We start from the raw sequence: 59,302 nt of genomic DNA, 5'->3' as shown, positions 1-59,302 counted from the left end.
TTTGCGACCTTGCTTGACACTGTGTGACCATGCTGCTTCTTTTAGCTTCATTTTATCCAAGATTTCTCATTTCACGCATTTCCCCTTTCTGAAGCTGAAGATGCCACTGGACTTTTCAATCTTTGGTGATTATGCAGAGTCATGGAAATGAAGCATGCTTGTGGCTGTCACCAGCAGGCAGCCCTTTCCTGAGAACGTGCTCAGCCCAGTCCTGCACAGAGCTCAGTTCCCCGTCTTCCCACCTTGTGGTGCACATGGAGGAGCCACACACTGACCTCTTGCTTGCCTCTGCCTGGTATTGCAAACCAGCCATCGGGATGCTTGAAGACCAACAGCAGTAATACTGCACCCTGCCTCTTCCTTTTGGTTGGGATCCATGTTCCCAAAGGTGTATCTGTGGTGCAAAGGGGTCTGCATCCCTCTTCTAAAGCGGGAACCCCATTGCTGGGGCCACACCTCGGAGAAAGGGCTCCTGCCTGCTCCTGGCCTCCTGCCTGCAGCTGGAAGTCGGTGCTTGCACCCACACACGCTACTCCCCCGCACAGTGCTCTCCAGGAGCAGCACCTGGCTTGCCAGTCCTCCCCTAAATCTCCCCCATGCTGTCACCCATGGACTGTGCACGGCTGCTGGTGTGCAGAGACTGGCTCTTGCCCCATGAGCATCGCAGCAAGGGGAAACAGGGGCTCTGGGCTGTGAAAGCCGCTCATGGGCAATGTTGCCACTAAAGTTCATTCAGGGGAAACCTTGTAGGTTTCATTGTACAGATGGGGGCACTGAGGCAGAGAGGGAGTCAGGAAAGGGGCTGAGGAAGGAAGTCTGTGCTTTGGCGGCAGACGCTGATTTCAGTGCTGAGTCCCAGGACAGTCCCGCAACCACAGCGCTGTCCTTCCTCTGGCTGAAAGAGAACAGGGCTGCGTCCCATCCTCTGGTCCTGCCTTGGCACTCCTGGGCTACTGCCACAAGCAGGGTCACGCCAGCCAGGGACCTGGGAAGCAGCTCCTCTGACCCCGGGCTGGGATAGCCACTGTGCAGGGAACTGGCCTGTCCCCGGGCTGTGCTGCATCTGGGCTAGCCTGAAAGCTGGATGTTCAGCTGTTTTGAGCATGCACAAAGCTCTCAGGGGTTAATATGAGCTCATACATAGCTTCACGTCCCCAAAGCTGTCGTCGCAGAGGTGTCAGAGCCACCAGCATGCCCGTCCCCCCCCTGGCAGCCCCTGCCCTGTATGGCATGGCTGCTACAAGGATCCTTGTGGGATTTGGGAATGGCAGGGTGAGCACTGGGTCTGGCTGCCAGAAGGGGCATGGGAAGGAAAGGTATTCCCTCCCCTCCCCCAATATATGGGCCTTTCCTTCGGACACAAATGTGCCTGCTTGTGCCCCATGCTCCCTTGCACAGATGTCTGCCCCTCTGCTGCCCTCAAGCTTGGTGCTGCCTGCAGCCCTTGCAAGAGAATGGTCCGATGCTAGCAGAGCATGAGCCCGTTTCCCACCACACTGACACTTCCCCACTTGCTCAGCTTTTAGTGCCTTGAAAAGCTGCCATGTTAATGCAGTACCTTCTTTGTTCTCTGTCAGATGCCATGCAGTCTTGGTGGCATGACACTCCTCTGCCAGGCCTGATACTGGCTGCTACTCAGTCTGTTCAATGAGACACCCTCTGCTTTCCTGTGTGTCTTGCTGACTGGCATGGCTTGCAGGTCTCTCCTTAGAAACTGTTCATGACATCCTGGCTCAGCCATAGGGTTCCCCCTCTGAAGACAGCTCTCTTGCTGTGGCTGCAGATGCCCAGGGCCTTGTGCTCACCCTGGGGCTGCCTATCCTGACTCCATGTGCATCCCCGTCCCACCTCTCCCTGCCTGTCCTGACTCCATGTGCATCTCTGTCCCTCCACTGCCTGCCTGTCCTGCCCAAATGTGCACTACCATCTCAGCTCTCCCAGCCTGTCCCCAAGGCAGTTTGGCAGTTTGCTGGTGCTCATGCCTTCTCCCTTCCCAGTCTCCCACAGCAGCCTCTGAGGGCTGCCAGCGTTGCTTCAGCCCTGGCAGGCATCCAGGGGCCATGGTCACAGCCTTCGCCCTGAAGATGAGCCAGGTCCTGACGACCCGGGCAGAGAAGGAACAAGGGGACCTGTCAGGACCCCATAGCACTTGGCACCAGCAGGTCTCTGCCTCTCAGCTGGCACATGTCCCTCAGGTTGTCATGTGCATCTGGACTCCCACTGCACCCTTAATCCACTCCCAGCCATGCTGTCACCCCGTGCCTTTACCTCCCCCACCGCTAGGTCCCACAGTTCCCCGCCACCACTCCAAAGCAGACCCCCGTACCATGAAGCTGGGCTCCTCTTTGGCTCCTGTATGCCGGGTGCTCTGCTCCCAGGGTTCATCCCCAGAGCCCAGCACTTCTTCACTAAGAGAAACTTTGCTGGGCAGCGGCTGAGGGGCTGCCTGCAAGGAGCAGGAGTGAAGGACACGACACTGCTCCAGGACCCCTCACACAGGTGACATGAGATGGGCAGGACTGAGTGTGGATCTTGCTGCTGGTCCAGAGCTGCCCCCCAGCCTTGCTCTGCGCCTCAGCACATGTGAGGTGGGCACTGGTGCTGGGGTGGCACTGGTGCTGGCAACTGCTCTGCCCTGTGCCCACGGAGGGCAGGGGGACGTGGGGCTGGCCCTGGCAGGCAGCCTACCACCAGGAGGCTGGGAAGGGACTAGTTGGTGCAGTAACCAGGACAGGGACCTGCACTGTTTGCTATTGAAGCGTTGCTGCGTTTGGGTTCAGGGAAGTGGCCAGGAGGTGTCATGCACACAGCATGACAATCTTACCTGGCCCCATCTACTCTGGAGGTGTTCACAAGGCTGTGGGCCAGCACCTGCCCCTCTCTCCATTGCCACCCACACCCTACAGCACCCACCTTTCTGCCACCATGTCCCAGCCAAACGGGTGCCAAGGGATGCTGAGCTCCCTGTGTCGGGGGCTGGCTGAGCTGCCCTCCCCAGACCAGGGTCAGCTCCAGGACACAGCAACACCCAGTGGCTCCTCTTCCTGCTCAGCCTGCCCCCAGCAGTACTCAAGGCCCCATGTCCCCATCAGGATCCTGCAGCTGACCCTCCGGGACCAGGCCACCAGCAGGGCCACCCAGCCACAGCAGCAGCGCTGGCAGCCACTGCCCCATACACATTGCTGCGTGCCTTCCAGCCACGCAGGCTTCACAGGCTTCGTGCCCTGTGCCCCATGCCCCGTTCCTGATCAGGACAGGCTATCTGATAACCACCAACCAGACCCTGCTCGAGTTTAGCCAGATGACCCCGAAGAAGACTTCAACAGCTGCAAACCCTGTAGCAGCAACCCCAAATCCAGCCTCTGACACCCTAACCACCCCGCTATGCCTCCCCTGCATCCCAGGCTGCCCCAGCAGCGAGCACCCAGCGAGCCGCTCCGTGTCAGTGCCACCAGCACAGGCCGCTGGAAATCCCCTCTTCCACCCTGGGGCTGACTCAGCACCCCAACAGGGCTGTTTGCCAGCAGACGGTTCCCTTCCCCGTTTGGGCCAGCCCGTGCACGTGGGGAGAACACCCTGGCCCTGTGCAATTTGTAAACAGCCCTGACCACTGCCCCCCCTCTGAGAAGTTAATTAAAGCAGCCCACGTGCAAGCTCTGGCTGCTCCATGCCCCTCCAAGCCAGGACAGGGGCTTATGCTGCTTCACTTCTGGATTTTTTTTCAACTTTTTTGACTCACTCCACCACTGCAGACCATTTGTCCACGTGGTTGCAACAAACTCCAGCACGGTGTCCTTGCAGGAAAGGCTGGAGCCTCAAGCAGCACTTTCCCTTCTCCTGGGAGCTACTAAGGTGTAAAGGGAAGGGATGGGCTCTGGGGCCTCATTCCTGCTGGACTTGGAGGTCCAATGCTCGTGCGAGTCTAAATTTAAAAGCCCTGGAGCCCTTCCTTGTAAGTGATCCGCAGACACCAGGCCTCATGGCCAGGTTGTCCGAGGCTCTGGGTTCCAGCCCCACAACCTGTCCTTCACCGCCTCCTTCCTGCGCTGCTCAGGACTTCCTCCCGCTGCCTGCGGGTTACAAGTTCCAGTCTGGCCGCACCCATGGACACCTTACTGCAACACCTGGAGCACCCTGGGGAAGCAGATGCCAGACTGAAATGGCGTGAACTCCTGTCTGAAACCTGCTTGGTCCCCCGCCAGCATAGACAAGCAATAAAGACAAGGAACCTCGAACAACACTGCCTCCCTGAGACATACCATCATCTGATGATGAGATGTAGTCCCCTGAGCCTGAACTGACAGGTCTGATAGCTGGGGGCAATCTATCTCCTTCTGAAGGTCTGGTGTTGGCTGTGGTAGAGGCAGGACGAAGCCTGCAGTGCAGTGTCCCAGCACAGGTAACCATCAGACCCTTCCCAGGGACAGGCTTGAAATCACAAGGCTGCGTAGCAGGGAACTCAATCAGCACCTTTTTTATTAATATGCATCATAAATAAAGAAATAAATAAAGGCGAGACACCTCATTCTAACGGGGAAATACAAATTAAATATGGTGCAACGTCTGCTAAGCAATGTACAAGCAGGAGGTAACCTTGCAAGACCAGGGCCCCTCGCCATGGGGAAGCCAGCCCAGGCATGATGCTGCGAGCAGTGTCAACCCAGCCAAGGCACCAAATACTGGCATGGCCTTTCATTAACACTGTTCCCCACTTGATGGGCAGGTGAAGATCCCCACCCCAGTGGGGGGCATGAACATGGCAAGGAAGGGGTTGACTGGCATTGCCTATACCGAGGACCCCAGGACTCCCAGCAGCCCCTTGTGCTCATCACAACACTTGTCCCCCCCACCCCACGGCACTGCTCAGCAAGACCAGAAACCCAACGGGAGCACCACTTCTCCCTCCCCAGCTCCCCGGCTCCCTCTGGGAGCACCCCTCAATCTACCTGCTGGGAGCACTGCCCCCAGCTCCAAAGAGCACCCCTAGCCCAGTCAGGGACCCTGCCCTCACCCCCTCCCCTCCAACCCCCTTCCACTGAGCATCCCAGAGCTTCCCAGGCACTGGCTCCCTGCTGAGTGTGGAGGGCACAGGGCCAATCCCCAAAGCACCCATCTCTGCACAGGGTGGCACTACCCATCCCAGACCTACGTAACACTGAACATCCACGCGCCTTCCTCACGACCCCACGCACCCCTTTGCTCCGCACACACACACATATCCCGTCCCCCTCCCCTGGCTGTGGCCAGGCACAGCCCCAGCCCTGCAGCGTGGCAGTGCCAGGCCACCTGGCCGGGTACAACCCACCAGGCACCACCATAACACATTAGGACAGGGCTGCTCCAGCATGGGGAAACCTACCTTGCAGCCCCGCATCAAACCGCAATGCAACCCATCAGACCAGCCTTGCAGAGACCTTGCCAATGCACGGTGCTCCCAGCCCTGAGGCTGATGATGCCAGGGATGCTGAAGGCTGCAGACTGCACTGCCACCCCCGGGGAGGGGACGGCCAGCATCCTGCACCCTCCAGTGTGAAACTGAGCCGGGCAGTGGGGCAGCGCTGCCCTGGCAGGGACTGCTTGGGTTCCTGCTATGTATGAGTCCACGGCCTACGGGTGCTGGAGATGGTGTGGGGTGGAGGGGGCTCAGGCAGTCCCCGGTGTGGCTGCATGCACGGCGATGCCTGGCAATACGAGGTGCAGCTCGCAGAAGACCCCGAGGGCCGAGTTGGCCTTTGGCAGCTGCACGAGGAGGAGCAAGAAGGAACCACCTACAGTTACTGTATTCTGTAATGGCAAGAAAGGTAAGAAACTAGCAAGAAGCTATGTCTGTTCCTCTGGCAGGGTGGGCTTCCCCAGAGGAGCCTCAGCAGCCCACGGTACTGTACTTGGCCTCCCAGCCATGTCAATAGTCCTCGTCCTCTGGGTGGGTGACGTACATGATGGGCACCAGTCCCTTCTCGGAGCCGAGGCTGCACTGTAGCCAGTCACCATCCACCTTGGAGATGACCTGCAGGATGTCCCCCTTGTTGAAGCTCAGCTGTCCCGCCTCGGTGGCAATGTGATGGCAAAGAGCTTTCACCTCACTGCAGGCAGAGGGAGGGGAGGAAGGGTTAGCTCGCCACAGGACACTCACCCCGCTGGAGCCCAGGGACCACCATGGGCACAGAGGAGCAAGGAAAACACCCCCTGCCTCCCCACCCAGCCAGGCTCCCAGCTGCCCCCAGCTGCCCCTCACCTGCAGATTGCAGAGTTGGGGTGGATGGATGCACAAACTGCGTCACTGCCCCGAACCATCTCATGGTCCATAGGTACAAAGGGGGCCAGGTGAACTGCAACAGCCAGAGCCGTGTGCCAACCCCAGCCCACCATGTCCCAGCACCTGCAGGATGGCCACATGGTGCCACTCACCAGGGAGGGTGGGGAGACAACCCCCGGGCCGGCCGTGCCGCGGGGGGCACTTCAGATGGCTCTGGCCGGGGGGGCTCCGGCTCATGGGCTGCTTCTCGCCACATGCTTGCCCCGACCGTCTGGGCCACCAGCTGGAACACGGACTTGTCCAAGCTCAGCCAGCCAGAGGGCAACCTGCAAGAAGGAGATAGAAGCAGGTAAGTGGCAGGGAATTGTACCTGGGGGCAAGGAGCAGCCACTCTCATGGCAAGGTCATGCCTTAGATGTCTGGCTCCGTGCATAAAGTGCACTGTGGTCTCCAGGCTGCCCCCTGATGGGAAGGGCTCAGCATCCTCCAGACACACCACGGCCTAGACTGGGAAGAACATTTCCAGTGGCTGTAGAAGCAGTAAGGGTATAGATGGAGAGGCAGTGCGGGGAGGTCTCAGCTACATGGGGCAACTTCATGCCTCCTCCTCACCTGTTGTGCACAACAGGGATGGCTCCATATTCTGTTCTCAATATGGTTTTTTGGGAGGGATGAGGTGATGATGGGAGCCATGCAGCAGGGGCCCTTCCCCCGGAGAGGGGGCTTAGGAGCCAAGGCAGTGGTAGAACTCAGGCGGAAGAGGAAAGCCCCTGAGGTGGATTGAGCAAGGGCAGGAGCAGAGAGGAATGGTGGTGTGGGAGGAATTAAGGCAGGCCAGCAGGCTGGCAGGGCTAGGCAGGGGTGACAGACCTCTTCGTTCACACACTGCTTCTGGTGTACCACCGTAGTGTAGCCCAGTGGTCAGCTATTGGCCTGACTTCCACCTGCACTGCTGCAACCCCAGGTTAACCAGCCCTCCCTAGCCCAAACCATCCCTGCCCTTACCTGTTAGGCTGCTTGGGCTCTTTTTGCACCTTCCTGGACCCAAACAAGTGTCCCCACTTGATGGGCTGGCTGCCCTCTGATGCACTGGTGCTGCTTTCCTCTTGGGGGGCTGCTGCTGCTGCTCCCACTCTTTGCTGAGTCCCAGTCTCCTTCTCCTTGCTGCGCTTCAGCTCTGTAAGCACTGAATCTGGGGGGCTGCCCATCCAGAAGGGCCAGCTCCGTTCCTTCACCTCTTCACTGACCGGTACCTGCTGGGGCTTTTCCAAGGGCTCTTCCACGGCTTGAGGACTTGGCTTGCTGGCAGCCTTGGGCCTCTCCTCCAAGGTGCCCTCAGCAATGGGGCAAGCCTCTGCACCCTCCACCACCCCTTCGCGGGGGGGTGGTGCCTTGCGGGTCTCTGCTAACCTGGGCACAGTATTCAAAGCCTTCTTCTTCTTCTCATAGTGGATGAACTTTGAGCCTTCAGCTGAGCCCTCGATGTATATCTGAGAGCTCTGCATGAGCTGGTACCACCAGCCCGCCTGCTTGTCCTTCCTCCCCTCCCACGTGCTCTCTCGCATCCTCCTCCGCTCTTCCTCCCTGTCACCATCTCCACAGGAGGCCCCCACCCCTTTGACCCTCTCACTTGCAGCTTGCTGGGGGCTGTGGCCTGGTGAGATGTCACCATCTCTGGCACCCACTTTGCATGCTTCAGGGGCGGTGCTGCAGCCATCGGGATCCTCACTGCTGCCCCGCGTCCGCATCAGCTGCAGGGTGGAGTGTGCAGAAAGCAGCAGGTCCTGCTTCACACGCAGCAGCTCCTTCTGCTGCTGCTGCTCTTTCCCCATCTGCATCAGGTGGTGCTCGAAAAGGAGGTCTAGGTTGAAGGGCAGCAGGGAGAGAGGCTGGAGCAGGAGCAGGAGCTCCTCGAAAAGAGGCTGGCACACGCTGTGAGACAGGCACAAGAAGCCCACTGGCTGGTAGTGTGCCAGGATGATATCTGTAAGGCAAGAGACATTAATTAGAGGATAGGCCCTTGCCTTCTTTGCCAAGCCCCCAAGAAGCTGCTGGAGTTAGGGGGAAAGGAGTTGGACACCGGTTTTTGGTCACAGCTGTGGCTGCAATGTGAGGCTCAGCACTGGGTCAGGGAGCACCAGATGCTCCGGGCAAACTGGCCCAGGTCCTGCTTCCAGTCGTGCCTGCAGCCAGGAGCTGCCTGTCAGACTATCCACTAGGACGACCTCTGCCACAAAATACCATGGGAGTAGGGTGCGAATAAAGAGCATCAAAGGGTTGGCACATGTTAAAATTCTCTTCCCCACCTCCCGGAGATGAACAAGGAGCTGCACATTTGGCCAGTACCAGTCCCCTGCAGAAAGAGGTGTCGGGGACAGCTGAATACTGTCTTTCCAGGGACCTGGCTGGGCTGAACTGTGGATCCTAACAGAGAATGGACTAGCATTTCTACCTGCAGCATGCACCCTTCACTTCATTTGGCCACATCCACAGTGCCCCCCCACCAGCTTTGTTGTCATGTCTCACTCCCAGGGAGAGAGTTGGGAACAGGATTTGTGGCCGTTTGGTCCCAGTAAGATAACAAACTTGCACCACAGACAGGACTTGCACCGTATCTCCAACCCCTTTGCCTAGCCTTCATCATCCTAACAGCCCTAGCTATTGCTCACACTTCCAGATCTTAATGATGGCTCGAAGCAGATGGTCCTCTTCTGCTCCAGAAAACCAGGATGCTTTCTCTTGTCACACTGCTCGGTACAAAGGCAAGCCTACTCCCCTGTCTGCACCAGGGAGACGTGCTAACTGCACATGCAGACCTGGGAAATGTCTGCTGTCAGTCCCCAAACCTGCCAGAAGATACTGGGCTGGACTTCTTGCAGTGCATGGGACCCTGGGCTGGGCAACAGGCTGAGCCAGCAGCGCTCTCAGGGGATCCAGCCGGTCGAGGGCGTCTGTCTCACTGTGCAATTAGCACTTAGTCATGCTGCTTCTAGGCATCAGGCAGCTTGGCTGTGCTGCTGGGTTACCTGCACGCTCTAGAAACATTTCTGATTGAAAAAAACAGATACATCCAGTAAATCTGCTTTTTGTTTGTCAGGTTTTCCTTTCCATTTCCCATGCCTGAAGGGTTTCAGCTAAGTGTGCACATCTCCAGCCGTATAAAGCTCTCAGGCACTGGGCAGGGAACACAGAAATTTGGGGAGGGTTAGATCTGGTCTCCTGCGGGTAGACTGAGGGATCTGCATTGGAGGTGACAGCCTTGAGTACTAGCTGCAGCTGGGAAGGATATGGCTGGCCAGGCTCAGGTGGAGGGAGCTGCATGGAGCTTTGACTTCCACCTGGGATTTCCCTGGTACACTGGGACTGTGTACAGTCTAGTCCTTCAGCTCAGAGCAGAGGGGAGTAGCCTAGGCTGAGAGACCAACAAGAGAAACGCATGTCCCTCCCGTGCTCTACATTGTGCAGAATTTGGCCGCCACTGCAGCCCACAGCCCGCAGGCTCTTACCTTCATGGTTGTAGAGGTGGTTGAACCAGAACTCCAAGGACCGGATACTGCAGGAAGGGAAAACAAGCAAGGAAAGAAAGAGTGAAAATCGTTTCACCCCCTTCAGACTTGCTGTTCTACAGAAAGAAGTGTGGCTGGAAAAGGGCATTTACACAGCATGAACCTATGAACCTCAAGACCTAGTGAAAGGACACTGGCTCACTCCCATCAGCATGCACTGACCACAGCCACCCAGCCTGCCACAGAGCCATCCAGTTTGCTTTACATGAGGCATTGTGCAACCGTAACCCCTAACAACCATGTTTCCAGCAAGTTTCCTCACCATTTAGCTCCTATGTCCTTGGCAGAGGAGCTTTGCTGAGGAGGGCTCATGTGGAAGAGGCAAATCATCTACAAACGTAAGACCATTGCTGCAGGCCTGGCCCAAAATATGCTGGTATCCTGGGCCAGCAGGGGAGACCTGGGCCACCATGGGTGCGAAGAGCAGGGCAGAGCTTGCTCCTGCTTGTAGGAGTCCCCCAATGTTTGAAGATCTTGGGGACTCTCTTGCCACTGCCAGAGCTTTTGCTGACCAGCAAAGAGACATTGCTGCTGCCTTCTGTTTAACACTGAGTATAGTCTGCACACTCCTTATCCAACCTGGAAGGGCCAGCCTTGAGTCGTGGACCAGGGCAATTTCTCCTTCAGAACCTCATGCACTGGGATTCACTGCAGCTCCAGGAAGCAGTGATTTAAACAGGGATTTCCAGGAGTAATTTATGCATATGTTATGTCTAACCCTGTATGAATCCTGACAGACAGACTCTTCCCATCTAATATTTTGGGGCTAAAACAAGCTGACAATGTTCTTCAATGGGCTACAGCCACCCCTTCTCAGTCCTGGCCTGGCAGGGTAGGTTTTGATCCTTCTGGAGTTCCCTAAGGCTCACAGCTTCTTTCTTCCCTCACCTACAGCTGGGGAGAGGCTTCCCAGATTTCTTAAGTCTTTTAATTGGCAACTGTGCCTGCCTGCAGTCAAGGACCAGCACCTGCTGCCAGCCCTGGACATGCAGCCAGCTCAGGGAGCCTGCTTACTTGAGGAGGCCAAAGATGAATGCGTTGAACCTCATGGTGTGGTTGGTGAGCTCCGTGTACTGGCTGATCTTGCTATAGAGGCTGTGCAGCAACTTGGTAGAGGGGCCTATGGAGAGAAGCAAAATGTTGAGATTAGTCGTGGTCAGCAAAGCCAAAATGGCACCACAGGAAGGAGCATCAAAGCAAAACCAGACATTGGCTGGGTGCCCATGCCTGTATGTGCATTGCCCCTCCACCAAACACCAAGATGAGCTCACTCCATCCCAACAGTTAGACTCCACAAGGGAGATGGGTTGTGGTCTGTCCCAGACTGCCAGTCCAAAACTTTGGGAGAGTTTCAATACCACAAGGAGCTGCCTCCCATACTTTAAGGACAACCACAGCCCTTGGCTCAAAATCGTCAGGTAAACAGAATATTGTGGTGGGTGGTTATAATTTGGGGTGTCTGCAATCACGGAGATAACCCCAGACCTGGAGATTTGCCACAAACAGGCTAGAAGCTTCCCAGCCCTGGATATAAGCCCTTCATGACACAGAAATCAGTGTGGCCCTGCCATCTGTAACCTCAGAAAGGAGTTCTCCTGGATGGTAGTGACTGCCACGATCCAGGGTGCAGACTGGTAGTAGCAGAGGGTGCAGGTGTTGTGGGCAGGCTTGAGCCAAGTGAGCTGCGTGCACAAATTTTCTTACAGACCAGGAGAGAGCACAGCTCTGCGTTATAAAGTAGCTGTGCAGGGCTAAAGACAAAGATCTAGAAACACCCTGGAAACTTAGAGGGGGGAAAAGAGCATTCTTTTTGTTTTTATCTTTTTTTCATTGCTAGGACCTGTTGTAGGAGAATTTGAAAATTTCAGGGGAAATGACAACAAATATTTGGGCAGAATAGAACAGTGGCTCTCCTGTCTTGCAACAGAAGGTCAAGGCACATCCTGTTCCATGCAGGGAGACAGGTATTATCCTGCATCCCCACCCTTATAGTCAACCTTCCACAGCACCTCCCAGCCACAACACGGGAACACCGCAGAGCAATGAGCATCGCTGCACACCCTCCATACCTAGCTGGGTGGATGCCTCCACCACGCTCCAGGGGATGTTCCTCCTCTGGCCAATGATCATGTCCAGGACGTAAGCCTTGAGCCCGTCACTCAGAACGTCCCGGACAGCAGGGCACAGGTATTTCAGGATGAGATGCCCCACGTTGGGGCTCACGGAGCTGTTCCCAAGTTTGGCCTAAGGGAGAACAGGCAACAGGGAGAGGGGTTGGTAACTGCTCTACAAGGTACAGATGCATGTGAACAGTCCAGCCTCACTTGCCTACTACAGATGCCCAGCAGGCAATATCCAGGCTATGATGATGCTCAGCAGCTTCTTGAACAGGCAGGCTCTTCCCTTTCACCCCTGCTGCCTCATACACCAGTTATGGGTTGCTCCCTGCAAGGTCTGCCCCAGGCTGGGATCAGGCAACAGCTTAGGAAGAGAAAAACCCAGCTGGGGAAAAGGATATCCTGGTTAGAAGGGATACCTTGTTCTCCCTACAGGTATAACAAGGCTGTCCTGCTGGAGGAAGAAAAGAGTAGGGGATTTTTCTGCTGCTGTAGCTTTTCTTGTTGCTATTTTTGAAGCAGGAGGCAGCAAGCCACATAGGAACTAACAGCACCGAGGGGTTAAGGAACACTTAACTCAGTGACATGCCAAGCTATAATTCCTAGGGATTACTATAAATAAACAGGGTGAGGGCAAAATGGATGGACAGCGCTCAGGTTGAAGTGAGGAAGCACGTAAGAGCCCAGCATCAGCAGAGCAGGGACATATTCTGCTGCATATAGTCCTTGAGCTGCTGAGGGGTCCACCCAAAGGGGTCAGCCCCAGGCCTTACACGTCATGTTGGTGGTCCCAGGCAGTTGTGTTCAGGGCACAGATTTTACCAGCTGAGCTGGAATTATACTGGCCAGCTGGCACGGATCCACAGAGGCCCTGAACTGAGACTGAACTTCTGGGTCAGGAATAATCCCCCCAGATCCACTGAGCGTGGGAGCATCAGGGATGGGTGATGCCTTTTGACAGGTGAATGCTCAGCCCATGGCACACTGATGTATAATGAAACCCCAGGTCAAAACCACAGCACTCTCTGGCAAGTAAAGTAATGGGGGAATGTTGCTATTATTCCCCAAACCAACATTGCAAGAATAAGAAATTCACAGTGAAGCCTTAAAAAGCTGTGGGAATCCCAACAGCTCCGGTTACGCTGCACAGCAATCTCTGCATCAGCAACGATTGTAATTAGGGGCAAATTACTCCGGGATCTGAGATAAGATTGAATGGGCTTGGAATCTGTCCCAGTCAGGTTTCTCCTTGGGGATGGCACTCCAGGGCAGTTGTCACGTCCAAATAGTGTCACATTGCTGCCCCAAAGTCCCCTGACTGAAGCAGAGCATTCAGCTTTGAGAGGAGGCACCACAAACATGCTGAGTGTCACAGGACTGCACACGCTGGCTGGTACAAACAGAAACAAGATTGCTCTGCTTCTCCATTATTCCAGAAGTGGGAGATGAGGGGAGCACAGGCCAAGGACAGCCAGCCCCATGGGCAACCTAGATGCACTCTGAAGCTAGTGGGTTTGTGGCAAGGGTTATAGGGGAAGCCCACCTGCCCCAGATGGGCAATGACTGATGCACTTTTTTATCATTATGGAGCCCTGTGACACATCGAGGGACTGGGGACACTGCACTGTGTCCCGGCACCAGTGCCAGAAGAGAATCACAGGGCGTGTGGAGAAGGGAGGCACAACTCTCCACTGTATGAGAAAAAAGAGCTGGTGTACTGCATCAGACCAGAAGGCCAGCTGGCGAGGTATTCTCTCTTATAAAGAGCCATGAGTAAGTACATCAGAAAGAGTCAAACCAGAGCAAACATATATAATACTTGCCCTTAATACTCTCACAGCCAACAACTACTTTCAGCTCAGAGTCTACCTAAGCTGGACATTATTCTGATGTGTTTAGTAGACCTCAATGAATTTCCCTTCCCTGTGTTTTTCTGATCTTCCCTTAAATCCACGTACTCTTTTAGCACCCTCAGCATTACGCAGCAAGAATTGTCACAGATTTACTATCTGCTGCATGGCATACCATCACCTTTGGTTTGTTCTTGGTACTACTACCTTCATTGGATACCCTGTAGTTTTTGACTAGAAGAGAATGAAGAGGCAATCTTTCTCCATCCTCTCCATGTCACGCATGATGTTGAGAAGCCATACTGAACGCAAGACATACCTTCACCCCTGGATCCCTGCTGGTTCCAAAGTGAGCCACAATCAGGTCAACAGCAGTGTTGATTGCCTTCACCAGACCTAGAGGGAAAGAATGAGTCAGAGAGCTGCCTGAGGGACTTCTAGGACAGACCCTGACCAAACACTTCATGAAGAAGCTTATGTCAGCGCGTGTGTCCTTTCTGCCAAAAACATGCAGAGTCCTCCCTAACTCCTCACCAAATCTGTCCCTGCTGGTTCCAACACTCATGTATCAGCCTGACAGTAGGACAACCTTTAGAAGTGGCCGAAGCGTAAGACACCCTGTCAATGTTCCCAAGGGACATGGAACATCACCTCCACGCACCATCCCTTGAGGGAGCAGAGATGGAGCCTGAGGCAAGGAGTGTTTTGCTGCTTTGATCCTACAGGGCGGCAGGGCAAAAGCCATGCATTTGGCAAGCTATGTAATGACCTTCAGTAACAAGCCAGTGGTGGGTAATCTGACATATTTATCAGTATGATGCAAGAAGGGAAGTGGCATAGAGGGGAAGGCTGCCATCTGGTAATCACCAACACATAGCTGGCAAAGGCATGGGAACCTTTCTCACATCCCTTGCCTCTGACATGATACCGAGGCAGCTGTCAACAACCCAGTCCTGAAGCCTGCCTCTAGCATCGATCTCATCACAGCCATATCTTGTCCTGCTTTGGAATCCTTTCTCCCACCCTTTTACATAAACACTTTACCATGTAGGACCCAACAGGCCTTTTACCTAAATTACAAAATCTCAGGCTAGCGCATCTGCAACATGAAATGGATTCACAGGTCTGCCCTTGTATACTGAGGCAGGGGTGGCAGCATATCCTGCCTTAGGGTCATACTCCTGTGCCTGCCTGCACTCCCTGCCCTTTCTTGTGGACACTAAGATCCTTTCTAATCATACTTCCTGGAACAAACAGCTCAAACATACTCCGTGGCACATTGCATGGTGCAGAGAACACAAGAACCTGCCATGGAAACAGCCATCAGTCCAGGGGGACACGTAGTTATGATGCTACAGTAGAGAAGGGCAGGGAAAGAAACCATTATGTCTACAGAGATGACATGAGACAGAGAGAAGCACTGTTCACCTTATGCTGTGTGACGCCATACTCTCATCCACAAGAGATGCACGGACTCACCCTTCTTCTGCAGCAAGTCGATGGAGATGGACTCTGTGTTGCCATCTGGGGAGAGGCAGAACTCAGCGGGGGGTTTCTCTGCTAGTGAGAAGTAGTCAGGGAAGAAGTCAGTGTAGGTAAGCTGGAGTTGCCTCATAGACTGTCCTGCAGGGCCAAGACAGGGGGGAGAAGGATCAGCCCCAAGCCCTTATACAAAAGCCTATCCCACATTGTTTGCTCTTCCCAGATGCAACGTGCACCAGCAGGAATCTTCACACCAAGACTGGGACAGCAATGCTACAGGCTTGTTACTCTCCCAGCAATGATTTGCAATGTGAGCCTGTACAGTTCAACCCCACAGTCAACCCAACATCTAGCTCCAGCTTGACTGGGAGCCCATGGGCACTGGAAGATGCTGTGGGAGGTTCACGCTCATGGGTTGGTGCACCTCTCTGCACCAGACTCTCAGGGCAGCTGTGCAGATAGCCCCAGCAAGGGGGGGGTCAAAAGCAGAGCACAGAGAGAATTCCTGCTTGTCACACACAGGCATGCACAGGCAACAAACTACATGCCTGTCCCCAGGAATGGTCTCTATTTTGAAGGGGTGACTTCTGCAGGAGCTCTCTCATGTGCTCGATTTCCATCTGGTTGATTCCCCAGCTCTGTTACACTAGGCATCTTCCCACGAAGGAGGTATGGAGAAACTGGGTTGGCAGAGCGAGGTGTAGAGCTTTGGGGAATTCCCTCCATGACTTGGGGCTGGCCTCAAGAATGCTCTCGCTCCCACAGACAGACCCCTCTGCTCCTCCCAGAGGACTCTCAAAGGTTCAGCCAAAAGCAGCCTGCCCCTCTCAGCCCTTCCTGCACAGGTTTTGCAGGATGGGGAAGACCTTAAGGGCAGCGCATGGAGAGGACAGAGCCCCATGGAGCCCTACAGTGTTGCCAGCTGCACCATGAGAGCTACAGCCCAGCACCTAGCATGCTGCTGGGGTTGGGGCAGATGGGCAGACACCGTGGGGCACAGACACGAGATCTTCCAAGGACTACAACTCCCGAACGAGACACGAATGACAAGCTGGACAGTCCAGGAGCACTTGCTGAGGTCTGAGCAGGCTCTTGGGCCTTTCACTTTCCCCTTCAATCCAGCCCCGACCTAGACTGCTCTCAGCTTGTAGAGAAGGGAGGCTCCACACAGATTGCACCCATCAGTGAAGCAATTTTCATCTTCCCCTTGTACCTCTCAGCCCCACTGCGAGCAGATGCATCATCCCTCTTCAGAGCAGGCAGAGCAGTGCTGAGGCCAGGCTGAACCCAATCCCCAAAGGATATTGAACCTGAGCCTCAAGGGATACTGAACCTGAGCCCCAAGGTTACCTCCCAAGACCCGCCCCCAGCAGAAAGGTGGTGCGCACCGTTCAGCTTGCAGTGGAAATGGCTGCTGTTGAGAGTGCCAGGGAGCTCAAAGATGGGGTTCCCCCGGTTCAGCCGAGGCTCTTGCTGCCTCCTGTCTAGGCTGCCTGCTAAGCCGGGCAGCCCTGAAACGCGGTCCAGACCCAGGGGGTTCCTCCGCCTGTACTCCCGCCACTTCAGCGCTTGGGGGGAGAGGTGGTTCGCTAGGACGCCACAGGCAGTGAGCACCAGACGGGAGGACACGAGCAGATGGGAGGATATGGAGGGGAAACGGGGAGAGAGAAGATGAGAAAGAGGAAGGACAGAGAAAGAGAGACGGCACATTAGTTAAAAGTCCAGCAGCGTTTCAGGACGTTAGCACACATACATGGAGGGAGGCGGAGGCCACAGCCTGGCAGAGCAGGGCGGGAGCCTGGGTGGCCTCGTGGCTGCAGGCATAGAGGGAGCAGGTTTGGGGTGCAAGCACCTGGTGTGGGGTGCTGTAAGATCAGCAGCCCCACACTGCCCTCTCCGGAGACAGTGTAGGAGTTGGGACTGGAGGGTCATGCTCTTAGTGTAGGACTTTCTTTTGCAGGCAGAGTGATGATAGGGGCCGCTGGGTGCTGCAGCACCCAGATGCAATTTTGCCCCAGGCTGTGGCTATAAGAGGGTGGTACTATAGGGAGCAGCCATAGTCATAGGGAGCTGAGATGTTCCAGACTAGCACGTCCTGACGGATGGGTACCTACCATTGAGGGGCCGTATTCCCATGCTGCTCAGGGGACCAGAGCTGCTGGTCTCACTGCCACTTCTCCAGTGGGGATCTGCACGGCCCCCCACTCTGCTCACGGGCACACTGCCCACCGAGAGGGGTGGGAGGGACCCACTGCGGAGTCGGTACTCGGAGAGCAGTGGGCTTGGCTCCAGTGGTGCCTCCTTCTTGGGAACTGGCTTGGGGTTCTCCTTTTGCCTCAGGGCATCAGCTTTGGTGGCTTGGGAGGGCTGCATGGCACTGACAGCAGGGGAAGACCTTGTGGAAAGCAGGCTGGCGGAGATGGGGCAGGACCTGCTCCTGGGGGGCTGGCTCTCTCCAGCCCTCTCCTTTGTGGGCGAGGAAGAGGAGTCCACGCTTTGAAAGAAAGGCACGTTGCATCGCACAGGAGAGTAACTCCCCAGAGGGGATGGCCGGGTTGTCTCAGGGGCAGGCTTCTTAATGCAGCCATCATTGCGGGAGGCAGCTCCATCCACTGAGCGCTGGGTCAGGAGTGTGCTGTGGGCTTGGCTCCCCACCCCCGCCGACTGCTCTGCCGAGGTGGCCGAGGCTGAGGACTGGGAATTGGAGGAGATCTGCTGGCTGGCAGGCCGGTTGCTGGACAAGCTGTAGAGTTGGGAAAGGCTGGAGGCAAAATGGCTGTGCAGAGCACGGGCCTTGGATGGTTTGCTGAAATGGTGCTGGAAAACAAAGGGCTGGATGGGCAGAGTTGTGGGACGCTGGTCCTTGCTGTAGCGTACCACAGGCTTGCTGTCTGTGCCACCACCTTCGGGGAGAGAAAGGGGGACAGAGCATGAGAATGGGCAGAGGGACAGTCATCATCAGCCTGGCAGATCGCAGACAAAAGGGAATGTGCTCTCAGCTGCGGGAGGAAGAGGATGAGCTAGAGGCCAGTGACACACGCAGAGTGGTTCAAGTCTGAACCAGTTACACACATCATGAGCTAGCAGGGTAAAGACGTGGCCCCAAATGCAGAGTTTCCAGCTGTTGACAGCTGTCTGGATGTGTAGGGCACTGCACTGGGAGCTTCTCTCTCCTGGTAGGGTCACCAGCTTCCCATCTCTTCCCCATCCCTTGCACCGAGGACAGCACAAGTCATGGCCCCAAGCACCTGCCCTTGACCTGCCTCCACCCGAGGCAGTACCACAAAGACATGGCCCAGTGCACTGTGGTACAGCAAGATTTCTTATCCTGAAGGACTGTCCCCTCCCACATGTGCTGAGAACTCACCCCGCTGAGCACAAGCATTAGAAGGAATAGCACTGCAGCTCTGCATCCCACATCACACTCAGTGCTGCTGGAAAGGCTGCTTGCTCCCCCTTCTCCCTCCCTCCTCTTTCTCCTGTAACTGTTCCCCCCCTGAGCACGCAGCTTCCTTCTTCCTCCTGCCTGTACCAGATCCAAGCAGGACATTCCCAACCAAATCAGGACCACAGCACAATTAGGAGAGCTTCCAACCCTGGAAAAGGCAGGTCTGCTCCATCAAATGACAGACAGGGATGCCCTAAGGGAGTGTGCTGGGCTGATCTCCTATGCGTGCCTGCAGCTCCTAGTGGGGCCACAATATCCCGAGGGACACAGCTGAAGCGTGACACGCTGTGCACACAGTGTACAACACACACAGCACTGGGTGCACACACGGGGCTGACTGGGATCCCTGATCACCAGCTACGCCGCAGCGCAGCGCAGCGTGGCACCTTCTGCCTTGTCTCCCCCTGACTCCTCCAGCCCACAGCAAATCCTGGGACAAAGGACCCATCCCAAGCAGAGCCCTGGTGTTACCTGCTGCCTGCGAGGTGTTCCAGGCCTCTTCTCTCCCTATAGCTAGCCTTTAGCAGGGCTTGCTTTCCCTCTAGTCCCTTCTCAGACCCTCTAGGTTTGCATGCTGCTCTCAGCTGGTGCGAGGCAGCTCTGCCTCTATCTCCAGCCACAGTCAAGTGCTTTCCGCACAGTGCTAATGCCTGCCTTGCTGTCACAGTGCAGAGGAAGGGACCACAGCAGGGGGTGCAGGAACTGCTGGGACCTATTGTCCTGAGAGCTCCTGTCTGACCCCTCCTCCCCGAGCAGCTCTTGGAGGGCTGCTCCAATGCTGCCTCCTCCCAGCAGAGGTCTGCCTTCCCTGCCATCCCACACCAAGTGCACCTTCAAGGCTCAATAAACAAACAGGACAATGCACAAAAAAACCTTTGCTCCAAAGGCCAAAATCTCTCCCACACCTGCCACAGCAACGAGTGACATGTTCTTCCTATCTCCTGCCAGAAATCTTCAGGGCATTAAATGGAGACAGTCTGGTCCTTGGCGTGTTAAGGGCTATCTACCACAGCAGCCTGGTCAGAGCCCCATTTCTCTTACCTGTGAAGCAGGTACAAGAACTGTCTAGGGCAGAGCCTAGGTCTCCTGCCATGCTGGAGATGGGGCTGCCACACAGCTTCCTCACCAGGACAGGTAACGGCAATATCAAGGCGGAAAGCAACTCATGTATTACAGGCTTTCCTGCAGAGGGAGCTGGGACAATTACCCTCCAGAGGAACCTCTGCTGCAATCCAATGCAGTGTGGAGGACATGGCCAGGATATTCCAGCAGAGACACGCCGCTCCTCTAATCTCTGCAGGACTCATGCTGTAAGTCTCAGCAGAGACTGTGTGAGCACCCTGACTCTGCATTGAGAGGAGACTGTTGACTATGCCTCCTCCCTCTCCACCTCTGCCCCATGTGGCTTCAAAGAAGAAAGGCTAAAAACTCCTCAGTGGTTCCTTTCCCTTTGTCAGCTGGGAACACGACTCTGCTGAGCATCTTCACGTCTCTGTCTTAGGAGCTAAAAGCAGGTGATTCTCATGGACTGGGGGAGTACAACGCCCTGAAAGGGAGTCAATCCTCCAAGTTGCACAGACCCTAAGTGCTAATGCCGTGTCCTCCCTTACATGATATGAGAGGTTTGCACAAAACCTCAACAGGCTTTAGAAATACAAGGACAAGACACTGGCACTGATCTGGGTCTGAAATAAGCACAGCAGGGCTTTGTCCCAGGGAGTGGTAGACCAGGAAACAAACTGCACAGGCACTGGTCTCCCATCACCATGCCGGTTCCTCTGCTGCTCCCCTCATGTTCCCAAAAAGCAGCTTTTCCTTTTACTTCTCCATTCTGCCTAGTTTGGCTCCTTACCGTCTGCTCGGGCTCTAACATCTCTTTGTCCGTGGCCACTGGCAGAGCCACCTGAGAAGCTGGCATCTGCCTCCATCAGCAGGGAGAGAGAGGCTTGCTCACCTGCCCCATGCCCACTGGGGACCTTCTCACTGGAGACCGAGTCTTTGGTGGAACACAAAGCCTGGCTGTCCCCAAAAGCATGATTTAAACAGAAGCCCTCGCAGCTCTGGTTCAGGCCATGGACGAAGGGCATGGGTGGAAGACTCTGGCTGCGGCGAGCTCTTTCTTCAAGGAAGGCTGGGCAATCCCGCTGTGTCTCGGGGATAGGGGAGAACTCCAAGGACGAATCACCACTGGACCGGAGTGGTGGGGAGGTGCTGTTCTTTTTCCTGCCTTTAGCCAGTTCAGCAAAAGATGTCACTCGCTTTGGGGGGGAACTCTGGATGGGTATTGCTGGACTTTCACTCAGCTTGACCGGACAGCTCACCATGCGCTCCAAGGAGCCCAGCCTGCTGCTGGGACTCCTGTCCAGGTTCTGATCATAGCTCCTGGAGCGCTGCCGGCTTGTATTGAGGTTAGGTGGTGACACATTCACATAGACCTGACCCTCAATCGTGTTCTGGGTGGCTTCTCCCTTTGCCTCCTCTTCACTGCACTCCACGTTGCTTTCTTCTTGTCTCAGGTCAGGCCTTCTAAAAAGATAGTATTCAGTGGGCTGGGCTGGGCTACCTTTGGTATGGTCTTCCGAGCAGCTAGTTATGGAAGATCCTACTGGGCTGGGGGATGACTGGGAAGACAAGTCACACGTGACTAACTTATAATAATTCTGAGTAGCCACAACGAGCCGTGCTTGGCTCTGGAAGCAGGCAGTGAGGTCTGAGCTCTCCGAAGTGCAAGGCTCACAGTGGAGGTGGTAGGAGTTGCAGTTAGCATCAAGGACAGGTGAGGAGGAGGAGTGTTGACACCCACACACCTTCCCTGAAGTCTCTGGGTGATGTGACTCGCAAGACATCTTGGATTCTGTGGGTGATGAATGCAAATCCAGGTAAAAAGCTCCTGTGTCTGAGTGGCTGCAGAAGGAAGAGTCACAGGACAGGTTGGCTGAATTCAGGTTAGATCGGGAATGGCCATTCATTTTGTTGTAGAGAGCACTGAAGTTCACCAGCACCCCATCGGAGCTGTTGCAGGAGGAGTCACTGATATAGCCCATCTGTTGGTCAATCACTTCAGACTGACTTGATGAACTGTAGCAGCGACAGTGCTGGAGCTCCGAGCTGGAACAGCTGCACGTCCGGCTGTGTAGGGCATCCTGATTCCTCAGTGATTCACCCGTGTTCTGGTTCCACTCCTGGTCACCACCATCAAAGGAGAAGCTGGAGGAGCTGCCGCGATGGCAACTGCATTCATCCAGCTCCATGCGTTCTGAGGCCTGGTGGCACCGGTTTGCATTGTTCCTCTTCTGGACATCGTCACTGCTGATTTTGTCCTCTTGCCCATCTACCACACCGGACCGGCTGGCCATGTTCCAGGATTTCACAATGTGGTTAGAGTCGTGGAGGTGGAAAGGGGGCAAGGCCAGCTCATGCAGATGAAAGGGAGGTTTGCCAGCCACAAGTGAGTTGTGAAGGTGAAAAGATTTTTGACCCAAGTCATCCCCAAAGATGCTGAGGTCTTCACCCTCACTCAGCAGGAAAGGGTTGTGTCGCTTACTGACACTAGGGACAATCAAATCCCTTGCTTTGCCTTCTTTGTTATCTGAGGCCTCTGCTGAGGTTTCGGAGGTCTGGAGAAAGCTGCTGTACACCAAGGAGTCAGTCTGTGAAAGGTCTCTGTCTGGAAGGGCAGAGGTCCGTGTAATGCTGAGCTCTGGCTGGCAGAAGGGGTTGGTCCTTTTGCTCACGGAGCAGCACTGTCTATCAGGGACCTGGCAATGCACCAGGGGAATGTGATGGACAATCAGCGTCTCACCAGTCAGTTTGGGTGGACTATCCATGGTGAGGAATGCTCTTCAGGACATCAGTTAAGTCGGTGCTACCCATGGACAGGTAGGGCTGCACGTGAGAGGCAAGGAGGACACTTCTCATGGGGGAGTTCAAATACCTAGAGAGAGACAAAAACACAAAGGAAGTCACCTCTCAGGAAAGGCAGTGACTATTTAAAGCATCCTTGGTTTGACTGAAGACTTCATGTGCTGACAATGACCAAACAGACTGGTCCTTGTCAGCACAAGGTCCCAAGCACAAGGTCCTGAGCTGCCTTTCTTCAGGGAAAGCATCACAATATAAGACAAACATGTCCCCCTCCCTGCGGACTCCTGAGACAACACTTGTGCTTCCAACTGACCCCTCTCAAACTTATCTAAAGTGAGCTACTGATTTCACTCAAGTAGCCAAAGGGCGGCACAGGCTTTGCGCCAAATGAAGACCTCACTGTGGATGGCACTGCACGCTCACAGAAAAACATGCAGGCAGCACAGGGTCTGAAATGAATTGCTGCACTCTGATGAGAGCAGTCCATCTTCTTGCACTGGATTCAATACCTTTGCCTTGAACTTTAGGTACCTTGAACTGTCCCTTAAGAACTAAACGCTGAACAGCACTGCCAGACCTTGCAACGTTAGAGAGACACAAGTCCAGGCTGAGACTGGAAAGCGGGAACAGACTGGAACAGGAAAGCAGCAACAATGGTTCTTCTCCAAAATCCAGGCACCCCCACTAGGTCCTGAGCTCTTTTAATGGTGCCAGGACCTAGTGCTCTCATAGATCCTTCACTTGTTCTGATAACCCTGGCCCAAACATCCTTGGTCAGCAATCCACGTCCCATATCTCATCCAGGCACCCTCAGTGCTCACAGCACCACATACTGTGATCCTGCTCTGGACTCCAGGACCCCGGGTCTGCTGCCACCACTGACCTTCTGACTCCAGAAAGTAGCATTCACAGTATCTGTCTTTGCCTACCTTACCCCAGCATTTGTGACTACGGGACAATAAAGAATTTGGAGCAGAGCTGCAAAGGCACATGGGAGCCCAGGAGGGAAATTGAGAAATGTGGGATAAGTGAGGTTAGAACAATAGTGTAAGCAATGAGACAGCTCCACAGGAAGATCAGGAACTTCAGTTCTTTCAGCTTCACGGCACAAGAATAGCAATTAAAAGATGCTAAAAAAAATGATCAAAAGAAGTACTTTCATCCCACGCATAGTAGTGCTTCTCACAGACACAGGATGATGCTGGCAGGAAAAAAAATACAAAGATGGAAATGGACCTAGTGTTTACAGTAAACACCCAATGATGTAAAAGTTAATGCTAACAGCAGTGTTAGCGAACAGACAAACCTTCTGGTAGACTCTACGGGAGATCATCATGAGACCTACGTGAGGGGCACACTCACATCTGTGCCTCATGTCTGCTTCTGCTGGGATGTTTCAGCCAGGATTAGGCTCTGAAGTAGAGAGGTCACCTGGACCACTTAGACCACATCCAGCTGGACTATCGTGGGACCCGAAACTCCCCCCCACCTATAGTCTCCCTAATGCCTGTATCACCCTTCACTCCCCTTTCAGTGACTCCTCTGTCTTACAAGCCTTTGGCTGCTTTCCCACAGCCACTGAAAGGAATGAGTCTGTCCTCAGCCTGTTTCCTGGGACAAGATCTTTTACATCAGGGATTCCCAAGATCACATTGTTCAAGAACCACCGTGGGTAACAGCACAGTAACTCCCGAGTCTGTGCCTAGCACATGCACACCCTGAAAGTGCTCTTCAACAGTTGGGGCAGTATTCATGCCCCATTTTTGACCTTGCACACCACTGACGGTACATGTAGCAGCAGGAGCCCCTATTTATCCTGTCTCCCCCCCTCAGCACTATGGGGAAAAAGCTGGTCCCCCAGTGGCTATCTGCCCTTGTTACTGCCTTTGTAGCTGATTTTAACACTTAGATCATGTCTCCCCATAAGGCCTTGTTATATTTTGAGTGTTGCCACAATGCAACCACTTGAAAAGCATCATTTTGAGGATACAGACCATGATGACAGCACACTTCACTGCTGAAGCACTGGGTCTCGGCTGCCTCTGGGAAATGGCTGCTTGGAGCCAGCTCCCAGCACCAGCACCTATCTGCTGACAAGCCTTGCTGAGCAACACGCACTTCATGTTCGTGCAGATGCTGCTGTGGGAGGACAAGGCTTGCACAGGCACACTTTGACATTTGACAGCAAAATGTCAAGAGAGCTGACACACAGCCATTTCCCAGCTGTCTCTCTGGAGCCCTGGCTGCAACATGCAACTCTGCCCAGCTATTTGGTTTCAGTGGCAGCACAGGCTCCCCGGGTGGACTGTGATTCATTGGCTGTCACAGATGCTGCAGCAGACGGATGCCCACTCTGCCTGCACCCACAGCCTCCTTCCAGCACAAGGCTCTGAGGTCCAATACCACAGGCAGCACGCAGCCAGCTCCTGCCGGGAGCCATTCTGACAGCTTCCCTAGGGATATGCATGACTTTTTTGTGCCCTAGATACCCCTCTCTCCCTTCGGGCAGGGAGGTTGGCAGTGGCACTGCCAGTGCAGGGATTATTCAGCTTCCAACACCAGAGCATCCTCCCCGGCCATATCATCCCTTGGCTCTCCCTCCCGGATTCTGGAAGACTGTAGAAGGATCCTCCCTCTTCTATTCAGGGTCTGGTAGGCTGGGATTGACACTGGAGCATAAACCAGCAAGCAGAGCAGTTTCAGATTCTGCTGGCTTTGATCAGCTCTTTGTAAAGCCCTCACACCTGTCTTGGTTTCAGCTGGGACAGAGTTAATTTTCTTCCTAGTAGCTGGCACAGTGCTGTGTTTTGGATTTAGTATGAGAATAATGTGATAACACACTGATGTTTTAGTTGTTGCTAAGCAGTGTTTATACGAAGTCAAGGAATTTTCAGCTTCCCATACTCTGCCAGCGAGGAGGTGCACAAGAAGCTGGGAGGGGGCACAGCCAGGACAGCTGACCCAAACTGGCCGAAGGGATATTCCATACCATGTGGCATCATGCTCAGTATATAAGCTGGGGGGAGTTGGCCAGGGGGCAGCGATCGCTGCTCGGGGACTGACTGGGCATCAGTCGGCGGGTGGTGAGCGGTTGCATCACGTGGTTTTTTTTTTTCTTTCCCTGACTTTTTGTATCTCTCTCTTTCTCTCCCTCTTTCTCTCTTTGTTTTACTTTCCATTACAAGTTATTATTGTTGTTGCTGTTGTTATTATTATTATTTCAAGTATCAAACTGTTCTTATCTCAACCCACGAGTTCTCTTACTTTGCTCTTCCGATTCTCTCCCCCATCCCACCGGGGGCGAGGGGGGGGAGGGTGAGCGAGCAGCTGTGTGGTGCTCAGTTGCCGACTGAGGTTAAACCACAACAACACCCCTTTGCAAGGGGAAGTTTCCAGTTGTGGAGAAACTGGAAGTGTCCCGTCTGCACCTGAACAATTTTTGCCAGTTCATTCTTTTTATTTGTCATTTGCAATAGCACAAGCCCACAGTGTGATGAATCCTTCTCAATCCTACATATACAACAGCAAACACAGCATACAGCAATGATCCCTGCCTAGGGATCATGGCAGTGCAAGGCAGGGAGGCACACAGGGAGCACCATGACTCTAGACACATCAGTACAACAGCCATTTTGACTGCAAATGTCAAAATTCTTTACCTTCTCCATACTGACACCATCTGCTGCTACACAGAAGATATGGGTTGTTTATTCAGTCAGCTCTTTCTTGAGGCGCTAAGGGTTACCTGCAGAAGGCGATGGCCAGACATTTCATTACCTATGGATGCTTCACTCCAGTCAAGCTAATACAGAGCAGATAAGGACGGCTTTTTGTGAGACACCTATGATGTGGTGTGGAATTGCTTATCAATGCTTGTACCTCCATGTATATATACATGGCAAAAACTTGTTAGCTGCAGCAAAGCTCCAGGTAAGTAGCGGCAGAGGAGTGTTGAGCAAAAAAAGGATGGTTCAGCACTGATCTGAGAGCTGCCTGCCAAGCCGTGTCTGCGCTTTAGAAAGGAGGTAGCATGCTGCAGGTAACAGGGGCATGCAGCACCTTGCAGAGCTGAGCCCTTCAGGCTCTGCACCTCATGCCTTGTAAGTCCTTGCTGAGCACTACACAGAGGCCCCCAAATCCCTCCTCTGTCCTACCCTCAAAGACTGAGGACATTGTGCTAATTTAAGGGTGGTCAGTGCAGCTCCGTGGCTCCTGGATTAGAACCGCCTGCCTCTGCGACACTGCTGAGAAGATGCAGAAGCCATCAGAGCTGGCTCCAGCTGGCCTGCAAGGCTCTGCTTCACTGGTGCAAACACCAGTGCCTCCTGGTGCCATCCTTGCCTCCAAGTGTCGATGCGTTAGGTGTGTCGGTCACATACCTCCAGGCATACCCCGCTATCTGCTACTGCTCTGGCTTTTGGAGTTCCACCGCTGATTGCTTAATGCCCCGCTCTGCTCAGTGCTCTTAGCTGCACACGTGGGGCAACCGGGTTCAACACAGAGCGACACAAGTTTCCTCATAAAATGTAATACAATACTGGGGGAAGCATGCAGAGATTTAAGAAATTAATGTGATTTAAATGCAAAAAGATTGCACATATAGCACAGAGGATGAAAAGGCAGGAGCAGTATCATCAGAACTGTCAGCTGGAGGCGATGCTGGCTTTTCGGAGGCTGGCTTTTCTGAACAGATTACTGTTTCTACAAATCTCAGTCACTTCAACTATGAAATTGAACGCCCAATGGAAACCTTTAACTGTGAGGGTTCTTGCTGCCTCTTTCTGAATGGCTACAGTTTCACTGTTGTCATCATCTTCCTCAGATGGAGCAAGATGCATCATGGGGGAAAAATGGAAAAACAGAGTTAAAAACTGGGCATTCAGTTTCATAGATGAACCAGCAAAAATCCTTTTGTATTGGAGCTGCTTGTTCTTTCAGGGTTGTTTCGTATGAATCCCCGACTCCTACAGAGCATTTGCATTAACACGCCTGAAGAAACCACACAGCTCTACAAAACAAGCACCAGCAGAAATGCTGCAAAAAGCAACAGTTTGTGTGAGCTTGCAGACGGGGGCACAATACAGACATCTCTTCTTTGCTCCACAGGGAGAGATATATTCAGTTTACTCCCTGTAAGTCTACCTCCAGGCAAAAGGGCTGGGAGATGAATCCAAACTGAAAGCCACTCTTCAGACAGCATGGGGGATCTCAGGGTTCATTGGTTCCAGCACCAGTTTCCAGGATCCCAGTAACACAGTTTGTCCCTGCTCCAACTCTGCCACTCCAAAAGCTGCCAGAAAGTACTGAATGGTTTTTAAAAAAACTCAACAGGAGTTGCCTTTCCAGCAAGATGGAGGGCATTCAGGGAGCAGCATCAGTGAAGAGGATGGGGCGAGGGGCGCAGGATGAGTGGCTTGGGGATGGGGCTGAACCACCTGGGTGAGTAAGAAGAGGGTGGAGGTGAGGAAGCCTGTAAGTTGTTGTAGGGTGGGACTAGCTAGTGGCGTTTGTTTGGACATCCGTTCATTTCTCACCAGCTAATACATCTCTGCCAAATTCACGCCTTCATTAAATGCTTTAGTAAATCAGCCAGCATGTTTAATGAAAGAAAAGGTGTAAAAGGAAATACTAGTTGCTTGACTCATCCTAAAACTCCAGCTCTCCTTCCCTGCCTCAGGGAACAGGGAGCATAGTGAGGGTGGTCTGTCTGGTCCCAGGGTGAATATACCAGCACCCAGTGTTTAAAGGGGGCTGCAGCAAGATAGAAAGACTAAATACTTCCAAAATTTCTGCCACAGCTCAGGCTAGTTCCTCTTGTGGTCCTGAGCAAACAGTGATTCCTGAAAAAAACACTTCCCTTTTCTTTCCACAACGAGGTGCTGCCTGGGCTAGGGCTTCTTCCAGCGGTTTCCAGGACAGCCTGACTAAGCCCACGATTAAGGTATCATTACATCCCAGAACTATATAGGATTATGATGTGTTCAAAATGGAAACAGCAGCACATGATGATCAGTCGCAGCCCTTGCACACAGGACAGCAAGGAGCTGTGCGGGTCAGGGATGAGGGGCTTGCCAGCAGAGATGAGAGGGTGAGTGAAACGAAAATAAGCAATAGGTAGTACGTGTATTCCTGCTGATGACACAACTGGCGTGAGGCAGGTACTGTCTCCCAGTCAGAGGAAAAGAAGCCCCACCTGCTTTGTGCACTTTGAGTTACAGGAGACATCAGAAATAGCTCAAGCAGCAGATCTATACCAGCTAACACAGGAGCCGGACAGTGACCGAACCAGTCTCTCCCATTTCTGTGCTCTCTTGCTCCATGACTCATCATCTGGCATGTGGCACTCTGCAGGAGCCACTTATAGGCCATGACTCACGAGCATCCACCGAGGTGATCTGGGCTAGAACCTGCTCCTCCTTCTCCCCACCAGCTGTCCTCTGCCCCAGCCCCCACCACATATGCTCCTAATTACTATATGCAAATCCACAGAGGAGAAAAAGACTAATATTTCTAGCTGCTAATATCACACCGAAATTGCTGCTGAATCAAACTGCAGACACAGGAAATCCTTTCTTACCACAGACACTCTAGCAGCAGCAGCAGCAGGAGGAGGGACTACGCTTCTATAGCACCTTTCTGCCTGAGCACTCTGAAAGCATATTGAAGATCTTACAAGAGCAGAAATTACACAATTCCTTTCTGAAACATGGGTCTGCCTGGCTGCTGGAGCCTGGGTGCTGCAGGGTTCCCAGAGCACTCAAGAACCCACACATAAAGGAAAAAAATCCTATAAGCAAATGAAACTGCTGGGCAGAATCAGTAGCTGAAGATGCCAAGCTTAACTCCTCCTTAACTGCACAGCTTTGGCCAGGGCTTAGCTGCAAAGCAGGGCTGTCAGCTGGCTGCCTCATGAACGTGCTCCTTTTACAGATCTGCCCGATGGGGGACCCTAGGAACCAGAGGCTGCAGTTGAGTAGTGACAAAAACACAGCCAGGAGTTGTGGGTGAACCAGAGTCAAAGCCAGCAAAAGTGTGGACTGAAGGTTTTCCCACCTTCTATGCCTGGGAGCTGTGAGCTCAAAACTCTCCACCATGGGAGGGTAGGGAATAAAGGGTCCTGCTGAGGGAGTCAGGCATCAAACTCAGCGCAGCGTTGTGAATCAAAGCCTGCTCTCTTGACCTGTCCCTGCAGGCATACAAGATGGCAAAACTGTTCCCGAAGTCTGTTATATGGCTACACGCAAGGGTGAATGAGCAGCCGTTCTTGCTCAGGTGTGCACTGCAGGGGCGAAGGCTCCCGAGTTGATAGTAAGAGGTGCACAGGGCACAGATGCTTCGCAGGGATGGAGATATTCTCAACAGCACTGGAGATTTCAGGGGTTGCTGTGTATCTGAAGCATCCCTAGAATTACTATACTTTGGAAAGACCTCTCAATGAGAGGTCACAATCACTTCCACTGGGCCCTCAGGACTTTCCTCCCTAACATTTACTGGAATCTGGCTTCAGACAACTTGGTGTTGCCCAGACCATGGCAAAGGAGAGGCTCTACTTATCCAAGGCTTATGGAAGGATAATTTCAGAAGCAAGTTTCATCTGCACAAAGAAAAAGCACATGAGAACAGCTCCATCTCAAGTAGCTCTAGATCCCCTACCACCTTCATGACTTGGGGAAAAGAGATGATGGCATCCTGGCCTGTATCAGAAATATTGTGTATCAGAACTAGTGTGGCCAGCAGGAGTAGGGAAGCGATCGTGCCCCTGTACTCGGCACTGGTGAGGCCGCACCTCGAATACTGTGTTCAGTTTTGGGCCCCTCACTACAGGAAAGACATTGAGGTGCTGGAGCGTGTCCAGAGAAGGGCAACGAGGCTGGTGAGGGGTCTGGAGAACAAGTCTTCTGAGGAGCGGCTGAGGGAACTGGGGTTGTTTAGCCTGGAGAAAAGGAGGCTGAGGGGAGACCTCATCGCTCTCTACAACTCCCTGAAAGGAGGTTGTAGCGAGGTGGGTGTCGGTCTCTTCTCCCAAGTAACAAGCGATAGGATGAGAGGAAACGGCCTCAAGTTGTGCCAGGGGAGGTTTAGATTGGACGTGAGGAAAAATTTCTTTACTGAAAGAGTGGTGAAACATTGGAAGAGGCTGCCCAGGGAAGTGGTGGAGTCCCCATCCCTGGAAGTATTTAAAAGATGAGTAGATGAGGCACTTAGGGACATGGTTTAGTGGGCATGGTGGTGTTGGGTCGACGGTTGGACTCGATGATCTTAGAGGTCTTTTCCAACCTTAATGATTCTATGATTCTATGAGCTAAGCCCTGAAAGGGACAAAGGTCTGTCTTCACAGTGAATAAGATCTCACTGCCGTACAGGTCAGCACACCCATACAGACTCCAGCCACTCCACGGCTGCATATCTTCACTATTGCTTCCTTTATCTTCACTATTGCTTCCAGATTAAAACTGGCATTGCACTTCTGTCCAGACAACCCCTTGCAGGAATCACAGCTGCAAAACAATCCTGAACCCTCCCTGCAAGGCAAAAGCATCAGTGATCACTGGAGAAAGCCCAACAAATAAGGAACTCAGTTTTAAGATAACTCAGTTAAAGAGGCTGTAAAATCGTGTTTACTGTCTATTCAGCCCAGAGCTCCACGTATGTAGGAATCACTCACTACCAAGTAAAAACCAAACATTTCTGGGATGGCAGATTACAGATGTACAACCCTGTGTGGCAACATAGCAAAAGCAGAACAGGCAGCAAAGGTGGCTACAGGAGAGTGAAGTAAAACCACAGCAGGGCCAAGTTCTTGAAATACGTGAAGTATCACCCCACAAGCCACTGTAAATGAAGCAGCTAGAGATGTCAAAAAGCCCCAGCAGGATTATTTTCAGACTTGAACACAGCAGTGGTGCAATGGTTTGCTACCAGGACTAGGTAGCCACGTCCCAGTGAATAGGAGAAGCAATGCAGGTATGGCATTACCTAGCAGTGATGGGCATCAGTTCTGTCAGACAGCCAGAATGCCTGCATCTGCAGAGCTGTATTATTTTTAAATGATGCAATCCTACACGGAATTTAATACACACTGTGTGCAACCAGATCAGGAGCTCCAAAATCAAGCACAAACAGAAAACATCCCAGCAGCAGCCTGGTTTTATTAGATGTTCCCCTTCACAGTGCACTTCTAAATGGTTTTTCAAACAGCAGCTATGTCCAACAGCTGACTCCAGCTAAGACTGCAGGAAACTTTAACCCTTCCTAGCTCTAGGTAGTTCTGCCAAGGCCAGAAGCAATAAATGGTTACACAGGAAAAAATTTTCTGTCTTTCCAAAGCAGGAATATGCAATAAGCAATTCAATGATCTGGAGGCTGGCAGCACCCTGACTGGGGGATGATAGCATGCTGCAAAGCAAAAAGGCTGAGTAACAGCCCAATAAAGGCAGCATCTGATGAGACTAATGCATCAAATTTATCCTGCCCTCTGAAGGACATCAGGACCACATACACTTTTGCTGCTGATATCCAACTGCTTTTAGACCACAGGCTGGATTTTGCAATCCCTTGAAGGCAGCTAGAGGAAAAGACCTCGTAGTACACAGGTTTGAAAAGGGAATTTGCCTGATTACTGTTAAGACTGTGCATTTCTTGACCCTTTTTTGGCCAGGTCCCTGAACAAACAGGTCCTCTGTAATCAAGTCCAAGTGCTGTCTGAATCTCATTTCAGCAGAATTCAGGGTGGGTGAAAAAAAAAAGCAGAATGATTCCCAAGATAATGGGACAAGAAGCTTCTGAACTGGGAACAAATCCTTGGACCATAGCAAGACTGTGCAAGATTAGAAAACACTCTTTGAACTCCACAGCAGGTCTTGATACGACCTCCCTGGCCAAAACAAGTCTATCAAGAATGCTTTTCTCAAGAAAGACAAAAATCAAGGGCAACTGTTGCCACTATCTCAGAAATAGAGGGAGGAGAAAGATGTGACGGACAGATGAACATATTTAATCTTCATGGATCAACTGCTACAGGGAAGTTTTGATTTCAGCACAGGAACACAGACGTCTGTGGGCTGAATCAGAGGGGTGAAGCCCCGTCCTCCACCTTTGCCAGCAGAGTTCAGATGCTCTGCATGAGCAGAGCCCCCAAAGTGGGCAAATGAGCGACCGCCTGCTCCATTCTCCCCTCCAGTCACAGGCAGCCTCCCAGGTGGGAACAGTTTACGTCTAGAAGTGGGTTTCATAACCCGCCCATAGAAAGTTAGGAGCCTATACAATCACAGTGCTATATATTCTTGACATCCCTTATAGTGTCCCCTTTTTTTTCTGAATTCTTGCAACTTCTAGGGCTTGTAACTTCCTGAACCAGTGAGTTCCACACCAAATTACACAGCGCAGTAGTAGTTATCTGTCAGTCCTTTTGAACATACAGGCATTTAACTTCATTGCTTGTCCCTGGGCTAGGGCAGGGAGAGTATCATATTTTCTACTACATTTGCCACCCCTCTGAGCATTCCCAAGCTTTTCATTCTGTTCACATACAAGAGTATTCCCAGATCCTTGGTCCAGTCACCAACCTCTCTCCAAGTGTCCTCCTGATTTGTGGGTGTGTTTGTATGTTCGCATGGCCAGCGGCAAGGCAGAACTCAGAGGATCTGGATGAAACTGCAGCATCAATTTACGTAACAGAATATTTTCCATGCAACAGAACTAACAAAAGGCAAGCCAGAACCTTAATAAAATACTTATGAAGCAGACCAGGCACTCCTAATGATTACACATACTTTTCTTCTGAGAGGAAAAACTTACCCCTTGCAGGGGCTGGCAACCCAAACCAAACTCAGCTTATAAAGCTCTATTCGGGACAGTTTATTTTAGGATATCGCTCCGTAAGACAGCTCATGTGCTAATTAGGCTTGGAATGACTGGGCTCAACAGAGTATTAAGGGTCTAACTAACTAAATCTGATAACCCTGGATTAACCAAGGTCTTCTGCTGAGGAAAGCCTTGCTGGGCTGCAGAGGGTGCACAGACCTATTCCCTAGGAGAAAAAGTGAGGGCAAACGGGGACGATCCTTGGCTCTGCACTGGAAGAGCAGGTCAGAGTAACAGGGACACACCAAGACTACCGGAGGGATGACCACTCTGCTTCTAATCACTTCAAGTGTGTTTGAGAGACCTGAGGAGAAACCTTAAGACTGTACGCTCCCAGATCTTCCCAGCTAGGACACGTTCACATTTGGACACCTCCTTTCCTGAAGCTGTTGTGTCCTTTCTGTACAAGGTGTCTCAGAGAAAAGAGTAAGTACCTGCAACAAGTGGTGAGGAAGAATTTACCTCTCCTAAGCCCTTGCACTGAGATGGGCCTCAACTCAACCAGGAGGTTTCAAAACTCTGCAACTTCTGAACATGTACTATAAATACACTGGGTAGACTTATTCACACAAATGCCAAGCCATTTGGGAATACTCCTGGGCTCTGAAGTTTGACAGCAAGATTCGTGGAGTAATTAATCACAGTATGTGAAAATTATTCCTATTATCAGTTTCAAATAATCCTCCTTAATTTCCTGGAATACTTCCATGTTACAAGCAGGGCAGCACATAAATCATTATCATCTTTCTCTAGACTGTTCATTATTTCATATCATGAACCCTACAGTTTCCCATTTAACAGAAATAATTCCCATATCTTCAGTCTCTCCTCTTATGAGAGTTTTCCAGGACTTTGTGCAGTTTTCTGGGCAGTTTCTCGGTTCCCTCCAACTCTGCAGTCATGCTTCTGAGCTGGGGTGACTAATTGCACACAGTTTCCCAATCAGCAGTGGGATGTCCCTTGCTTTCTGTATCAACATTAGAAGACTCTGTACCATAATCTTCTATACCATTTCTTATGTACCCTAACATTCATATGTAGATGTTCACCAAGTAAAGTTCCTTATGACCAGGGTGACATCCAGGTACTTTTTGCAGTTTAATGGCATGAGTTTAATGAGTTGGAATCAATTTAATAAATTTAATCAGTTTAATGATTTGGAACCTTATAAAGTGTACTTTTGTGACTATCCTCTGTTACACACATTTACATAACATAGCATCAAGCTCAAAAACTCAAGGTTTGCAACAAGACTAGCCTAGAAGAAACCAGGGGATTTTTCTCATATATCTGTTCTCTGAGGAGAGGAGTTTCTTTTTGCTGTCTGTGGAGTTTGGTTTTGGGGGGACGTACTCCCTCAAGTTGCACAAATTCTTGGCGTATGTGTGTGGGGAGAGGTTTTCTATGTTGCCACGCAAATTCTCTTCGTGGTCCCCCAAGAGATAAGAAGGTCCTCAATGTCTGACTAAGGTCTGGGCTGAAGGATGTTTTCCCTGGTGAATTTGCCTCATTAAATCAGTGAGGTCTGGTGGCTTGCCTCCATGAAAGAAGATTCCCCTTTTGTTTTGATGGGCAGGCCAAGAGGTTGTTGTGGTTTTTCTTTTCAACCTCAACTCATGCCAAGGCGAAAGCAGACAACAAGGCAGTAGACCAAAATACTGGCTGTCGAACATGCTCTGGTACAGAGGGGAATCACCTCTCAGTGCCTCCAGGACAAATACAAATGCATTGCTTCAGATTGGGGTGTTTCTCCACCATGCAGTACCAAATCATATCAGCAGCACAAAGCCTGGGAGAGGTCAGGGTTACAGGATGGAGACATTCTTTGGGGTCTCTAAAGCTTGTGCGAAGTCACCAACAGAAGCACAGAGAACAGAAACCCCAATGGGTCAATGACTACTATCAGTGCCTCAACAAGATATGGTCAAACATAAACTGAATGACGTGTGACTACAGCGTTCCCACCTTTGTGCATTAACCACCCTCATGCCATTGCTTGTCAGTGCCGGGACATACCTGTTTCTGGCAGCTCCTGTCCTCTCCTCCTCTGTTATTGTGCCATGAACTGGCTAGCCCTACTATACTAGGGTCTAGAGACCTCCAGGCATGTCCGAGGTCCCCCTGTGCTCCATGCCGCCCCACCCTTCCTCTGACTCAGTCCTCCCCCAAAACAGTCTAAGAGGAAACAGGGAAGGGAAGCACGTGGGAACGAAAAGGCTGTCAGGCTTACTGTAATAAGTCGTCACCACCTTCAGAGTGCTTTATAAATACAATAATTATAAATAGCAAGTGTCTGCAGAAATGAAAATGAGGCATATGACATGGAGCTGAAAGCAGGAGGAGACATCTGGGTAAGGAAGATGATCTCCTCAATGGCCATTTCAAGCACTATGATGTGCAGCTGGAGATAAATCTCAGCAGTAGGTTAAGTTAGATGTCACTGACTGTGGACAAGAGAGAACAATAGAAAACGGCTAAGTGCAGATGCTTCCTGAAATCCACTTGCTGAAATCCCCTTGCTGTTCTTCTGAAGGGTCAAGCTACAATCACTGCTCATGATAAGCCACATCCAGGCAAGAAATCCCTTAGAAGTGACTACAACTACTCACATACTAACAAGTGGTGAAGGAGAAGTCAACCAGAGTAAGCCAAACCCCAGGGCAGATGTGTCACTCCAGGTATCGATCATTAGAGTGAATTAGGCAAAGGCAGGGAAGATACGCTGTGTGGGCCAACAGTATCTTGGGACCAGAGATATGAATTATTTATACCTCCTACTGGATCTTCTCATATATGGGCTTATGACTCTACAACCCGAGTTACTGGGAAAGGTCTGAGGGTTGGACTACAGGGAAAAATGCCATGTAAGCAGGCTCTGGAACTAGCCTCACTATTAAGAACAGTAAATTGCACTGGCACAATGGTCCAGACAGGTCATTCTCCCTGCTGAGAAGGACATATGTGAGGACAGCTATGCTATCTGAGCTACATGGAAGACACACGACAATGCAGCATGAGGCACACGTCCCTGCTCTTTGCCATGGGAACCCCAGAGAGGGACCAAAAGAAGGTGGCCTGGTAAACACTTCAGGTGAATTGGACCTACTTGGCGAAAGGAGGCTAACTAAGCATGCGGTTGCTTCTGCACCATTGCAGGCAGAGCAGAACAGAGAAGAGCCTGCCGACTGAAAGCATTTAAGTCAGACTTCTCCAGAAGTAGTGGCAGCTGGTGCCAGTTTACAAAGAATAAGGAGCAGTTCTGGAGTTAAAACAAACCGATGAGATTAGTCTAACTATGTATGGAGCAAGGACTCTCTGCTCCCTTAAAGATAACACCTGAAGAGCTCGTTCCTTGAGGGTCAGAAGAAGCTGAGAGAGATGATCTAATTGGTGCTGAACTGGGTCTGTGTTAGCCAACACTCAGGAGCACAGATTTTCCACAGGGTTGACTGCATCACAGTCAAGCAACTCATCAGCTCAAACCTCACATCACAACTTGAATTCTCGTGAAAAACTCATTTTCCTGCAACTGTATGTGGGTTTTTTTCTGGCACCGGTATGCAAGAGAGCTCCTGAGTGTTTGCCAGAGCCACAGACGCTCAGGTGAGTCTCTTGTACATCTGGGAACCACAAGAAAGACAGACTCTCCCAGTCCAGTACCCATCTCTTGTCCATGTGTCCCACCCTTCAAGAACAGAGCACAGTCTAGTCACAGAGGTGACAGTGGGTCCCCGGGAAGTATCCGGTTAAAATCTGCTGTATATTTGCTAAGGTCTTCCCTACAGGCTCTGGGTTTTTGTCCTGTAACTCCCAGAGGAGAAAATCCCCTCTTGCCAGAAGGAACTGCTAGCTCTTATCACTCTGATATCTGTGCTACTGGCCCAAAAAGCACAACAGGGCAGTGACACATGGTCCCTGCTTCCAGGGAACATCTTGCGCTGGAGCAGAGAGCAGGTTTGGTGGTTGTTCCAGTTCCCCATCACATGCCAAGTGTCAGTACAAACCATTGCTGCTATCACTCAAATATTTATTACTTATCACTCAAAGGTACTGCCAGCCCCACACCCTCAGCACTGCACAAAGGCCAACACACAGTCTCTCTCCCAGCAAACTCAGAGGGTGAGCCTCAGCCAGAAGCTGCCATCACCTACATTATGGCCACTCACCTACATTATAGCTCTGCCTCCGATATAACCACCAGCAGCCCAGTAGGAAACAAAAAAACATTGTCTACATGACCCTGAGGTTGCAACACGACTGCGGTGGGGAGAGGAAGAGTTTGTGGACGTGCTTGCTCTTGCGCTCATCTTAACAGGTATGTCCCTGCTTTGATCCACTTCTTTCAGAAAATGAACATTAAAATAATTTTCATCAAGAGAGAAAACTGGAGCAGAATCAGGGACTAGAGCCATTTTGACAGCCTGTTTCTTTCTCTTTGGAGAGTAACCAGCTTTCAGATGAGTGCTAGGGCATGCATCGAACCTGCTCAGCAGATAACCCAACAAATCCCTGCTAAGGCTAGTTACCAACACAATTGTCATTGATCATTGCTATGGATTTCACCCCCTGCCAGCCAAGCTCCCTCAGCTCCTTCAAGCCTTATCCTGCAGCCTTTCACATAGCTCTGGAAGGGGGTGGACTTTTGGCTCTTTTGAACTTACAGACTGGACTGCCAGAAGCACTTTATCCACATCAGGACTCTTCCCATGAAGCAGCACAGGTAGCAGACAAGTGAGATTTCCCACTACCGGCTGGACTGCAATGGCTTCCACAAACACGGGGACAAAATCTTCTCATCCAGTACTGCCCTGCAATTCCACAGCTGACAGGGGCACCTCCACCTCCAATCCTCCACCTCTCAACCCCCCGGCACAGATCTCCGCATCTCTCAGTTTTGGTTTGCTTTTCTTGGGTTTAATCATCAGAACTGTGCCTACTGAGATAAGGTATCGCCCAGCATCTATGACCATAGAAGTGGCTTTGGTCTGAATATCTCAAGTTGACCCAGTTTATATTAAACAGAAGGGTAAAAAGCAAATAGCTCTGTAATTAAACCTTTTTAATTTTTAAAGAGCAGATCTCTGGCGTATCAGGGAGAACAGTTATAAAGCCAAAAAGAACAAAGAGCTTGGAGACGTACTGCAGAAAAGACTTTGAATGTACATCTAAGTGAAAAAAAAACATCTGGAATCACCAAGCAAGGTGAGGAAATTAGAAGAGCAGGGCTCCTGACCAACCTGAATGAATAACCACACCAAGGATATTAGAGGTAAGTAAAACAGCATCTTTGGTGCTGTTTTGGCAAGAAGAATAATATTGAAGCTGCGGCGACGACAGGTTAGATAATACAGAGGAAGGAGGGTGCAGAAAAGGAAATGAGCTTTTGAAGTGGAAACAAATTCAAGAAGGTTAATGCACTCAAGTCAGAGGGATCAAGAATATCTTGATATCAGAACAACGAAAGAATAGTTGCATGATCGCAGCTGGCAACATGGCTTTTGATAAAAATACCTGTGAGGAAAGAGAGGAAGGAGGGGAAGCTGTGTGGCTGGCAAATAATAAAGGTGAAGTCTGCACCTGTTTCGAAAGACAAAGGAAAGTGATTTCCCACATTAGATTTATCAACCTGCCCTTAGTACTACATAAGGCCTTCAGAAAACATTGGAAAAGAATAATAAGACTGGGAAATAAATGAAAACTGGGGCAAAGCACAACATGGGTTTGCAAAAGGTGGGCTACTGTCTGGCTATCAGGAATAATACCAGCATGAGATCTTGACTCACCAGGAGCATCAGACTGAAAGAAAATGAAGATCTCTGGGACAGAGAACTAATTTTTTATTTGCTATCACATCCTCAGACACCTGAGAGGCGGCAATGGAGCCGTGGGCAGGGCATTCCCAAGTCCACAGCATATTCTCCTGGGCTACCTGCACTTTCTGCAATGCAGGTCCAGGTCCCTTGGATCCAGAAAGCCAGCTGCATTTTAGCTCCAGCATTCTGCATCAGTGCAGCGAGGAAGACACACAGCAGCAATTAGATCTCCTTCCTGTGAATGATTTTGGTCAGCTCCAGTAACCAGAAGCTCTTGCCCATCTTTTAAGCATCTCAAGGCAGAGATTATCTGTGCACTCTCACTGCTTAACAGATGCTCTTGTAAGAGTGGCACCTACTAGCTAGGCACAGCCTGTATGTCCTGGGGAGCGTTCCCATCCCACACAGCAAAGGAGGCTGCATCACCTTCTTTTTATTCCTTTAGGCAAGAATCGTACACACAAACTATACACAACTTTTCTTCCACACCCCGACACAAGTATGTGTATCCTGCATAGGTATGTCCTGTTGCATGTCCTGTCCTCCAGCCCACAATGCACCTACAAACACACACGTGCTGTTGTTACCCGCCACCAAGCTCCTGCAGGAGCCTGTTCTGCAGCAGCACCACAAACGCAGTCTGGTACACACCTATAGGAGCAAATCCCGCTCCCTGCTCCCATCGGGCTGAATGGGACAGAGACCTGGAGACACCGAGAGGGCTCCCATGTCCCAGGGCAAGATAGGGAGCTGCAGTTCAGGAAGCCCTATGGTGCTTCCAGGACACTGTCACAGAGCTGCGAGCAGAATGCACTCTGCTCCGTGGTTTTGCTAGACGCCCTCTCCTTCCCACCTGGCACCCTGCACTGAAACTCTGGGTTTATCTTCTTCACTGGGTGTAAAGGCCAGAGAGCCTTGCCACTCCATCAGGATGGAGAGGGAACAACCAACTAAGAACCTGCAGCAGCAAAATGGTTCCTTCAGAAAACTGCTGCAGGCTGTGCTGAGGATCGCTCCTACCTCCACAAACCCCTTGGGGCTGCACACAGCACTGACCATCTCAGAGAACACAGTGAGAGGCTGGGGAATGACAGTACAAACAACACATTTACATTCCCTGACAATGACATCCCTGAATTTCCTCCCCCATGCCCTCTACCGCTGGTCTCTGACCCACAACCCCCTGTTCCTCCAGCTCTGCAATGCCCCTCACACCTGCCTCTTCTGCTCCACGGTTCCTCTACAGCTCTGCCAAACATTTACCGTTTTATCTACATTTTTCCTACCATCCTGTTTGCTCCTGACAGGCCTAAAGATGCTTTATCTGAATTATTCTTGAGTCACTGGAAAACTGCAGAAAGTTTTTGTGAATAGGCTAGACCTGCCAAGCTCGCTCTTTAGCAACACCGGTATATGAGGCTGTAGGTGTTTGGAGGTAAAAAAGCAGATCTCTACTTCCCCCATACTCCATACACCTTTACGACACCCATCAATCCAGTCCCCGTATGATCTGTTCCTCAACAGCCAATGCTAATGTAACTCCCATTAACACCACATTCCCCCAAAACACCTGCAATTGCAACCCCACATGGTCAGCATCTTCCATAACCCCAAAAGATTGCATCTGCTATTTGCTTATCCCCTTTTGTTACTACATTCCCATGTATACCCCTACAGCCACATCACTGTACCACACATACGGAAATCTCATTCCTTTGTACCTTTGCCTTATTGTTCTCACTGACTGTCCTCCTGAACATTGCCTCTCCGGCATCTGTACCCCTATCCCACATATACCCTTCTCTTTGTTCAACCCCTTCTCCCTTCGTGTTTGCAGAGGCAATTTGATGGAAGGATTTGTGCAGAGGGTGGGGGAGGGAAGAAGAAGGAAGGCAGGGAGGGAAAAGAGGGATTTGGCTATGACAAGACCATGTAATTAAGCTCTAGTAACTGGTACCCAGCCTAGACCCCTCATTTCAGTAATTAAAAATAGTAATGCCTCCATTCCTAGATAACCTTTCGCATCCGATCTGTAAAAAGAGGCAGGGAGAAAGCATCCATTTACACAGCCAGCACAGACACACCCTGGGCAACACAAAGACTCCAGCCTGCACAGAGCCCATGTGTCTCTTAGCAGAAGAGTGAGGTTTTACTTGCCACAGTATTTTACTCTAATGCCTTTTGAGCAATTGATTTACCAGTATTTAGAAAAAAAAAAAAAAGAAAAAAAGCCAAAAGCCACACTGACAGCAGCCTTTCCTCTGTCTGCGTCCTTTGTTTCTGGCTTTTCATGGAAGCGCTGTCTGTCAAAACAGCTTTTGAGCTGCACAGCAGCATCACCGCCAGGGATGCAGAGAGCATGGTAGCTGGTGGGACCAAAACAATCCGTGTGGGCTTGGCTGTCATGGCAGGCACAATGGAGAGCTGTGCGACGGCATTGTTGGGGCGAAGCACGGCTCGCCTCTGCACAACCAGCCCCGGACATGACAACTGCTATTTCATAGCTACAATGGACAAACACACATTCTGCACAGCAATACCAGCCTCCTCACTCGCTTACATCCATTATAATCACAGCAGCTCCAAAGCAATGCAGCCTCTGAAGCGACAAAACAACCCTAAAATCTTTTCAGCTTCATCGGGTAGCTGGCAATCTCTACAAAAACAAACCGGCCACTTTGCAGGACAACAAACGGCCTGAAAACCATCAGTATGACTAACACCCACCCCGATCATTTCTGCATCTCACCTTTCCACAGATCCTCCGTTCCCCGTCTCCCCTCACTGGACACGCTCTGCTCCGGCACTGCTGAGCACTCGGATTCCAGCAGGCTCTGTGCTCTCTCACCAGGATGCTGTGGGAAACACAAGAGTAAAAATTTTTTTTTAATTTTTTTTTTTCCACAGCTGCATCCGTGGCAATGCAGAGGGTCTGCGCAATCACATCTCCAATGCTACTGCTGCTGCTGCTGCTGTGACGTTGCTGCGTGTGAAGGAGCAAGCATGCCCACAGCACCGCCGCTCCGGCTTGCAATCAGTCCCTGTGGGACCTCAGACAAGGCAGGGGATGGGAGGGAGCACAGAAGGAGAGCAGGGGAGATAAGTCGAGCTGGAAGATGGAGGATTGATTCTTACAGGAATTGGGAAATCAGGAAGATAGCATAAGGAGAAATAAAAAGACTAAAGCTTATGCCATAAAATAGAGCTGCAGCACCTTATTCTGTGATGAGCTTGGGTTTCAGATGTTGCATGGTTGCAAGCTGCCTGATCTTATCTCCTGGCTTTGCAAAGGAAAGCAAAAGGAACCGGAGTGCTGTGTTCCTACCGTTGATAATGGCAGCCAGAGCCCTTGGAGATAAAATGCTAGTCTGCAAAGCAACGCACAGGAGGAGGATGGGAGGACTTATTACTGAGAGATCAGGAAGACTACAAGAAGCTTCTTGAAGCTTCTTTTATGTTTCTGCAGTGCCTTGTCCTAAAGAGCTTCACCAACAATATCTACACAGCATCCCTGAAACACAGCCACCCGTGGAGCAGGATGCAACCACCAGCACTTCCCCCGGTGCCAAACACACCTGCAGGGACAGGATGGCTGAAATCCCTGCTGTCACAGGGAATCTCAAATCAAGATCCCAGCAACTATTAACTACAGCTTGTGATTAAAGTGCTGCCCGTAACCTGGGCTAAATCCTGGCACCTCTGCATAGCAATCCACAGCAGATCTTCCTTCCTGAAACAAGGGATCACCACCTGCAAAAGCCCAGGCTCTCTTGCTATCCTGGGGCCATATGAAAGGATTTTGCCATCACCCCCTTTTACCAGAAGCAGCTGCAACCTGCTCCATAGGCAAGTCAGTGCAGTTCCTGACAGGGCACAGGTAGCTTCACCAAGGGACTCATGTGGCTACTTTTGTTTTTCTACCACAGTCTGGGCATGACCACACACCCCAGAAACTCAGCTGTGCTCCAGGCTGTGCCAGGAGGGATGTTTCTAGCGCTGGAGCAGCTGCCCTGAGACATCCATCCTGGAAGGACCACTCACATTACTGCACTTTGCCATTTAGCCCCACTCCTACAGCCACCACCCTGCGCTGAGCTAAGCAGAGCTCAGAAAACGGAGCGTCCACATTGGAAAAAAGCAACCCCAATGAGCCCGAACCAAACCCCATCTCCTAAACTGAGGGAAGCAGGTAAGTCAGAGAAGAGGTAAAAATGTCACACAGACACACAGTTCAAAGAAATGAAGAACTGTCATATGCCTGAGTACTTTTTGCTCTCTGCCATGATGCACCCAAAGCAGCAACCAAATAAAACAAATACAACAGCCCGGACAATACAAGACTTTGCAGAAGCTTCTGCCTCTGGAGAGGCCAACATAAAAAGCTATGCCAGAAAAATGTTAGACTCATTACTGGAAGCGGCTGCCAATTCTCTCAGACCCCAGACCACTAGAAACCTTTCAAATATCTCTTCAGGTAACATTCAAATGAGATTTCTGACTGAAAAGCCAGTGGCTTGGTGGGTGGCTCCCACAAAGGGCTCCAGAGGCAGGAGTGCAGGACTCCCCCCGATGCAGAGAGACCCTTCCAGCGAGACAAGAGAAAGGGCCTTGGGCTGGCTCTGGGCTGTGCAGCCCGTTCGCAATGCACTGGTGCCAGCATCGCAGATGCGGCTCTGCTACTCACCTCTGAAACACTGGGAACAATCCCTCAGCCCATCCCAAAGCTCAGGCTCCACAGGTCCTTCCCGAGAGGCCAATGCATCTGCCCCATCTGTGGTACTTCACACTCCCCAGCCCACCGCTTGCCTTTCCTCGCATGCTTGGGACCCGCATCACCACCTTGTCCCGTTCAAGCAGCAGGGACAAGCCCCAGGGAGGACGCAGGAGCGAGGGACGTACCTCCACGCCTGGCCATCACAGCAAGCAGAGAGCTAGTCCTGGCGGGCTCTGCTCCACCCAAGCAGCAGTAAATGAGACTATTTACTGTACTCCCATTAGCCTGCAGCCCCTAGACCCCCATATGGCCAGTCCCATTGTATTGTCAGCATTAATTAAAGCAGGCTCAAGCAGACTTCTCTGGCCTCTTCAGCTGGGACAGTCGGGGAGCAGCAGTGAGGAAGGAGACAGAGAGTCTCAGCTGTGGAGCTCTGTGCAGAACAAGGAGCGTTTGTTACCCAGGAGACTCGTTCCCACAGGAGAGAGAAGAATGGAAACTATTTCAGTGCCCTCCCCAGTCCTCCACAAGCATTGCCAATGCTGACGCCAGGAGGTATAAATGCTGGCAGGCTGAGTGCTTGCCTGCAACCCTGTCCCTGCCACAGGACACTGGCATTAACCAATTCACTGACAGCAGCAATGCCTGCCTTGTGTAGCAGACACGCACACCAGAGCAGATGGAGTCAGGGGGCTGTTTTGTTAAAAATCAGACAGAGCAATGCAGCAGAAAAGGGGCTCCCTGAGAAACACTCCCATTTACATATCTGTTCCCAACATAAACATTTGTATCCTCCTCCCCAAAAGACATTCAGCATGTTCCTCCCACCCCAAGCTCACGTGGCCTTGCACCTCTGCAGCAAGCACACCTTTGCTGCATCTCCCTCCCAGGATCTGCCCCTCTTAGCAACAGCGGAAAAAACTGATGTGCTGTCCCAAAGCTTCGTAGGTAAGTAAGAGATTACAGGCGCTAATGGGGAAGAAGAAAGCTCTTTCTTGGGGACTGTCTTCTAGGAGATGACTTCTCTTTGATCACAGAGATGAGTCGGTGCGAGAAGGGGAGCATGGCTGACTCCACAGTCTCATGCAAGGAGGGGAGCAGCGATACTGCAGGCTGGTGACTGCGCTCCTTAGAGAAGCAAGGTGAGGGAGATGGAGGTGCCAGAACATGCCTGCCCCTACAGTAACAGGGGTCCCTGTCATGCGTGGCCTGGAGAGGTAGGGATAGATGCTTCCCACACTCCCCAGCACTGCGGGGTGCAGCTTCGCAGGAGATAATTGCTTATCAAGTAATGTCAGTCTCATTACTCACAGGCATCCTGGGTGTCGGGCAGGGTTTTTGCCATCTCGCCTCCTTCCCCCTTGCTCCAAGGGTGTGAGAACTCAATGCACAACACATTCTCCCACCCATGAATTCCAGTAAGGAGGCGCATCCTGTTCCCCGTGCTGGGCTGCAGCAGAGCTCACCACTTCAGGGGAGCCCCATGTGCTGCACTCACACTGGACATGAGCCGTGTGTGTACAACAGCGCTTGCTGACAACAACCAGGACGCAAATAGGTCATCTAGGTAGAAAAAAGCCCAACACATTTTTGTCTTGGCCTCGGGCTCCTTCCTTCACGTACCATGCAGGAATTGGCTGCTAAGGTAAGCACACCCCCACATACAAGAACGAAGAAACCTTTCCACTTTTACTGCAGTTGTACAGCAAAATCATCCACCAGCAACCCAAGCCTCCCACCTATTCACTGCAAATCTGCTCCGGTGATCTGTGAACTGGAAACAGCTCAGCCCCAGATTCCACCCGGCTGCCTGGGCTGTAGCTCTGACACCAAGCACCGGGCAAGAACAGGTCTTTAACCACCCCTCACCGTCAGGCATGGTGCACAATCTGACCACCCTCACAGCAGCCAGACAGCCCCAGGGCTGCTGCCTCTCCACCGCAGCTCACAGCTATAACCCTGCACAGGGAGCTGCCTGCTGCCTCCTCCTAAAGGATGGATATTTTGACCTAGCCCTCATTACCTTCAGTGTGTCCATGCCTCTCAAGCAAACAGAAGGTGGTATGAGCAACAGCAAGCTCATTGCCACAGTGGACAACCTGTGCCTTGCTATCTGCTGGTGCAAACAGCACGAACATGCCTAGGCTACAGCTTCTGGCTCACCAAGACCCCATTTGTAGCATGGCCACAGGAAGGAGAGACATCTTCACTCTTTCCCATGTGCTGGACCACTCATGAGCAAGGTGGGAGCAGCTCAGTGCCTTCCCACCTTGCTCGCCCATTGCTCGTGGCAGAAATCCGAATCCCCAAGACACGGCAACCTTATCCATCACCACTGAGGCCGTTTCAGCAATGCCGGAGAGAGGGATGTTGGTCACAGCTGAACCAAGAGCACGGTCCTGCTCAACTAGAGCAAGGGAGACCAGAACACAGAGGCCAACAGGAAAGCAGGAGATGCTGGAAACTTTATAAAAATCCTCAGGAAGGAAAACCAAAATAATTTGCCATCCCTGCAAGCCCTGCCCTTCAAGGTCAAACAACATCTCTCTCTCAGACACACAGAGATCAATACAGGCTAATCATTACAAACATGTGCTTCACAACTTTTCTATTCGGTGGGAACAAATATGGGAGCTTTTGAATGAGGGGTCAAGAATCCAAGCAGATTGATAAAAGCACATGTTAGCATAGCGGCAATGCCTGCCCTCAGTCCTCACATTTCTCCAGGGGGTCGCTAACCGATCCCCACTGAGCCTGCCTTCCGAGAGGATCTGCGGGCAGAGGCACAGGAGTCTGTGGGGTTACGTCGGCCGCAGACACGTTCGCAACAGCAGGATTCACCAGCCCCCCACGATGACCCTGTCCCAGCGAGCCTTGCCCACTGCCCAGAACAGCAGTGCTGATTTCTTCAGGGCTAGCGACCCAAGGCAGGAGTCACACCTCCAAATAAGAAAATGGCTTGAAAAGAGAAAGTTGTTGCTGTTTTTTCCCCAAAATTGGACATTTCTTGTTGCTTGCTAACTGTCTTCTAACAGAATTAATTCCCCAAATTCATTCCTCTGATGTTTAAGAACATTCTCTAAATTTCCAGCTTATCTTTATCCATGCACAGCTCACCCCTATTCACTCATGTTCCAAAAATGAGCTTTAACGTCAGCGCTTATTTATCCAGCCTGTGTTTAAAGTTATGTCATCTGAGTTCTTTAATCACTTCGCATTAGGTAGGCTCTCCATTTCTTTGATCATACCCATATCCCTTCTCTGGACCTGGCCCAGTTTGCATACAGTCTTCAGAGAGCGACTGGAAATGTACAGAGTCTTCCAAGCAAGGTCTCACCATGCCTTAATATGCTGAATTTCCCCATCTCTGCTACAAATATTTTGTCCAACATGTCACGTTGGATGACATTTATCTTTTTCATGGCTTCATCATACTAGATGCTCACAATTATCCTGCACGTCACTGACAGACCCTGGGTTTTCCCCTGCCTCTCTCACTTTCCCCAATGATCCTCCAGCTGGAGCTGTTCTCATGCACACAACCATGCAATTTTGAACTATCCAGTTCCCATTTGTATTATTCCTTAAGGACATCCAAGCTCTTCCTGCTGAATAACCCTGAACTGCCTCTGATGATGCTTCCTAGCTTTGTGTCTTTAGGAAACATCACTAGTAAAATCTTACTTTTTAATGCTCAGAGCATTATTTGACTTATTGAATAGCTTCCATTTCGAGGCTTACCCTCTACTAACAACTTCCCTTCAGACCAGTAGTTCCTCTTTCAACACTCCTGTTATCTTCCTCTAGTCTGTTTACTGCTTCTTAGTTCTCAAAGGGTATTATGGATGGAAGAAGTCCACATGGGTTCAAGGGGAGGCAGGACAAGCACTTGAGAGATCCATTTCAGCTTACTAAACAGATAAAATACAATAGACTTAGCAAACGCCCTGGAAAAAAAAAAATTATTAGGATATGATACCTGCTTGCCCTGCTTCCCCCTCCTCCCTAGCTGACCACGTGCAACCACTTTTGGAAAAATCACACTGGGCAAGGTGGTTCCTTCATCCCAATCACTATCTTGATTTCCACCTTCCTGTACTAAGGTCGAATCCTTCCTATTGCTAGCGGCTGATGCCTTACTGCCCAGGAACAGAGGCTTTCACAAGCTCCATAAAAAGCCACAACTACCAGATAGGGCTACTGCTGGCAAGGCTCCCCGTGGGGCTAGGCTGAGTTCCACATACCTCTACAATACTGAGACGTCAACGGGAAAACCAAACGCAGCCAACAACCAGCTGTCTGTCTCCAGTCCCTTCCAGCCCAGGATTCCAGTATGTTCGTACTGTTTTTCTAGGAAAGTGCTGCTGTCAACACCGTACACGCAGGAGACTGGGGCAACACAGAGATGTGAATCACTTGGAAGGCTGTGGGAAAGGGAGAACCAATTTTACAATGCCAGTGCCCATCTTTTAGTCCTAGTACTTAGTACTGCTCAAGCAAGAGCACAAAGAAATAGCCGAACACCTTTAGGCAGAGGGAAATCAGGACAGAAACAACAGAGCAGCTCCTGAATCACACCTGAAGTCTCAGCTTCAATCTGATAAACAAAGCTCATAAAACTGTACAGAAAACCTTGAATTAAAGCAAAACCTGGACATAACTGATCCAGCCTGAGATTTCAGAGTGTCTGAAGCAGGAGCTCAGCTGTAACAGCAACCCTGCTTCCTAAAGTACTCGCTCTAACATTGATGATACACTAAGTGGGAATATAAACTCTTTCACCAATTAAAGCCTTGGCAAAAGGAGCAGAAAGGGTAGTAGTACAAAAAAAGACATGCCTTCTAATCTGGCAATCAATTGTTCTGAGCAGCCCATGGTAACAATGGATATCAAAGTGTTACTGGCTTCACTCCTATTAAAATTAGTTTTCAAAATGGGATCAACGTTGCCTCTATAGCACAATTTACCTAAACCATTAGTTTCACCATAACTTACTAGTTCCCCACTGCCATGAGGAAAGCCTTAAGTTGCTGCATTACATACTATATTGGAGCTGGTGAATTTGGCAGCCACAGTTCTGCTGTATCCACTGGTTTGTATTCTGACCTCAAATAACAATTACGTATTTCCAACTAAGCAGCTGAAAAGCTGCAGGGCTGAGCTGAATCCACAGCCCTGAAATGGTTCACTGTCTACATACTAAGTACAACCACAGATTGCTGTGTACACAGCACGCACTGCTCAAGGAAGGTGACTGCTTATGGTTCCCGTGATGTACACCAAAGTGACATTCCCTTCCCACTCCAGGGGCATCGCCTGGCTGACTCGAAGTGAGGGTGACTGCACTGCAAACAAGCCTCTGCTCAGAGAGACTGCAATGGAAGGGATGCGGCAGGGAAGGGGCAAGCGAAGAAAAACATCACTGTTGGACACATGAGAGGCCACATCCAAGAATGGAAAAAGCCTCCTGCCCTCCTGCTTCAGTACTGAGTCATAAATATTCCAGTTTTCCAAGGCAACAGCAAGTATGAAAACTGCTTTGGATTTCATGCAGAAAACCCATACTCACCTCCCTCTGTGCATGCCGAAACGCTTCTCTGCCATCACTGCTCAGGGCAACAGCAACAGTCAAGCAGTGAGAACTGTCAACTCACCACAGTCAGTCCCCAGCAGACCTCCCTGTTCTCAAACACTCCCACCCACCTTTGCAACAAAACCCGGGGAGCACATAACCACCAGCTGATTTATTAGAGACACGTGATATTAATTATGGTTGTTTATACTGATCTTTTTCCTAAGTTTCTCCATTTACCACCCAAACTGGACACACAGTCCTGCTCTGCAGTGTTACCTGCCCCAGCTGGCTATGTTTTAGTGGCAAATAAAGCAATGTCTAAACAGCTTGTTCTTCTGCAAAGCACTCTGTGATTAAAAGAGACTATTGAAGGTACGCTCAAAAACCACCCAGTAGCAGCAATGCTACAGCACAATATTGGCGGGCATAGGACTCCAGTGCCACCCAAGAGCCTGCCTGTGCTCCTGAGCACCCACATCCCAGTAGGCACCTAGAAAAGCTGCAAAGGGGAGAGGAAACAGGACCACTGAAAACTTCTGCTAAAAAGCCTCTGTAATATAGGCTTGTAACTAAATCCTGGAGACCCCGTCCACCACTTGTGCATTTAACCTGCTGGCTCTCAAATGGAGAGGTTGTTTTCTACTTTTCATCTGTACCGTCTACAGTACCGATACTGTTAGCTGAAGGGATGAGGTCTATACATAAGCAGCAAATTGACATAAATTACAATCATTACCACGACACCTCACACAGCACAGATTGCACATCCTCACCCAGAATCATCATGCGTGACCTGCTCATTCAGAAGGGATCTGTGGTTACTGTAGATCACAGGCTGAACTTGAGTAATAGTGGCATTTTGCTCTGAAGCAGACAAACAGTATGTAGGGCTGCGTGAATAGGCATGTCATATGCAAGTCGTGGAGTAACCCTTCCTCTCTGCCCAACACTGGCACGTGCCTCATGGACACGGACTATATGGACAAACTGGTGAGAGTTCAAAGAGAGCAAGGAAAAACAGAAAGGAGTAAATTGCAAAGGAAGCGGGCTAGTTCTCTGTAGAAAACTAGGGGTACATGAAAGCAGTTCTGAAATGTATGAAAGGCTGCTGCCAAGGGCAAGTGAATAAGCTGTTCTCCATATCCTCAACAACAGGAACAGGCTCCCTGAGGGGCAGCCAGGGAAGTTTAGCTTAAGACATCAGGTATAACAGATAAAACTAGCCATTCATTATTCCACCAAAAAAGCACAGCAGTCAGGACGTAAGACTGGTTTTCTTAATATTTTGCATGGTCTTGTCTGTTTCAGAAGCTCTTTGCTTTATCTATTTAGGGGCATGCATTCCTGTTCATTTTCACAGGCCCTTAGTGTCAGACATTGGAAACAATTTATTATTCTGGCTTTGCCACCAAAGAAATGCCCATCTTAGGGTCTTGGCCAACCCAGCGTGCCATGGCATGAGGAGATACCAATAGAGGGAAGGGACTGGACTGCTAAGATGCAGGATGCAGCAGATAACGTCCAAATCACTGGGATCTTCTAGAGAGATGAAGAAACACAAAGAATGGCATAGCCCGAGTCCACTATGCCTGGGTTAGGGAGATGTAATTATATGGCTTCTGGAGGTCTTACTCTTGTATGATTTCTCTTTGACTCTGAGGAGTAGGAAGCCTCTAATGCAGGATTAAAAGCTGAGAGCAGTTTATTCTGTGAGGCAGAATAAACTGTTTCTGGAGAAACAGAAACAAGCTCCTGGAAAGACACAGCAAACCTACAGGTACAGCCTGAGAGTGGAAAAGCATCCCATGCCAGCTGATCCGGTAGCTAATCCACCTGACTGTTAAAAACATACTCCAGTGGTTTTTTTTCCTAAATGCAATATGCTTAGCTTTCAGACAGTGGATTCATACTCCTTTCATCCACCACAGTGAAGAGACTTTTTCTCATTAATTCAGTCTTGTTGAAGATGATCCTTGACCACAGCTGAGAACCCTCCTAAATTTCTCTTTGTTTACCTCTTGCCATCTAATACAGCAGGCTGTCCTGGATCATCAGTCAGCTGTACTTGAGGTCTCCACGTCACGTCAGCCCATGATTAAACAGCCTTTTGGCTGTATGTGCTTATCAGTGTATGCTTTATCGGCACAAAGAGTCTAATCTGCAGCACCTAGCTGCTGTGCCGCCAGTTGTGCAAGGTCTACCTCCTCCAAAAGACATGTTCAACCAACAGGCAGCCATCCCACAATGCAGGCAGGCACACAGAGCCAGAACTGGGAAGTACGTGCCTGTCCACTGCGTGCTACAATTTTGCTCAGGTTGGAGAAAGACCCACAGCGAAGGAAATGCTATAGGGATAAAGGGGATCCGTGCATGGGAGGAAATCTTGCCATGTTCTCTAAAACACAAAATGAAAGCTGGCAGAGGCAAAGCCCGGGCATCAGTGACAAGGCAGGCCATGAAGGCAAAGCAGGTCACAGGAGATGCCCGACAAACGCGCCGAGCTTAGATTGTGTTGGACGGACTGAAACGGGGATCAACCTCATGTGATGCAGATGAAAGAGCTGGGGCACACTGCTCTACGGGGTTCCCCGTGGAGACATCTCAGCACTTCAGAAGCTGCTGGAAACCATGGTGTGGGTCTCTGTCACCACACAGAAGACTACTGAGAAACGTCCAGCAAAGAGGTGCTTAATGACGACAAACAAGATCATGTGTCCCCATGCACCCCAGACACATTCCAGTCAGGGGAGAAGAGCATGCCAGGGTGGAGAGAGCCCTGAAAGAGCCCTCAGGAGCTCTGTAATGTACTATTATACACAGAGCCTTGGCTCAGGCCTAATAATAAGCAACAACGATGATGACTCAGAGAGCTCCTTTGTTGGCTGGACATGGGATAGGAGCAGGAAGGAGCAGAGGAACGGAGGAGCAGGAAGCCCCTGATGAAGGACTGACTGCCCAGAGCATGTTCCAGGAAAAACAGAAACATGCTTTTCATCTCCATGTCATATTTCCATCTCCGGACAATTCTGAAGTCTGTGCTTTCAATACACATTTAAGAAAGCATTCCATTCTGTGCACAAACCCAGCGTGTGCCTCCTAACACACCAAGGAAAAGAGAAGACCAGCTAAATGGTGAGATGTGGAGGAGGGCTAGCAAGGCCTGAGCATGCGAGATACAACAGTCCAAGACAGAAGACGAGTGGCTGCTCTGCTCTCACTCATTCTCAGTGCAACGGACGGAGAAAACTCTCGGTCACAATGTTCTAACAGGGCCTGCCCTCCATCCCTGGGAATATCTACCACAACTAGTTGTCCTGGTTTTGGCTAGTATAGAGTTAATTTCCTTCCTAGTAGCTGGTACAGTGCTGTGTTTTGGATTTAGGATGAGAACAATGTTGATAATGCACCGATGTTTTAGTTGTTGCTAGGTAGTGCTTACACTAGTCAAGGACTTTTCAGCTTCCCATGCTCTACCGACTGAGAAGGCTGGAGGTGCACAAGAAGCTGGGAGGGGGCACAGCCAGGACAGCTGACCCAAACTGCCCAAAGGGACATTCCATATCATGGGACGTCATGCTCAGTACATAAACTGGGGAAAGCTGGCCGGGGGGGCCGCTGCTCGGGGACTGGCTGGGCATCGGTCGGCGGGTGGTGAGAAATTGTACTGTGCATCACTTGCTTTGTACATTATTATTATTATCATATTATTATTATTATCATTTTATTTCAATTATTAAACTGTTTTTATCTCAACCCACGAGTTTTTCTCACTTGTGCTCTTCCAATTCTCTCCCCCATCCCACCGGGTGGGGGGAGTGAGCGAGCAGCTGCGTGGTGCTCAGTTGCCGACTGAGGTTAAACCACGACATTAGTAATAACATATCAGAGGAGGTGAAGCATGGAGCTCCAAACAGCACTTGTGACCTTTTTAGCAATTTTTGCACACCTACTGCTTTCACAGCAACTTTCTGTATTGGCTTAAAATAAATCCAGCCCTTCTGAAAGTAAAGTACTTAGAGATTGCAGAAACATCTGGCCCTTCCTCTACAAAGCCAGAAACTAGCACAGATGTATCTGGGGATGCAAACATGGAGGCCAAGGAGCTATAGAGGGGGATTAATGCTGCAGTCCTGAACCCCAGCATCTGAAAGAGAAACGTGGTCTCCCCTGTCCATGACACTGCTGCTTTCAACTCAGAGCAAATAGGGAGGCCCGAGCACTGCCCCCAGGTTTGCAGCCAGGAGACATCTCGGCTCTCTTCCTCTTCTTCTGTGTGCAAGGCTCCATGTATTAAGCTGTGTAACAGCAATGGGTGCTCCACTCCCACAGGAGGTATCTTCTCCTGCATCCCATATTAGACCAGGCAAGAGTGGAGCCACATCATCTACCTGCAAGAGCGTCTCTGTCTTCAGATGGGGCTTCTTTGAGCATGAGCCCTCCAAGAAGCATTTCTGTGAACTCTAGGCTCCATACACTGAACACAAGGACTCAGTGAGGCCTGCTACTTTCCAGTGGGGTCTCCTGTTTTCCAGCACACAGCAGGGCCTGATGCTGCAGCAGCATGAGAGCAGCTGAACTGCATACCTAGCATAGGACTTGACCAACAACAGGCAAAACCCAGCTGGAGGGAAACAAACTGCAGCTTCCAGCTCCTCAGTGGGACGGTGCATCCTGCACTGGCTACGCAGCCCAAGGAGCACGGCTCCCCAGCAACCTCTGTGGCGTGGTCCGGTTTTCAGTTATAGGCACCAACCACACCATGAAAATGGCAGAATTTGGAACTACTTTTGTGTTTACATGGATAGCAAGAACGTCCAGAGTTAATTCAACATAGAGATTTAATATGCCTTCCACAATTAAACCAATCTCCAGCTACCAGTCCTCAGGATAAACCTAACGTAGGGCCAGAATCCCTACATATGCCATTGCTACAGCCCAAGACTTTTTAGCAAAGCAGCTTGACCTGGCTACCGGCAGGGACCTGGCAGCAGGCTAGATTAAAGCTCAGGTTAACCCCTCCTGGCATTTCCTGTACCTCTCATTAGACGAAGCGATAATACTCAGAACACACAGGGTAAGCTCAGTAGCAAATAACCTAATTAGAAGTGAAAGTCTCACATCCTCTTGGTGACCAGCAGATCTGCTGAACCCGAGGGTCAGTGTCCTCTGTGGTCAGCAGGACAGCAAGAAGAGGAAAACACGGGGAGCCCCGACGGACCCCCACCTTCTGCCCCCTCCCAAGGGTCCAAGGCTGCTCTCTATGGAAGATTCCCAACACTTTGGCTGAAACGACGCCAGCATTTGGGCAGGGCTTGGTGTTATTTTTAACACTTGCTCACATAACTCTTTGGATGAATCCTAGGAAGAGCTTGTCACCAAAATAGTATACTGTGGGCACTATTTATACACCCACTGGCAGCACAGTAGGGTATGCTAAGGAGGGAAAGCTAGAGGACCCCCTTCCCTCCTTGCAGCTTAGCAACTAGAGATATAGGGGGCCCCTAAAACATGGTTTGTTGTTTGGGCTAGTCCTCAGAAGTAAACCATCACCTGCAGAAGGCCTGATATCCTTGTCTGTCCTGCTGGGATACTCCTCTCCACATGGGAGGGAAGCCCAGGTACAGCAAGCTTGGGGATGATGGATGGCTGTGTGTACAGAGGCAGGCACGCCCCAGCTGCTGTGGACTAAAAAGGGAACAGTTGTGCCTAAACACCAGCTAGGTCAGAAGAAAATGAGGCTGCCCTCCTATTTTATCTATCCTTGGCTACTGCAGGGAAATCCTGCAGGGGTAGGGTTTCTTGGTCATCACCTCTTTTCCCTATACAGCCCCAGTAAAGGTGTGCAGTAGTGGGGGAAGGTGAAGCATTAAATGCCAGTGAGGCTCACTGGAAAGAAGGCACCAGACTAACAAGACTGACTCTCCTCCATCCCTAGGGTCAACAGCAGCCTCAAGCCTTTCCATATCAAAACAGCTTGCCCTAAGGGACTGAAGGAGGGGGGGAAAAAAAAAGATACCCTTCTGAGACTATCCAGGGAAAGAAGGCTCTTCCCTTGTCTAATTTTCTGGGGTAAAAATAATTTCTCTCAAGCCATTTCTATGCCTATTAAACTTCCTTGATTTTTGTCTTCCATGAGTTTCTTCTCCCTCCCCCTTTCTCCCAAGGCACATTCAGACTGCTCTCTCTACTTTTATATCACCTGAAGAAGCAGGTGACATGACCTGCAGAACATGCACAGGATGCTGCACAAGAACAGAGAAGAGAGACAGGCTCTGGAGCACCAGAGTAGAAAGGGAGCCAGTTTGATTTTCCAGTGTGTAAATAAAACGAAAATGGATATATGCATTTTCTTTCCATGTAATAGAGGCTACAGCCTGAGCAGCACACTGACTGTTCATCAGAGCTACAGAACAATGCAAAATAAAACCACATACACACTGCTAATTGAAGCATGCTCCCCAGGCAGGGGCAGGACTGGCCACATTACTTCTAGCAGAACAAACGGAAGGGAGCAGCTCCTACCTTGCCAGATAACGATCTCCCCAGATCGTGGGCTCAGCTCACTGCAGCTGGAAGACGGGTGCAGCAGCAACGGCATGAGAGCAGCAGGAAGAATATAGCATGCAGAGCCAGCGATAATCCAAAGCAAAACCAGCTTGTCCCCGTGTCAGCTCAGGGATCAGCGAGCCGTGCTGTGGGGAGTCTCTGCGGGTGGCTCCCCCCTTGCTGCAGGATGGCGCGGGAGAAGCAACATGACAAGGCACTTCTTCCAGATGGGAGCTGGCTCAGGGATTCCTCCTGCTGCCAGTCACCTGCCTCTCCTCGGGCACAGCAGTGCCAGGGTGCTGGTCTTGCTCACAGAGCATGTGGGCAGGAGAGAAAAGCGAGGGCTGCGGGCTGCTGGCAATGCAAGGGCCAGATTGGTAATGAAAGCCCCAGTGTAAATACAGAGGCACTCTGGAGAGGACTATGGCAGAAATGCAGCTCGTGTTACAGAGAGAGCCATTTACAGCAAGCTCAGAAAGAAGCGAGCGTGATGGGGCTGTGCGGGCTGACTCCACCGCCTGCCTGCTGAGGCAGGGGGGTGGGAGGGCAGCTGCCTGCATGGGGAAGCTGTGGGGTGAAGTGACCGCTAGCGAGGGGAGACCCCCCAACTCCACACTCTCCAGCAGCTCCTACAACTCCATACAAAGCACCTGCTAGCAGTAACGCAAACCTATGCAATCTTCTATCCTACTCCCCACTTTGGACAGCCCCAGCCCCACACCTTCCCTGGTGCACAGTGCTACAGCAGCCCATCACGCCTGGGAGAAAGGCTGATCAGAGCATTGCTCCATCCGTGTGTGTGACCAGCTCATGGTGCAGGAGCCCGTTCCCGTCGCCCAGGCCCTCTCCCCATGCTCAGGGGCTCCACATCTTTGGGACTTACCCTCTCTCTCCAGTTCACTGCCTTTGGCACCTCCTGCTAAGATTCTTCTTTCCCTTCCATTTCAGGATAACTTACAAGCTGTATTGCAACTGGATTTACACCAAATAAGGAAGATGGGGGATAGGGACTAGCTTGGCAAAGCAGCAGCGTGTCAAAGGGTTTGGGGGCTTTACCTCCATTGTGCCCACAACCGCAACCAGCAGTAGAAGGGGGTTTGCAGGTTTCAGCCACTGCCCATTAAACGAGCACTGAAAGACCTCAGCAAGAGGCTGAGAAGGAGCTGTTTCAGGATGCATACCACAGCAGGCATAGCCTATTTTCAGTAAGCCCAATGCCAGACAGGCATACAGCTCATGCCAGTGACCTCTGGGTGCAACCGGTGACAAAGAACAGGGAGTTCATGTAGTTCTGAAGCAACTGAGGCCTGTTCTGTAGAGGCTGGGGTGACGTCCTTTGAAAAAAATATTGCCTAGCCTCAAAAAAAAAAGTTTGGAAACAGTTGATTTAGGCCAACTGCATCAGTGAGTGCTGTTAGAAACCTAGCTTCAAGGACAGCACAGGGACCCCAAAGTAATAGGTGTATGTCCTGGTGATAACCTACCAGAAGGGTGAAGCCAGCCAGCCATTAAGCCAGCCTGAAATGCTCCCTGTTAATGAGAGCAGCCAGGTTGTATTACCTGTTGTCTCCTCTCTCTGCAAACTGCTGGTACAGCCACTACCCCCCCGCACAACTGGGAAAGCAAGGTTGTTGGAGTTAAAACTCCCCATTCCTGCATGTGCTGATATCCTTTCCCTGGGCTGACGGTGCCTGCAATGAGGAAGATGCTTCACGCTTTCCTCCTCCACGGCGCAGAGGTTCTCTACTGCAGCCCAGCCCAGCTGACCTTGGGATGAGTTAACTCTCCTGGCATTGAGCTACCCTTGCACAATAAAAAAGGGGAAACTTCCCAATGTAACAGCAGTGAACCTGGTGCCAGGTACAGCTCCCCAAAACAGTCTGAGACAAAATACAGCCACGACTTCATCTCCAGGTATTCATCGACATGGGCAAAAGGGCTCCAGACAGCGGGCTGCTTCTCCAAACATGATGAGCCTTAATGATTTATTCCTGCGTAGTGACAAACTGAGAACAGGTCTCTCCTGGGGTGAAGCAACTACACTGACAGGCTGGTTCACTGCTAAGCAAGACAACACTGAAGCCACGTCTTCAACCAAGCTGCTTCTGCAGCCAAACTGATCTCAGCCAGGGAATGGCTAACCACCAGATGATTCCGAAGGGTTTAAAAACCATTCACAACAACCCAGGCTCAAACGAGGCAGTTGAGAGTGTTTAGATAAAGGCTGCAATAAGGCTCATCACACCTGCAGCAACAGCAATCCTGTCAAGGCACAAGTGACAGCCCTGCAGCATCCACAGCCTGCTAGGAGCATGAGCATTGTTGACCTTGGCTGGGGAACCCTGTCTACAAGCTCTGCCCTGTGCTTTCTGACCACACCTGGAGAGATGGAGGAAAGTGATCCCCACAGAAAATGGGGTTTAGCCATCTGTACAGCCTGGCCTCATCTCACTTTGGGAGCTGCTCTTCCTTACAAGCACCGCTCTGCCTCAGTCTGACCCACTGCCCATGTTCATCGTTCACTGGAGGAATCCAGCCATTACAGGACAGGACAGACGCAGTCAAGCACCACTTCATGGAAGTTTAATTTTCTAGCTCAGGGGCATAAAACCTCAAGCAGACCACCTCCCTGTTTGGTGCCTCAGTTTCCCCCCTGTGAAATAAGGATCATAACACTTACCAAGTTGCTGCAGATGTTGTAAAGTTAACTTCATTATGGGATGCTGGCAGTTTGTAAATAGTAACGAGCATTCTGCGAGACTGTTTTTCCACCCATAGAGCAGAGACTCCTTGTGGCTTTCCCAGGCATACAAGCTACTGCACGCAGCTTTCTTCACCCTCACCACAGCAGGTAGGCTGCAAAGACAGAGATCCCCATTACCCCCAAAAGCAGGAGCTTCGGACCCTCTACCAGCTGCGTCCAGGCCGTCTGCCAGGCAAGAATGCCATGCACCAGCCCAGCCTCAGCCGAGCTGTCAAGGCAGCGGAAGGGCTGGGGCTGCACCGCTCTGGAATTCCAGCAACGCACAAACACCCCGTCAGCCTGCACCAGGAATGACTCCTCCCTGCCCCGGACCAGGCTGAATCACTGGAAATACCAAAACAACGATGAGGTCACGTTCCCAGAGCAAGGAACTGGAGCCAGATATAGCCGCGCGGAGATGCGTGCTAAAAAGGGACTCGGTGTACAGGCTGGAGGCTCTGGCAG

The 59,302-nt window shown here is 51.2% G+C and overlaps 1 protein-coding gene across 11 annotated transcripts; it reads right to left on the bottom strand.

The window, feature by feature from the left end:
• Nucleotides 1-4,458: 4,458 nt before the first annotated feature.
• RUSC2 (RUN and SH3 domain containing 2) lies at nt 4,459-59,082 on the bottom strand. 11 transcript variants are annotated; one of them, XM_076361946.1, is made up of 14 exons: nt 56,071-56,442; nt 48,218-48,397; nt 42,009-42,114; nt 20,572-22,653; nt 17,386-18,174; nt 16,660-16,860; nt 15,269-15,412; nt 14,109-14,185; nt 11,892-12,066; nt 10,837-10,942; nt 9,763-9,809; nt 7,262-8,240; nt 6,409-6,582; nt 4,459-6,083 (listed from the first exon to the last, which is right to left on the bottom strand). In XM_076361946.1, the coding sequence occupies exons 4-14, from the start codon at nt 22,544-22,546 to the stop codon at nt 5,903-5,905; spliced, it is 4,848 nt and encodes a 1,615-aa protein (XP_076218061.1). In that variant the 5' UTR covers nt 22,547-22,653; nt 42,009-42,114; nt 48,218-48,397; nt 56,071-56,442; the 3' UTR covers nt 4,459-5,902. The 11 variants fall into 11 exon arrangements, with proteins under 11 accessions (XP_076218061.1, XP_076218058.1, XP_076218060.1 ...); XM_076361943.1 differs by lacking the exons at nt 48,218-48,397; nt 56,071-56,442 and adding an exon at nt 58,775-59,082; XM_076361945.1 differs by lacking the exon at nt 48,218-48,397.
• Between the last annotated feature and the right edge of the window lie 220 nt (nt 59,083-59,302).

Source organism: Aptenodytes patagonicus, chromosome Z (genome assembly GCF_965638725.1).
Source record: "Aptenodytes patagonicus chromosome Z, bAptPat1.pri.cur, whole genome shotgun sequence".
NCBI classification, from domain to species: Eukaryota; Metazoa; Chordata; class Aves; order Sphenisciformes; family Spheniscidae; genus Aptenodytes; species Aptenodytes patagonicus.
Note: the sequence above shows the minus strand (reverse complement) of the source record. Positions and strands in the feature narration are given on the sequence as shown.

Excerpts from the sequence above, each read along its gene's own strand:
- RUSC2 (XM_076361943.1), bottom strand. The coding sequence starts at position 22,546 with ATGGATAGTCCACCCAAACTGACTGGTGAGACGCTGATTGTCCATCAC. Across the intron at positions 18,175-20,571 it reads TGTTAGAGCCCGAGCAGACG|GTGGTGGCACAGACAGCAAG; the intron begins GTAAGGAGCCAA and ends CTCTCCCCGAAG. Across the intron at positions 12,067-14,108 it reads GCAGGGATCCAGGGGTGAAG|GCCAAACTTGGGAACAGCTC; the intron begins GTATGTCTTGCG and ends GTTCTCCCTTAG.